Source organism: Rattus rattus, chromosome 16 (assembly GCF_011064425.1).
Source record: "Rattus rattus isolate New Zealand chromosome 16, Rrattus_CSIRO_v1, whole genome shotgun sequence".
NCBI lineage: Eukaryota > Metazoa > Chordata > Mammalia > Rodentia > Muridae > Rattus > Rattus rattus.
In genome coordinates, this window is record NC_046169.1 from 9,943,762 (window position 1) to 9,998,767 (window position 55,006).

Below are 55,006 nucleotides of genomic sequence, written 5' to 3' on the forward strand. Positions count from 1 at the left end.
AATACTCACAGAGCCAGGAAGAAGTGCATTGGCCTATACTGCCAGGAGAAGAGCCCAGCACGGCTGAAATAAGCTATGACCATAGACAGGAGATACTGATGGAGAGAGGAGACAAGAGAGGAGCAGTCACACCCTGGAGAGGAGGACGGTAGGGAGAGAGGAAGGGTGGCGGAGGTGGGCATGAGGTTCAGAGAGGAGCCTGGAGTTTTGGTTCCTGCAGGGTGGGCAATGGAGGGTGAGAGGGCACAAGCAGGTGCCCTTGCTGCTCCTGCATGGCTGCATGGCTTGTTGCAGCCTGTATGAGGGTGGCTGGCTCTGGGTCAGTTCTGAGGGAGGGTTTAGGCCATCAGGGACAAGGAGGAGCTTGTCCAGCTGAAGCTAAGGACCCCAGAGAGTTGTGAGGAGAGAGGAAGCAATTCCCAAGGTAAAATGGTGGCCTTGGGCTCAGATCCCAAGGACCCCAATGAAGCAAAGGAGCCTCCTGTCCACTCTGGAAGATGCTGCCAGTCCTTGCAGAGAGACACTGACAGGATATCAAGGGCCAGGCCCGTGTGGGTTCAGGTGGAACCACTGAGGGACAGAGGAGTGTGGGTCAGTGAGGTCTCTCCCCAGGCAGGACAGGAGCAGGGGGCCAGCTCAGCGCAGGACTCCTCACCTTGTCTGACACCCTCAGCATCTTGTCCCAGTTCAGGAATTTTTTCACCACAGGATCCTCTGTGAAGGAAGCACACTTGTTATAGTGTGAACCGGGACAGCTTGGGAGCTGCAGCCGGGAGAACCAGCTCCCTGGGGGAGGGTTCAGATTGAGCCCAGAAGCAAAGGCTAAAGCGGCCAGGTGGTGGCAAGGACTCCACCCGAGCCTCCAGGCAGGAGGCTTAGAATACAGTGGCTCTGCCAGGTCATCCTCAGAATCCGATGACAAGTCCCTCTTCCGCTTTGGGCTGCTGGATGGAGGCTGGGCGCTGGCTTCCACCCTTGGTTCTATGTGAAGAAAGCCCACCCAGTGTGAGGCTCAGGCTTGATGCTCTCAACCCTGTCCCACAGCACCCCAAACACCCCAAACCTCTTCAGCTGCTGCCTTTCCCCAAACCATCGTGTGGTTTCCCTTCCCTCAATCTGAGGAGATCTCAAGAATGGAGCTCTGGGAAGACACCATTTTCCACTGGGCTGCTTAGCCCCATGGAGTGTGGCCCTTCATAAATGATGTTACAGAAGCCCGTGATATCATCAGCTTTGCAACCTGAAAACCAGCTTGAAAGTTACTCTAACTTTCAGTTTGATGTTTCCACTTTGTCTGAGGGTCTGGGGTTGACACACACAATCTCCTTCCACCTAGACTCATTCCATCAACGGCACCGTCTTCCCTGTCTGTTTCCTACTTTCCCCTTGTTACTTGTTGAGGGCTGAGGCTGGAGCGGTGCCTCCATGGTTAAGGGTGTTTGCTGTGTAACCATAAGGACCTGAGTTCAAATCTTAGTGTCCATTTATTCTCCAGACACAGTCTTTCCGGTATCTGTAAACCTGGCCGTGTGTGTGTGTGTGTGTGTGTGTGTGTGTGTGTGTGTGTGTGATTGTGTGTGCATGTGTGTGTGTGCATGTGTGATTGTATGTGTGCACGTGTGTGCATGTGTGTGTGTGTGTGTCTGTGTCTGTGTGTGTGTGAGAAGCAGAAACAGGATAATCTTGGGGTTCATTGACTGCCATCCTTGCTGAGAAATAAGTCACAGAGTGATAGAGTGTACCTGATCCTCTCCTCTGTCCTCTTGCACACTCACTGGTCTGCATAGGAGTACACACACACACACACACACACACACACACACACATATACACACCACAATCAACACACACAAAGCTGAAGAGAGGTAGAGGAAGAAACTTGTGGTTTCCCAGAAATACAAATGCACAAACCCTTGGATTAAGCCTCACTGATTCCAATAGCAGAAGGCAGAGGCCTGGCCAAACCATCAACTGATGATACACATGCAGATTTAGAGAACTGATTTCCACAAGTTGTCATTTGACCTCCATATGTGTGCCCCACAAGCACACGTGCACACACTAGATAAATAACGGGGAAACGTTTCGTTAAAAAAAAAAAAAGAAGAAGAAGCAAAGGGGCTGGAGAGATGGCTCAGCGGTTAAGAGCACCGACTGCTCTTCCAGAGGTCCTGAGTTCAAATCCCAGCAACCACATGGTGGCTCACAACCATCTGTAATGAGATCTGATGCCCTCTTCTGGTGTGTCTGAGGACAGTGACAGTGTACTCATCTATAATAAATAAATAAATAATTTTTAAAAAGCAAAGTTTCTGTAAAGGAAGTAGCCATGGGGGGAGGGAGGAACATTCCTGAGAGGGAAGCTGGGAAGGAAGGCTGACTTTGCTGGGCAGAGGTGGGCCTGGAGACATTCTCTCCTCCTGCAACTTTTGCTACCTGTGTAAACATGGAGACCTCAGAGGGAGGCTCAGCCAGGGTATCCGGCCTTCATTTTTCCACAGTGCACGAGTCTGCACCTCGGGCCTTCCCTTTGATCTGTGGTGAGCAGCTGTCTCTGACTACTGCGGGGAAACAGATTCTTTTGTGACCCCTATTACCTAGAGAGGCCCTTGGAGCAGAGTGGAGCAGGGAACCCCCAGCTGCTCTTCTGCCCATGGCGGAATCTCCAGGTTTTCTGCCTCAGTTGGTCACCTTCACCAGATGGAGTAAATGCAGGAAACTGGGGGCTGGAGTTTAGCTCAGCATAGACTGTACTTGCCCCAGGGGCATGAGGACCTGAGTAGCCACTCCCCAACACCCTCGCACAAAGCCAGTGGGCATAGGCATGGCAACTTGCCTGTGATACCAGTGCTCAGAAATGGAGACGGGAAATCCCACAGGCAGCCTGGCTAGCTAGGCCAGCAGGTGAGCTCTGGGTTCAGGGGACTCTGAAAGAGAGGAGGGTAAGTAAGGCAGGCATCTGATGTCAACCTCTGGTCTCCACATACATTGACTCATGCATGTGTCTGCATGTGCACCCTTACACACACACACACACACACACACACACACACACACACACACACACACACACACACACGAGTCTGGGAAGTCCAAGTCCCAGTCCAGATGCAGACTTCACGATTCACTAATCAAGAAGGGGAAGGGACAAGGCTCAGTCTAGAGAATCCAGTAGTGCCATTTTGTGGAAGTCACTGGGTTGGACCTCAGAACTCGAGGCCTCGGGCCAGATTAGGGAGGAATAATGTGCACCAGGCACAAAGCCCTCCACTGAGAGCATCCAGTGTAGAGTAAGGGAATGGCGAGGGCCCGGCTTCCCTCCTCATGTCAGTCTTCAAGACTTCCATACAGGTTGCCATGGAGACATGGTCCTGTTCCCTCTCATTGCCACTTAAACTGATGGGGATGGAAAGATGGTCAGTGGCTGAGAACACTGATTGCTCTTCCAGGGGACCTGGGACTAATTAATTACCAGCACCCACATGGCGGGTCACAAGCATCTGTAACTGTAGTACCTCGAGGGTCTGATGCCTTCTTCTGGTCTTCAGTGGTACTGCACACATGTGGTGTGCAGTCAGGCATGCAGGCAACACACACACCCAAAAGCAAATTATATTTATGTGTTACATGTGCATGTGTATTCATACGTGTGCATATATGCATGTATGTGCAATCAGAGGCAAACATCTGGTCTTCCTCAGGCACTCTCCGCCTTATTGAACATTTTCATTTCATTTTTGGAGCGGGGGTGGGGGTAGGGTTAGCAGGTATGGAAGCCATAGGACAGCCTGCAGGAGTCATCCCTCCCATTGGATCTCGTGGGTCACAAGGATCAATCTGAAATGGTCAGGTTTGGCAGCAGGGGCCTTTACCCATTGGGCAGTATCACCAGCCCTCCCTCTGCCTTGCGTTTTTGAAGACAGGTTTCCCATGGAGCCTGGAACCTGGAATCATGGAGCCATCTTCAGAGCCCCTGGTTGTAATTTTCCCTCAACTGGAAGAATACAGGCGCAGCCACTTCCCAGAAGCCACAGAGAGAAGCTCCAGTTATGGGCAGGATGAGTTCCCACGGCAGATGGATTGAGGGGGCAAGAGGAGTGGAAAGGTTGTGCACTCACGGGTGGAGGACCCAGTGCTTAGATTGAAGAAAGCAGATTTAGTCGGCATGGCGACAGGGGCAAGCCCCAGGGCACAACCATCCCGAGGTTGCCTGCAAAGGTTAACAATTCAGTTCGTAGCGCTTGCCTAGCAAGCGCAAGGTCCTGGGTTCAGTCCCCAACTCTGAAAAAAAACAACAATTTAGTTCGTGGCATAGTTGTTATTCTAGAGATAGAGAGGTGGAGGAGGGGCAGGGGCTGATATGACGACCTTTCCACACAGGCCTGTTAACGGGAGAAAGTCCTCACGTGCCCAGCCTAAGCAAGCCACCCAAACAAGATTGAGAAGCCACCTGTAATCCCAACACTAGGGAGGCTGAGACAGACTCCAGTCCAGCCTGGGCTACATAGTTAGACCTGTTTTAAAGACAAACAAATCGTATGGGGAGCTGGATGGATTGCTTAGTTGCTAACATGTCTGCTGCACAAATATAAGAACCAGAGTTCAGACTTTAGCACCCACGTTATAAAAAGGAAAAGGAGGAATCTTGGCTCCAATATGACCAAAAAAAGGAGAAACAACGGTCGTGCCAAAAAGGGCCGCGGCCATGTGCAGTCAATTCGCTGCACGAACTGCGCCCGGTGCAGGCCCAAGGATAAGGCCATTAAGAAGTTTGTCATTCGGAACATTGTAGAAGCCGCTGCAGTCAGGGACATATCTGAAGTAAGCGTCTTCGACGCTTACGTGCTTCTCAAGCTCTATGTCAAGCTGCACTACTGAGTGAGCTATGCCATTCATAGCAAGGTCGTCAGGAATCGATCTCCTGAGGCCCGGAAGGACCGAACACCCCCACCACGATTCAGACCTGCTGGCGCTGCACCACAACCTCCACCAAAGCCCATGTAAAGAGGTGATTTCATGAAGGCAGAAAGAAAAATACCATGGAAAAATAAAACTGAAGTTATACTTTAAAAAAAATTTTAAAAAAATAAAAAAGAAAAGGAAGTAGATGCACTACGTCTACCCATAATCCCTGTGCTGGGGAGACAGAGGCAGGAAGATCCCTGAGTTCAAGGCCAGTCTGGTCTACAGACTGAGTCCCAAAACAGCAAGGGCTACACAGAGAAACCCTGTCTGGAAAAACAAAACAAACAAACAAACAAAGATGGAGAGTAATTGAGAAAGACACATAACACTGACCTCTAGTCTACACACACACACACACACACACACACACACACACACACACACACACACACACACACACACACGGTAATAAAAAATTAAGAATTAATGTAAAATGAGAAGCTGGAGAGATGGCCATGAAGTTAAAGTGCTTCTCAGGCAAGCGTGAACACCTGAGTTCAGATCACCAGTGACTGGGTGTGGCTTGGATCTAGGCGGGCATGACTTTGGATCTGGGTGGGTGTGGCTTGGATCTGGGTGGGTGTGGCTTGGACTTGGGTAGGTGTGGCTTGTACCTGGGCGGGTGTGGTGGCTCATCTCTAATTCTCTACCTCTGAAGGCAGAGACAAGGGATCCTCAGAGCAAGCCAGGAAGTGAGACTATACATTCTGATTTGATTTGAGAGACTGTGATTGAGAGAGCGAGCCTCACTGACTAAGATAGAACCTTCCATATGCTGCGACCCTACAGTTCCTCATGCTTTGGTGACCCCCAACCATAAATTTATCTTTGCTGCTACTTTACTTCATACGTATAATTTTGCTACTGTATGAATTGTAATGCAAATATCTGATATGCAGATGGCTTTAGGTTATCTCTGTGAAAAGGTCACTCGACCCCCAAACGGGTTTCTACTCATAGGTTGAGAACCACTGAGGTGGAAGAATGAATGATTGAGGGTAATTTCTGAGCACATGTGAATGGGCATGAGTAGACACACATGCATCAGTGCACATGCAAAAACATGCATACACGTTCACACTACACACAGATAGATACATAGGTAGATAGATAGATAGATAGATAGATAGATAGATAAATAGATAGATGGATAGATAAAATGAGGAAAGTTCAGTAAAAAATTGATGGACAGTTGTGAAATGGACTTGTTTGTTTGTTTTTTACATAAATATGTATGCAGGTATCTTCTCTGCACACCAGGAGAGGTTACCAGATACCATGGGAGCCTCCTCTCCTGGATAGCACCCAGGAGATCACTACAGAGGAACGCACCCAGGACAGATCAGGGGGTGTCTGCCGGCTGATGTATGCACGAGCAAAATGTGATTCATCCACACAATTACTGAACCTTAAGATGAGCTAAAGGGCCTGGGAGGAGGTTCCACAGGTAAAAGCTCTTACAGGGAAAGCTGGATAACCTGAGAAAGTCACATCCCAGAGCTGAAGTCAAAACAAAACAAACAAACAAAACATAACATAACAAAAGAGAAAAACCCAAACCGGATTCAACAGCTTATCAGGGATCCCGGCGATCCTACAGCAAGACTGGAGGAGGAAAGGAGAGACAGCCAGAAGATAATGGGTCAAGAGCCTGCCTTCAGGAAGTTTTCAGTCCAGCTAGCCCAGAGCGCCCAGCATCGGAACAACACAAGAGGCAGCCAGGAACAAGTGGAGCAAGAGAATCAACTCCTAAAAGTTGTTCTCTTGACCGCACAGGCATCATGGCATGTGTGTTCACATTCATACACAAATGAGAACCATCTACAAGGAAGGAAATGTTACCATATACGTTATCTATGCCCATCAGGTGCGCACATTGATAATACAGATCTCCCCTTACTGCCTCTCAGTTCAAAGTGCACCCTCTTTGCTCGCTTCATGGGAATAGAGTTGATCGTTTTAAATCACATTTTACAGTCACGACGATGTTAGTCCTTGTGAGGGGGAGATGCTGTGTGAGGCAAGGTGACTAATTACTCTCTGAGCAGAAAATTCATCTAACTTGCCCGACATCACACTTGCTCTTAGAATATACCTGCTCGATTTTACATCCATCTCCATAGAAATGGTGCTGCTACCCTAAGAGGAGTTTGCTGTTGACCTTATCTTTAAGAGTGCATGAGGTTATTAGCATTTTATTTAATTTCATAATTTTCCCTTAAAGTGTTTTTGTATTGGTATGAAATATTTCTGTAACTGTATGTATAATCCGTGTTCTCTTGCAACAGTCCACTGGTCCCCCCCCCCTTTAAAACATATTATGTGGGAGCTGTGATTTAGAGCACTGACTGCTCCTCCAGAGGTCCTGAGTTCAATTCCCAGCCACCACATGGTGGCTCACAACCATCTGTAATGGGATCCGACGCCCTCTTCTGGTGTGTCTGAAGACAGGGACAGTGTACTTATATACATAAAATAAAGCTTTAAAAACAAATCACGTGTATGGATATTTTGTCTGCATATTTGACTGTTTAACATGAGCAAACAGTGCTCATGCATGGCAGAACGGGGTGCCGGATCCCCTAGGACTGGAGCTACAGTCAGTTGTGAGCCTCAATGTGGGTGCTGGTAAACCAATCTGGGTCCTCCTGGGAGAACAGCCAGTGCTCTTAATCATTGTTTCAGCCCCAAGAGTACATATTTACAACAAGTATATTATGACCATTAGTCCTTCAACATTAGTACTTCTAACTCTGTTCTTTTATCATCTTCTTGGATATTGTGTTTGCATTATATAGTTTGAAAAAAAAAAAGATTGGTCTGGGGAATGCAGTTCAATAGTAGAGCCCCTGCCTAGAATCCCCCAGTGAGGGGCTGGGGGCGTGGCTCAGTGGTAGAGCCCCTGCCTGGAATCCCCCAATGAGGGGCTGGGGTGTGGCTCAGTGGTAGAGCTCCTGCCTAACTTATAGGAGGGCCTGGGTTTCATCCTCAGGCAATAGGGTATAAAGGAAAGATTAAATATTGCTTGTTGCCAGATGATAAAGATACCTTCTGTGTTCTATCCTTCCCATTTTAAAGAGCCTTTCCTTGAGAAAATTCACAGTGGAGACTCCTATTGTCTCTTCAATACATATCCAGCTCTCACTTTTTTAATTATAGGAGCTTTCTGCCCTTGCTTCCAGTGAGAACTTCCTTTTTTGAAAGGCCCAAGAGCCCCTTCTATGCAGTGGAAACCTCCCTGTCACCTGGGGGGGGGGGGTTAGCAAAGTCTAAGTCTACATTGGATTCAAGAGTTGTATCACTCCCACCTGTAGTTGTTGAGGGATCACTACACCTGATGTCCATGTAGGATCAATGTCACTAGCAGGCACAGCTGCTACCTGCTGCTGCTGGAGGCCACATATACAAGAGCTGCTATGTGCCAGAGCCACTGGCGGGTTAAAGGCCAGGACACTAAGGGTCTACTTTCTAAAGCCGGAAGCAATAGACCCCCAGGTCAGGACTTGGAGCTGAAAGCTTCTAGGCCTGCTGTTGCAGCCAGTAGCCTGGGATGGTCCACACAGACTGAGCATCTCCTATCTGAGCAGAGCAGAAGGATCTCAGCCTGCTGATGGTGGCCCTTGTTCTGTCTATTTGTACAAACCAAAGTCTTTTCTTAATACAAAAATTAAATGAGCTTGAAATGTCCTCATTGCAAGCAAGGAGTTCCTTTTCTGAAAGACCTGAGTCCCCGCTGTGGAATGTGAACCTTGAGAAAAGAGTCTTCCTATCTCCCTGTCACTGGGGAGTTTAGCCCAGGCCCCTCATTCAGACATTTAACTCCATGTTTGTCACAGGGATGGGGGAGATTTTGCTTCATGAGATAAGAACCAGCTCAGTTGCCAGGTGAGGTGAGGACAGACCTGGGAGAAGGTGCAGCCAGGCTTGCAGTGCAGTCCTTCCAAGGTGTCCTCACCCTTTCTCTGGAGACCATGAGTGCCCTGCAGCATCTGAGGGGAATTAGTGACGCTTCTGTCTCCTGCTGCTTGCTCAATAGTTTACCCAAGGTTGGCACTTGAAGGTGCTTGGTGTTTCTTCTGGGATAAAAATGTTACTTACTCTCTGCACCAATGCAGAGAACTTTTTCTGTTGACAGACTTTGCTATGAATTTTGATGTCAATGTCTTTATGAAAAATTAGATCAAGAACACTGTTGCGTTATTTCTGTAAGAAGTTGATGGGTTGTTCATTATATTCTACTATCTTTAAAAATTGTCCGGGGTGGGGATTTAGCTCAGTGGTAGAGCGCTTACCTAGGAAGCGCAAGGCCCTGGGTTCGGTCCCCAGCTCCGAAAAAAAGAACCAAAAAAAAAAAAAATGTCATTGTTGGGCTTGAGAGATGGCTCAGTGGTTAAGAGCACTGACTGCTCTTCCAGAGGTCCTGAGTTCAATTCCCAGCAACCACATGGTGGCTCACAACCATTTGTAATGAGATCTGATGCCCTCTTCTGGTGTGTCTGAAGACAGCGACAGTGTACCCACATGTATTAAATAAATACACGTTAAAAAAAAAATTGTCATTGTTGCCTGGCCCCAAATATCACCTTTCGAGGTCACATTACAGATAGCTGCTTTCTTCTTTCTATATGTTCTTTCTGGTTCTGTTTTGTAGAGTTTCTGTGCATTAGACATGAAATCTAGAAACCCACCATTTGTGTTTTCTTCTCCTTCTTTGTAAAGCATAGCTGGTTATTTCTTGTGCCTAGTACTTCAAGGAAGTTTGGTTAATCGAGAATGACACGCAATTTCCTTTCCTTCTAACAGGATCTTCTTTTATTTTAGGAGTCCCAGGCTATTTCTCCAGGCTCAAAGGGAGTGAAGACAAACAAGAAGGTAAGAGCCGGGTTGGAGGCAACCATTGCTCTCAGAGGACCGCCTCCAAACTGCTCGGAGAAGGTAGATTCTTGTGCGAGGATCCCTAGATGCAGTGGCGCGCGAAGACTTCTGGGACATTGAGTTTCTGTGCAACTCCTGGGGAGAAAAAGAGAGCCTTGGAATTCGGACTTCCGGAAAGATGCTGCACATGCGCGTCGCGGTCCGTGCGCGTTCCTGTGCGTGTGCAGGGCCACTGCGCCGCTGTGACTTCCTGCAGGTCCGTCGTCGAGGCTACCTTCCTTCCCACAGCTTTTGCACCCGCTAAGCTGGAGTCGCCGAGCCTGCAGGAACGAGACTGGAGCTTTCGGGGCGGCAGCGAACAGACTCAGCTGTGCCGGCCTGGGAGGCCTAGAGGGAGCTCGGCGCGGAGGACGACAGTGGCGGCGGGGCTGTCTGCTGGGTGAGGCTGGAGGGCTCAGATCGTTCAGGGCTGCAGGAGGGATGCTGGGCCGGGCTGTGGCATGCCAGTTCACCCCGGCTCCCCGTTGTCCCTAGCATGCGGGGTTCAGTAGGGTCGAGGTGGTCGGGCTGACAGTAGGGCAGCTGCACAGCTTTGGGCTGCATGGACGGCCCCAAGGACGGTGTGCAGGTAGTGAGAAACTCAGCGGCTCCAGATTCCCATGGTGTCAGTCAGCGTCCATCAGCACCCTTGCTGTCTATGGGTCCCCGAGTCTGCCCTTGAGGCATCTTAATAGCCTAGCGCATGAAGTCTGCTTTTCCTAATGCTCGTGGAGAAAGACTGAGTCTGCGAAGGTGTGTGACATGATCAAGGTTGTGCGCGGGTTTGCTGATAATGAGTCTCATTGTTTTCCAGTTTCTCCCCTTAGTCCTTTTTAAAAATGTGCAGCGGTAACCAAGTTTGGTTGGATAGTTTGAAAACACACAACGCTTTATTACTGTTTGCCGGACGTCTGCCCATCTGGACCATTATCCCTTTTTGTGTTTTAATTTTTTGAGACATGGACTCCCTGTGTCACTCATGTTGTTCTGGTAGTGGGTGATCCTCCTGTCTCAGCCTTCAGAGAGTTGGGATTACATGTATGCCACTTCGTGGAACATGGATCCCAGATATATAGAGCCCAGAATCTTAATTCACTGACATATTTTACAACAGTTTGAACAGGAAATAAAACAAGTAACCGTTTTTGCACCTTTACATCAAATGCCCGTGGATTAAAAAAGAAGCAGTGTAGTGTTCGTCATAGAACTGCACTGCCCCCAACCGCCATGCCACCCGTTGTGGTTAGGTTTGTGACTTCCGTCCTCTCACCTCTTCAAGGTGTGTGTGTAGGCTGCGATTTCATTTTGGTGGTTCTCAGGTGAGAGGCATATCCCTGTGTAGACCAGTTCATCACTGATTTGACTGACCTTTTCCTCCAGCAGGTCAGTCGTCAGTGTTGTCTACGGTTTCCCAAGAGGAGCAAAAGATGAGCAGATCAAAGGTGAGTTTTTCCAGTTTGTAAATTTTTTTTTCCTGACCCCTTTGTGATGTATTTTGGAAGACTTGCCCGGAGCTCTCTTCTTGAGAGTGGTAGTGGGAGTGGTTCAGGACCATCTCTAAAGGGCTCTGACGACCTCTTCTGGCATGCAGGTCATACGTAAAATAAATAAGTAGAATGGTAGTGGAGGAAGGGAGTATATAAAGGAGACTGTAATATAAAATACACCCGAGTGGCAGGCTGTCATGATCTGTTGTGTAGGCAATCTGATAACTTTAGGCTAGTGGAGTTACTTGGCAGTGTTAGAAAAAAAATGAGTGGTTCTGGAGAGGTGGCTCAGCGGTTAAGAGCACAGACTGCTCTTCCAGAGGTCCTGAGTTCAATTCCCAGCAACCACATGGTGGCTCACAACCATCTGTAATGGGATCTGATGCCCTCTTCTGGTGTGTCTGAAGACAGCGACAGTGTACTCACATACATAAAATAAATAAATAAAAATATCTTTAAAAAAATTGCTATCCCATTACATCGCCTGCAACAGCTACTGGGAGATGCCATTTTTGTTCCTTATGGGTAGTAAAGACTTCCTAGGACTTGGAGAATCTTTCTTTATTCAAGTTGGTATGAATATGGATAGTGTCATAATAACAGCATTTGAGTCCTGTATTCTCTTTGCTGGGTCTGTAAGCAGAGGCCCAAGCTCCCCGAGAACTTGTTGCATAGCATTTTTCCAGAGACCAGAATGTCATGAGCCAATGCGATATATTTCTGTCTTTACTTTTTAAATCCCTGAAGTGAATTGTAGATCACATGTTAGTAGTTACTAGTTCGATCAACCTTTTTAATATTGTTTCCTTCTGGGGGGGCCGTGCCCTGGCTGTTGTTCTTTCTTGGTTCTGTCTTGAAGCTGACAGGAAGAGCGTCGGTAGGGGCTAGATATTAAAGGTTGCTATTTGCTAATAAAATGTTTACCTATCTTAAATCTTAGTCCTTTGCTTCTATAGCTGGCCTGCCTTTTGAGTTCCTCTTGGGTGAGAAACTGCAGTCTCTGTCATTTAGCACCTCATTGTAAAACAGCAGGGATTAGTAAAGGATGAGTTGCTAGATCCTTTTCCCTCTTATCCAGATGTCTCTTGCTTGCCAGGCTAGGGGGAGTGCACGGAGCAATAAACTTCTACCAGGAGAAGAGAATTATGCTCACAGAAGGAAAAACTTTTACACAAGCAAATATGGATTAAACTCACATAAATTCATATACAGATTTATGTACACATAGTCATAAATCTCCATTTAAACAAGTTGGGCCCAGCTTACATACTGTCTCAAAATTACATAGTTACACACACACACATATACATACATACATACATACATACATACATACATACATGACCAGTACAGAAAGAACTCACTTATTCTGGATGAAAAATGAGGTCCAATCTTTATTACATAGAGAAAGAAAAAGCTGGGGTTGGGGATTTAGCTCAGTGGTAGAGCGCTTGCCTAGCAAGTGCAAGGCCCTGGGTTCGGTCCCCAGCTCCGAAAAAAAGAAAAAAGAAAAAGCTTCTACCATTTTATTGCTACATGTTTAAGCCCGTCTGTAAGAAAAGCTTTGTTCTCTTCAGTAAGACTAAGCCTGCCTTGTTGTTAAGAAAGGACCTGTTCTGCCCCATGCCCCTTCCCTCTGCATTCTGCATATTGCTCTCTTTATTTGCCTTATAGTTTCTAAGTTATTCCACTCTGCATTCTCCTTCTAATCTTGCTCTCTCCTCCTGCTCTGCTATAACAATGCTCTGCTCCCGATGCCTTACTCCCAGTGCTTTCTTTCCAATGTTGTATCCCCAGTGTGATCTTTCCCAGTCTTTTCTTCCTTTCCTAGGAGAATAGATCACATGGTTTTTCCAAGTATCCTTTTTTTAAAAAAAGTTCTTAGAAGTTCAAACATGAATTAAAATCATACATTGAATAAGAAGTTTACAACAGAGGATGTTTACACACACATTCGTTAAGAATAATTAGCTGGCTAAACAGTCATCTTGTATTACCAGTTCTACAGGTTCGTGGAGAGGTAAAAACCATAACTTTGGTGACTGAGTTACTATCGAAGCTTTGTACAAACAAACCCGGTCAGTATTTTATCCTCTGTCCTTGCACCTGTAGTAAATCCTTAGCTCCCCTTTCATGACCTCTGGTTAATGGGTTCACAGCCTCTTGTCATGTGCTCTTGGGTTGTAGATGCCCCCTTGCTGTCTCAGAAGCAATTGACTGGGGACGCTTGAAGACTGGCCGGGTTCTCTTTGCAGCCTTGATTGTCAGAGAGGACTTAGTAGCGGTCCTATTATAAAAGAGCTTAGGAATTACTAGTATAATTTTAGGAATTCTTACAGGACTTTCACGAAGACTTAAGAAGCCATCTATTTGTCTACATAGCATCACTACAAGGCAGTACATCTTCATCGTCCTGCAGAAATCTGCTCAAAAGGGCGGACCAACACCTAATGATTGTTGTACATGTATATATAATAATAACAGGGAAAGCATAGTAATAGGAAGAATCTTCCCTAAAATGGATTTCTCCTCGGCCTTGCCTAGAGGAGCAAATCCATCTTAGGTTTTAATCCGTGGTGGATTGAATCTTAGGAAGATCGCCTGCTAGCTTTTAGCTTCTCCTAGGTGGCTCCTGGCAGGTTCCCCTAGTATGCCTCCTATGGTTTTTTTTTTTTTTTTTCTGCTTCTTTTCTTTCTTTCTTTTCTCTTTTTTTTTCTTTTTTTTTTTTTTTTTTTTTTTTTTTTTTTTTTTTTTTTTAGAAACTGGGCTATTTATTTGTTATTTCAAAGTTTGGAGTCTGTCCCCACTGTCTTACCTTTAAAGTAATTTTTGAAATCCCTTGCGCACCCCATGAAATTGGTGGTTTTTACAGAAAGATTAATTAGATCGTGTCCATTCATTTTAGGGGTTGAGACAGGAGTTCATGTAGCTTAGGCTGGCCTCCAGAGTGCTACTGTAGCCTGAGAATGACCTCGATGCTGATGACAGATGTGCACCTCTGTCCCTGGCCTGTCCATTCTTTTAGCAAGTCTGTTGTCTTAGTTACTTTTCTGTTTGCATGTTGGACATTCCATAATACAGTCCATCCTGGTGGGAAAGGCAGCAGAAGCTTAATTTAAGGAAGCCGATACTTTATCTATTTTCTGAAGTCAGGAAGAAAAGAGGAAAGTGTGCCTACACAGTTCCCTTTGTGTCAGTAGTCCAGGATCCCAGCCAGGGAATGGGGCGACCCACAGCCATTGGATTTTCTCACTCAGTTCATGTAATCAAGACAGCCCAGTGGCCCACCTCCCAGGTGACTGTGGTCTATCAGATTGACAACACCCGCACCACAGTAGTTACACATGTCATGTTCCTGTTTGTCATTGTGAGAGTATCATCTATGAAGTGATGGCATTTGTCACAAAGTCCTTAGGGAAGGTGGAATGGTAGGCCACTCTAAGTACCATCTCTACTTCCTGTATAAGCTAGGATATTTTGTGTAAGTAGACTCCCTCCTTGGGCCACACAGCTCTAAGACGACAGACAGTTCAGAGCGACCATGTGAGCAGCATGTTTCTCGTTCATTGTTATCCTGAGTCTATGGATTTAAAATGTTTCCAGTGTCTCAGCACATCTTGTGATTGACCTTGATATTTAAATCTTTGGAGTTTAGGGGTTGGGCATTTAGCTCAGTGGTAGAGCGCTTGCCTAGCAAGCGCAAGGCCCTGGCTTTGGTCCCCAGCTCTGAAAAAAAGAAAAGGAAAAAAAAAATCTTTGGAGTTTAGAGGCCGGGTAATCCTTTTAAGTTGGTTCTTGAGATCTTTGTAAACGTCTCTTAAACATTTGCACATTGAACATTTTATTGTGAAGTAATTTCAGAGTCATAGAAAAGTTACAGAGAAACAAAAGAATTATACAAAGAAATCTTTTGTTCTGTTTGCTCTCATGTACCATTTTTAAACAGTTTTTTTAAAAAATTTGTTTTGTATGTGCCTATATGTGTGCATGTGTGGGGACCAGTATGTACCATATATGCACATGAGGGTCAGAGCACAGCCTGTGGGAGTGAGTTCTTTCCCTTCATACGGATCCTGGGGATGGAGCTCAGATTGTTAGGTGGTGTGGCAAATGCTTTTACCCACTGAGCCATTGCTCTAGCCCTACCATGCCAGAATGGCTTCTGAAATAACAGACCATGTGCACTGTATAGCACCAAATGTAATAAAAGCCACAGTGACAGAGTGGTCACTTAATCTAGAGGACATTACACGTACTTGATCTTGCTTAGTATTGCTTTTGACAGATCCAACAGGAAGAGTCTTATCCATAGAATCACAGCATCTTAGCCATAGAATTATGGAGTCATACAGTCATACATAGAATCATAGTCTCATACATAGACACATAGAGTTTCATACATGCAATCATAGAGTCTCGTACATAGAACCCTAGAACCTGAACTCTGTGGGCACTAGGTGTGCATATGATGCACAGACATGCACGCAGGCAAAACACCATTCGTATGTCAGAAATTACGGTCCTCTGTCATGCATCAATTTAGTTTTTTTGTCTTGATGCTTTTTTTTTTTTTTTTTTGGGTCTTTTTTTCGGGGCTGGGGACCGAACCCAGGGCCTTTCCCTTCCTAGGCAAGCGCTCTCCCCCCGAGCTAAATCCCCAACCCCAGATGCTTGTCTTTTTGTTTATACTATATTTTAGCTGATGATCCTTAATGTTCTGTTTACATTTAGAGGAGAATTTTCCTTCTTTGGGATGCTGGAGATAAAATTTGGTGTCTCCACTCTAGGCAAAGAAAGATCGATCATTAGCAGCTAATTCAGATGTACTCCCGTCATACGTGAGCGTGAGGAGACAGCTGTAGAAGCTGGAAGTGCTGAATGGCTTCCCTGCTGCCATGGCATGGCCTAGAGAGATGGCTCAGCAGTTAATACTTGCTGCTTTTCCACATGGTGACCGACAACCACCTGTAACCCCAGTTATAGGCAGACCGGTACTGTCTTCTGGCCATAGGCACTGTGCACATGTGCACGTTCTTACATACATACATACATACATACATACATACATACATACATACATACTACATGGAAAACGTTCATACAATAGTGACATCTTTTTTTTTTTTTTTCTTTTTTCTTTTTTTCGGAGCTGGGACAATAGTGACATCTTAAAAACAATACTCGAATTGCCAAATTTGGTCATGCCTTAAAGGTGCATGCCTTTAATCCCAGCATTTAGGAGACAGAGGCAGGCAGACTTCTGTGAGTTCAAGGCCAGCCTGATCTACAAATGAGTTCCAAGACAGCCAATGCTGTTACACAAAGAAACCCTGTATTGAAAAACAAAGAAGCGGTTGGGGATTTAGCTCAGTGGTAGAGCACTTGCCTAGCAAGCACAAGGCCCTGGGTTCGGTCCTCAGCTCCGGAAAAAAAAAAGAAAAAAAACAAAGAGACAAACAAACAAAAACCTAACAACAAAAACCCTCTGATGAAAGCAGTTTAAGAGAGAGAGGTTTGTTTTAGCTCCATCACAAGGCAGTCAGCAGCAGACTCTTGAAGTGGCTGGTCATATTACATCCCCAGTCAAAGAGCAGGAAGCAACAAGTGCTTGGCCCGCCTTGTATTTGTATAGTCCAAGATCTAAGCCAAGGGAATGAGCCGCACACAGTGGGCCGACTTTCCTGCTCCACGTAACTTCATCAAGATAATCCCCTGTAAGAATGAGTAGCCCTTGGCCTGTCTCTCCAGTATTCAGGGCCTCATCATATTGATCACAGAGATAAACACCTAATTAAATAGGCATTGAGTCATTTTGTAGAGGTGGTGAGTTTTGCCCAACTTAGGGAAACAAAAGCCGTCCAATGTGGATAGAGTTGAGGGAATGTCCTGGTTGGTTGATACAGTCTTGAATTTGATCTATATTCCTGATAATCCCATACAGATAGTCATTTATTTCATACAGAAATTTTCCCTTTGAACAGTGCGTGTATGATCTTATCACATGGCTGTCTGGGGGTCCTGTGCTTTACTCTCCAGTGACCAGTTGCTCCTTAGTAGCCATGAGCCCCTGAGGGAACTCTGCAAGGACTCTGCTGGAGAGTCTGCTGTTTGTTTTGACTGCAGACCAGTAGCCTCTATATAAAGTTATATGACCCAAGGTTGTGGTTTCTCTTGTCCACAACTCTTCTCTGTACCTAAAAGACACCACTGAGAAATTCCTATGACTGGGACCTGCCTTCCACTGCGCTTAGAAGAATGAAATGTGGTCTTCTGTTTCTTTTTTTTTTTTTTTTTTTGTTCTTTTTTTCGGAGCTGGGGACCGAACCCAGGGCCTTGCGCTTCCTAGACAAGCACTCTACCACTGAATCCCCAACCCCCTTCTGTTTCTTTTTTAAAAATATATATTTATTATTTATGTTGATATTTGTGTGCCTATGTAAGCTTATGTGCACCATGTGCATGCAGGAGCTTACAGAAGCCAGGAGAGGGAGCCAGAGTCTAGAACTGGAGTTACCAAGCAGTTGTGAGCTGCCAAACACTGAACTTCGGTCCTCTGCAAGAGCAATGAGCACTTACTGAGCCGTCACGGTAGCCCCTGGACTTTGGTTTTTGAATCAGGAAGATAATCATGTGTTTACTCCTAATTTAAAATTGGCCCTCACTGTCAAAAGCTGCCCATAGGAAAGTGCCCTCTTGGTGGCTTTCCACCTACCTTTCTGCCCGACCTCTACGTCCTGGTGCCTGCCTGTTTATCCTTTTTCTTAGCCCCCACCTTTCCTTGTATATTTTATTCTGGTAATACCTTTGGGCTTTGATCCTGTTGTCTTTTTTTTAATGTTACAAAATGGTGCAAGAAAGAAATGTTTGCAGTGACATTTCAAATGCTGAAATCTGGGCTGACAAGATGACTCAGTGAGGAAAGGCCCTCTCGACACCACACCTGATAACTTGAGTTTGATCCCCTGAACCCACACAGTGGAAGGAGAGAACTGCCTGCCGAGCTTTCCTCTGAGCCCCACACATTTGGTGCCACACACTTGCTAAAATCCATTTCTTAAAATCCAAAGCAGGGCAAAAACAGCAGGACAATGGGAAGAAGAGAAGCAGGGCTGAGTTGGGAGGGTTCCATTATGAAGGGACTCAGGACTGCCAGCAAAGGAGACTAAAGGCGGTGACAGGATAACGGGATGCATATGTCTGTTATATGTGTGACTGTCTCCTCCTTGGTCTCGCAGGCTCTGAGAGCAGAAACGCTGTTTTGCATATCTTACAGCCATAATCCAGTTGAAAACTGGGAGCTCAACTGTTGTGTCTCTGTTTCATTTCCTGTAGCTGTGATTAAAAACCCCCTGAGAGAAGCAACTTAAAGGAGAAGGGTTTGTTTAGCTCATGATCCCAGGTTATGATCCATAACTCTGTGGATATCAGGTGCAAAAATGTTAAGCAGTTGGTCACATTACAGCTAACGTGAAGAGCAAAGAGCACTGAATTCATGAGTGCTTAGTAGCACTCAGCTTGCTTTCTCCCCTCTTAAATAATGCAGGATCTCTGTCCAGGGAATGATTCCGCCCACAGTGGGCAGGTCTTCCCACTTGAGATAACTTAAGAAACACTCTGCCACAGGCCAACCTGGTTAGACAATTCTATTGCATCTCCTTTTCCCAGATGAGTCTAGATCATGTCATGTTGACAGTTAACTGTCACGTCAGAGTTTTGGTTTTGGTTTTGTTTCCCAAGATGACATGTTTACAATATGATGTTGAGATTTCCTGCAGCAGTATGGTTTGTTTTCCTCCCGGGCTCTGTAACATAAAGTCAGGTACACAGCGCTCATGGTTAACTGTACCAGTAGCTTGAGAAATACTTGTTTTCTCCGTGCATTTTATAAATGTCCTCATTCTGATCGTGTCATTGCAGGGCCCACTGTCATTCAAGGATGTGGCTGTGGCCTTCTCCCAGGAGGAGTGGCAGCAACTGGACTCTGAGGAGAGGACGACCTACCGGGATGTGATGCTGGAGACCTACAGCAACCTCGTCTCTGTGGGTGAGGGTCGCTTGCTTCCTAAACATTGAATTTAATGATTTGTCTTTGAGTTTGAAGGAACAAATGCTAAGACTCTTAGTCCTTTTGGGTAGACATCGGGTATGTCTTTACTGCTCCATCAAACGAGCCTACGTTTCTCCCCTTTGTAGTACTGGAGATTGACCCCAGAGCCTCCTGCATGGTAGGCTACAACCCTGTACACAAAAGGCTCTGCTTTTACTTGGTAAACACAGGCAAAGCCTTAATGTAACTCGTGGTGCAGTTTCCTATACCACAGCAGTTCTCCTATACCACAGTTGGTCCAAACCTCCTTTTCTTGTTAACAGGGTATGATGTCACCAAGCCAAACGTGATTATTAAGTTGGAACAGGGAGAAGAACCCTGGACAGTGGAAGGTGACCGCCATGCTAAGAGGCATTTGGGTGAGTGAATAGAGTGAAATTTTAAAAAGCACTCCTTTTTAAATTAACTAATTTTGTAGGGGAAGCTTCTGAAAACCTGATGCTTTAGAGCAAACGAGATCCAGAAGCATGAAGGTTTATTTGTATTCAGAATTAAGAAAAAATTGAGGAAAAGACTATGAGGGAACGCACGACAGGTTAGGGAATGTAGGTCAGGACATGGCAAGGAGATTCAAGGCTAACATAGTGGGCACTCGCTCTGTGTCGCAAATGTCCACGCCCTGGTGCGGGACTCTAAGTGGGAGGAACTTGAAACTTTTGAGAATGTTTTTACTAACGTGCCAGGTCGAGAGACAAAGATTTCACTGAGTGTGGTAGCTGAGGTCTGTAGTCCCAAAACTCCAGGTAAGGCAGGCAAATTGCTGAAAGGCCAGCCTGGGCTAAAGAAAAAGAGACTGTTTCAAACAAAAACAAAAGCAAAGATTTCAGAAGTGTCTGAGGTATAATAATCTCCCATGAGATGGAGACCCATCGTTGGAAATGCAGCCTTCCTGCGTGATGATATATTACCATGGGATAGAAATGACAGTGTGTCTCCCAGACATGGGCCACATTAAACGTTTCTTTTCATATGCCCAATAATGACTGTCCCCTGCTTCCCTTTGCTGCGAGTCTTCCCTCCCACTGCATCTGTCTGTGTCCGGTGCCCTTTCAGTAACCGTGCCCTCTGCTCATCATTGCTCAGTCACAGTCGTAAAGATGATATTTGTAATGTAAGGCGCATGTTTCCATTGTAAATTGATTCTTCCATTTCTTATCCACCCCCACATATGCATACACACAGATTACAGATTATAAATCAAAGGAAAAGGAGACCTGCACATTCATGATAACTTACTCACAGATTGTCCACAAATCCAGCATCTAGGTGCCACCCCGCTGTAGCTTGTATACTCATGTTGACAACATCCGTTCAATCTCACTCCTTTTCAGAAATCAAAAAAGTTGACGACCCCAGAGAAGGAATCCAGGAAAACGGCGAGAAACACCTGCAGTGCGGTGATGGTCTCCACAGCTGGAGAGCGGAGAAGGGGGACGCGTTTGATGAAGCCTGCACCCTAGAACCACCTCTCATTTCCCCCAGCTCCGGCGCTCACAGCTGTGTCTCCTGTGGGAAGACTTTGGAATCTGTTACAGAACTGATTTGCAGTGATGGAAGCTATGCAGTAGAGAAGCCCGACAAGTGTTTTGAGTGTGGGAAAGGGTACAGAGAAAACCCTGAGGACCTTAACCAAAGTGAGGGTAACTCTTCTGAACGTGACGAAAGTATTCTGCAGAAAATCACCATTTTGGAGAAACCCTTTGACTATGAGTGCTTGGAAGCCTTAGACGGTGAAAGTGTTTTCATGGCTCATGAGAGAGCTTACATGGGGGAGAAGCCCTATGAATGGAACGGTTCTGGACCAGACTTCATCCAGATATCAGACTTCAGTACGTATCACAGATCACAAGTGGAAATGAAGCCCTTCGAATGTACGCAGTGTGGGAAGTCCTTCTGTAAGAAGTCCAAATTCATCATCCATCAGAGGGCGCACACAGGAGAGAAACCGTATGCTTGCGGTGTGTGTGGCAAGTCCTTTAGTCAAAAGGGGACCCTCACTGTACATCGGAGGTCACACTTAGAGGAGAAGCCCTATAAGTGCGATGAGTGTGGGAAGACCTTCTGTCAGAAGTTACACCTCACACAGCACCAGAGAACTCACTCAGGAGAGAAGCCGTACGAATGTAGCGAGTGCGGGAAGACCTTCTGCCAGAAGACGCACCTTACTCTACACCAGAGGAATCATTCAGGGGAGAGGCCATATCCGTGTAGTGAATGCGGGAAATCCTTCTCCCGGAAGTCTGCCCTCAATGACCATCAGAGAACACACACAGGAGAGAAGCTCTATAAGTGTAACGAGTGTGGTAAGTCCTACTACCGGAAGTCCACGCTCATCACACACCAGAGAACACACACGGGGGAGAAGCCCTATCAGTGTAGTGAGTGTGGGAAGTTCTTCTCTCGCGTGTCGTACCTCACCATACACTATAGGAGCCATTTAGAAGAGAAACCTTATGAGTGTACAGAATGTGGGAAAACCTTCAATCTAAACTCCGCCTTCGTCAGGCACCGGAAGGCCCATGCGGAAGAGAGAGTGCAGGAGTGCGGTGAGTGTGGGAAGCCGTCCCGGCTGCAGTATCTCCCTGATCACACAGATGACCTAGGAGAGAAGCACCACGGGTGTAATGAGTGTGGGAAGACCTCCCTTGAAAACTCAGCCTTCAGCAGGCACCAGCCCGTTCCCGAAGGGGAGAAAACTTACGAGTGTAATATATGCGGGAAGGCGTTCTCTGACCTGTCGTGCTACACTGTGCATTACAGAGGTCATTCAGAAGAGAAACCCTTTGGCTGCAACGAGTGTGGGAAGACCTTCTCTCATAATTCATCCCTCTTCAGACATCAGAGAGTACACACAGGCGAGAAGCCGTACGAGTGTTACGAGTGTGGCAAGTTCTTCTCGCAGAAGTCCTACCTCACTATCCATCACAGGATCCATTCAGGAGAGAAGCCCTACGAGTGTAGCAAGTGTGGCAAAGTGTTCTCTCGGATGTCAAACCTCACCGTCCACTACCGAAGCCATTCAGGAGAGAAGCCGTATGAATGTAATGAGTGTGGAAAAGTCTTCTCCCAGAAGTCGTACCTCACTGTTCATTACCGGACTCATTCAGGAGAGAAGCCTTATGAATGTAACGAATGTGGGAAAAAATTCCACCACAGATCAGCCTTCAATAGCCATCAGAGAATTCATAAAAGAGGGACTATAAATGTACTTAATGTAGAAAATCTCTGACATCTCAATTTTTAAAAAGACATTTGGTTATAGTGAACATTGGGAGTCCAATAGGTAGTCAAGGGTGCCCTGCCCCCCCAACTTTTAATATATGTGGTGCTGGGAACTGAATATGGGCCTTTTGCATGCTATAGAAATTCTGCACTGAGCTGGACTGCAGTGACTCACGAGTTGAGCACCCCTGCTCTTAAAGAGTGTGAAGTCCTAAAACAAAATCCATTTTAACCTGAATTTTCAGAGCAGAATCTGTAAAGATTGGGCAAGAAGCAAACCGTTTATAGGACACTAGATAATTTTTACAGGAGTGAAACTTCGAAAGTATTTAATATTTATTTTTTATTTAAATTGTATTTACATATCAGGGAGCGTTGCCGAGAACTGTCAGCCGATGAGTATAACTCACCCTGGACACATACGCTAAAAGCCATATTTCTGATGTCAGACCAGGTGTCTATAGACAGGATGCAAGAAGCCGTTGGCTCTGAGCAAACTTATGAAATGAAATTATAAAGCTAGCACTTGGCCATGAGGAAGACTAAACCACGGCACCTCTGCTGTTCTAGAAGTCGAGCAGCCACTCTATGCAATGTTTGCCATCTCCACCTCGAATGATTGGTGGAAACCTGGTATCCAGGATTAGCAGCGCCTGTTACAGTGGGGTCCATTGGTGGGATATGCTATGTGATCAGGAAGTACATAGTTTCCTAGGTCACTGCTTGCCAGGAGAGCGGTTTTTGTAAAAAAAAAATTTCAACTGGAATTGAGCAAAAAATTTTTTAAAATACTATTTTGATAAACTATGCTGTCTTAGTGTTCTGTTGCTGTGAAAAGACACGATGGCCATGGAAATTCTTGGAAAGGTAAACATTTAATCGGGGCTGCTCTGAATTCTAGTTCAGAGGTCTAGCCCGCTGTAATGGTGGCGAGCGTCATGGTGGCACGCAGGCAGACATGATGCGGAGGGGAAGCTGAGAGTTCCACATCTGGACCCACAGGCAGCAGGGAGAGAGAGATGCTGGGCCTGACTTGAGTGTTTGAAATCCCAAAGTCTACCCCCTAGCGACACACTTCCTCTAGCAAGGCCGCACCTATTCCAACAAGGTCACACCTAGTGCCACTTTTAATGACACAAGATCCAAATCTGTGGGAGCCATTTCTGTTCGAGCCACCGCATATGCACACCTGACTTGGGGTCCTGTCCTTTAACTAGAAGAGTGTGTACCATAGACATGCTGTGTTTCCGTTTATTGCCCCGTACTGTCAGGCCTTTAGAACACAGTATTCTTCTCTCAGACACTTTCTGGTTGACACTTTTTGGGCATAATGCCTTGCTAAAAATGTTTTGACTGCCTACCATTTCTCCATGTGAGAATCCTGCAAGCATCACGATTCTCTTCTGATTGCCACACGGTAGATGTGTCCCAAGATCCCTCCAGGCATTACTTGAAGCAATGTAGTCCCAAACCATAAGTACTGTGGTTCTGCAACACCTTATGTGGTTGCTAAGACAGCTGCTTCGTGGTGGGCAGTCGTGAATGCAATGTGGAATCCCTGAACAGTAGGATTGACACTCCAATGGGATGTCTTCAACTTTCCATAGATGATGTCGATTTACACTGTAGGTTAGTGGGGTCTCGTGTCCACTCTGCCACAGGGCCTGGGCCACTTGGGGAGGCAGGACATGGGAAGTTTGACTGTGCTTACTTACCCCATCCTGCCACAGCCAGGTGGGTATTGGATCATAAGGCAGCCCCAGGACACCGCTCCAGGGGTGGGGAAGCTCGGTCTGAGCTCGGGGCAGCCGGAATTGGCTTGGGGGGGGGCCCTTGGGGCTAGATCTAGCCAAGGCTGAGAGGGCAAAGGGGGGAAGCTCTGACTGGTCCCGTGGAGATAGTCCTTGGCTGGACAGCAGGATGCAGGCTTGGTGGTGGAGGTGTCTGGGAGCATGGGGAGACTTTCTTCTGGAGATTAGATGGTGGCTTTGTAGGCAAAGGGCTCCTCTACAGCTCCCCATGGTGGACCCCGATGAAAAGAGACAGTCCGTGGTTTTAAGACATTTATTGCCATGGCAGAAGTGGATGAGTAGAACCGTACCCCACTTCTCAGAGTGGGCCTGAGATTAAATACCTTTTTCAGGGAGGAATGCCTGGGAAGGAAAGTTCATTGGCTAAGCCTCCAGGCCTTTGGGTATCTCATTATAATGGAGATCTGTCTTGAGCCTGTGTGACCTGTGGTCATCCTCTACCTGTGGAGGGGCATCGGGCGTTGCCCTTACATGACTGATGGCTACCAATTTATGGAGGGCTGCGGGCTACTGACCTGCTGGGTTTCCTGAAATGCCTACCATTCCTCAGTCAGGGTCACCGGAGTTTCATACCTCCTCAACCGGAACTAGGGTGCCTTTCACTGTCCCACATTACATCTGAGGAACTGAGGGCTGAGGATAGGGTTCTGTAGGAATGCCCTTGCCTAGATGGCATGAGGCTGTGTTTGGTTTCCAGTACTCTCCCCCAAGCATTGTTAACCTGCTTCCACTTAGTATGTTTGCACTGTGATTGGCAGCCCATCCCACAGATAACTAAGACTACACAAAGTCTAGAGGTTAGGAGGAGAGCCTACTATAACTTGATTATAGGGGTTATAGCATACAATATCATTTTTATAACACTGGGGTTTCCAAGAAAAACAAAGCTAGATTATTTTGAGAGTAGTGCCTGTTTATAACAATCTTCAAGTGCATAAGGAAAAATACATATTCAAGAATTACATCTAGGAATTACAAAAAACATTTGGCCACACAGTAGGCCTCTTGTGGTTTTCAAGAGGAGCTCTAAGGGCTATCAGCTTCCCCTATCAGCCCACATGTAGTGGAATCTCAAAACCAAGTGATTTCACGGAAATGAGCATGCTGAATCTAAGACATAGAATTTCGATAGTTACCAAGGCTTGAGTGTAGAGGCTGGAGCGATAGATGGCTCTGCAGTTAGAAGTGTGTGCGTTCTTTACAGACCTGAGCGTGGCTTCCAGAATCCACATGGGGTGGCCCACAACCACCTGTAACTTCAACTCTAGAGGATGCAGCACCCTCTTGTCTATGGGCAAGTGCACTCATGTGCACATATTTGTGCACACACAAAAATACACACAACTAAAAGTGTGTTTTTATTATTTAATATTGAGTGTGGTGGCTTCATTCCTGCAATCCCAGCAGAAGAAGGAGAAGAGGCAGAGGAGTGCTGTGACTTCAAGACATGGGTGACAAGATATACTGACCCAATATCAAAACAGAGTGAAGCATTTGCTACTCACCCGTGTAGAAATGTTGTAAAGCCATAGACACGGTGGCCTAAGAGTAAACTGACCACGAGAACAGAATATTATACAGGTCCCGGGAATGTGGGTCATCTGTCTTAACGAGTGGCACTTAAGAGGCAAAGACGTCACTTCTGTTTGACATTTTGTCAGTTGTGTGTATAATGAAGAGTTAAACCAAATGAGGTGGTTTGTTTTTGAAGTATAAAATAACATACGAATAGGAGGGGCATACACAGGGATCATTCCTTGTGGGCCCAGCACTGAGGGGTAGAGGCAAAAGGGGGTCAGCTTGATGCACAGAGCAAGTCCCAGGCCAGTCAGGACTATGCAGTGAGACCTTGCCTCAAAAAATTTAGGTTTCGTACCTAAAGGTACAGGCAATGTTTTAAGCAAGATTGAGAAGGCTTTAAAGCATAAAGGCTTAATTGGATTATACTGAATTGAGAAAGTGGAAGGTAGGGACTGGAGTGATGGCTCATTCCTGAAGAGTACTCAGTGCCCGTGAGGGGACTTGACTGGGGCATCTCTTAACCACCTGTAATTCCAGGTCCACACCCAACAGCTCTGGTCTCTGCACTCCCACATACACAGACACAATTTTGAATAATTTTTAAGTGAACGGGGTGGGATAGAGAAATGGTTCAACATTTAATAGCACTCGCTGCTCTTCCAGAGGACCTCAGTTTAGTTCCTAGTACCCACCACGGGTGGCTCACAACCATCTTTAACTCAGCCTCCAAGGGATATGACACCCTTCTCTGGCCTCTGTGGGCATCTGTACTCATGCGTGCATAACACATGCAACCTGAAGAATGAATCATTTTGAGTTTAGGAAAACGGGAAGGTTGACTATTCTTGCAGTTCATATGGAAGGGAAAAGGTACTGGCAAACTTTTTAAGTAAGGAGCCAGTTAGTAAATAGTGTAGCTTTTATCCTAGCACAGCTGCCTCTGAACTTTCTTCTTGTAATAGGCAGGCAACCCCATGCTGTCCACAGACAACTGTGCCTGGCTATTTCCCTCTGCGCTTTATTCGCAAGCATCAGGGCATCAGAAGCCGGCCTAGAGCTCCTGGTTTCCTGGGACTTTATCTGGAACATATAAAGAACACCTAATCAATGGGAGGAGAATATAAGCAAAAGACATGGCCGACTGTCCACTTCACTATTGGAAAATAAATGGCCGTATCGCAATACATATGTGAGAAGATGTTTTATCTTGATAACCAAGGGGTGACAGACTGAAAACCCAACCACTGAGGGCTGTGAGATAGCTGCATAGTCCTGTGACCTGCACCTATGGTGGAAGGAAGAAGCCTAACTCCTGAAAGGTCTCTTCTGAGTTGCACATGCTTGGCACGTGGCACGTCCACACTTACACATTATACACAATCATTTAAAAAACCCATTCGCTGAAATAGTTAAAATGGAGACACAGGGGTTGGGAATTTAGCTCAGTGGTAGAGCGCTTGCCTAGCAAGTGCCAGGCCCTGGGTTCGGTCCCCAACTCCAATAAAAAAGAAAAAAAAAATGGAGACACAAAGAAAACAGGTGTTTGCAAGAATGCTTCAACAAGAATTTTCAATGGCGGGGTTGGGGATTTAGCTCAGTGGTAGAGAGGTCCTGGGTTCGGTCCCCAGCTCTGAAAAAAAAGAAAAAAGGAAAAAAAAAAAGAGAGAGAGAGAGAGAGAGAAGAAAAAAGAATTTTCAATAGCAAGAATCTCAACAGCAACTTTTTTTTTTTAAAAAAAAAGATATTTATTTTAATTTGTGCATATGTGTGTGTGTCACGTGTGCAGGTGCCTCTGGAAGACAGGAAGGGGTATTGGATCCCCTGAAACTGGATTCCAAGCAGCCATGAGCCTCCTCACATAAAGCTGAGAACCCGGCTTTATTCCTCTCCAGACACTAACCACCACCCCTCCAGCCCTGGAAAAGGACATATGAGAAACAGGACATGTGATAACCTGTTGTAGTTTGCTCCAGAGTTAGATATTTAGATGCTAATTCCGCTGCCTCAAGGATGGTTGCCTAGTCACATACTCAGGACTCACATGACTTCACCTGAACCTTCTCCCCATTGAATTTGTAAAATACAGGTGAGGGCAGGTACAGGATAGAAGGAGGCCTGTCATTGGATGAGAAGGAAGGATGGGTGGGAGAGAAGTTTGAAGGACGAGGAGGAGGCTGGGATGGAAAGGAGGAAGAGACAGGAGGGACAGGGAGAGAAGTCGTGGCAGGACAATATGGCAGGTGATGTTAAGATTCCACACTGTACCTTTACAGGTTGTTACGAATGTTTTTAAGGGATGGATGTGTATTGGGCTTTGTATGTTTAGGTGGGCAATTATATCTTATCCATTGGGTCAAAGGTTATTGTGTTGTGTGTTCTTTCATGATTTAAGTGTAAGGGAGTGTGATGCGGCTAGTCTGGGCCGCCATGGAATTGGAATGTGTGCTTCTGGCAAGATATCCAGCAGATATCTTGGGTCACTGTGGTGCCGGACTTAGTGGGGGATAAAAGATACCCCTTTTATTTTTTGTATTTTGACAACAACAATAACCCACTTTGAAAATGTTAACTTATACATTGTCTCAGTCAGGATTTCATTGCTGTGAGCAGACACCATGACCAAAGCAACTCTTTTTTTTTTTTTTTCTTGTCTTTTTTTCCCGGAGCTGGGGACCGAACCCAGGGCCTTGCGCTTGCTAGGCAAGCGCTCTACCACTGAGCTAAATCCCCAACCCCCCAAAGCAACTCTTATAAAGGGAAACATTTAATCGGGGCTGGCTTACAGTTTCAGAGGTTCAGCCCACTATCATCATGAAAGTGTGCAGACAGACACGGTGCTGGAAGAGGCCAAACCTGTTCAAACCCCACAAGCCTGTAATTACCCTTTTACTCAAACCTTGCAGAAACACACACACACGCACGCACACACACACACACGCACTAAAAATATATAATATGAGACTTTTTAGAGAAAGAATATCCCAGAAGGCTCAAGGCTCACATATGGAGTAGGCTGGACAGATTGAAGGAGTTTATTCCTGCCATGGAATCCTGCTGCACAGTGGGAGAGGATGAGTCTAAACTGCCACATGGCGGAGTCAAGACACCTAGACACGCATAAGCACGTGCTGCAATTCTTTGTGAAGGATAAAACCAGGCAAAACACCCACGCAGTCAGTAGAACGCCACTTAACTGGAGCTGAGGCTTACGGGATTGTGTATCTGGCTCCTGCAGTTTTCTGTGTATAAAGCTGGTGCTGAACCCCCCCCCCCCAGTGTATCAGAGTGGCCAGTTTTTATAGCTCTACAGGACCCTTCTTCTTTAGCTTTGGTGGTTTCTGCTATGATGTTCTGCACCCTGCCCTTGAAGCCTTACCACCGTGCTATATTTTAAATAAAATACTTGAAAAGGTCAAAAGGCCGGGAAATCTTTCTTCATTCCACATTTTTACATATCTAATGTGTTTGTACTTCGAAACGTGTCTGAATTCTCTCTTCAATATAGAAGCAAATGTGTATTCTTTTGTTTCTATCAAATTGGGGGTTCCGTTGGTGGTGGGTTTTTGTTTTGTTTTGTTGTGTTGTCTTGTGTTGTGTTGTGTTTTTGAGACAGGGTCTCACTCTGTAGCCCAGAGTGGCCTGGAATCCACTATGAAGACCAAGCTGACCTCGAACTCACAGAGCTTCACCTGCCTCTGCTCCCCAAGTACTGGGATTAAAGGTGTGCACCCCCAGGCCAGCTCGTATCCATTATTGCATTTATTCTGTAAATATATGATGGTTGTATGTGTATGTATGTATGTATGTATGTATGTATGATTATGTAGTATGTGAATCAGCTTTTATATTTCCAAACTTTAAAATTTCATATTTCTACATTTAAGATGTATCTTTAGGGCAAATATCACAGTGTCCTTGGGCTTGATGAAGAGCCATGTTTAAGAAATGTTCAGGAGGCCTGCAAGGTGGTTCATCCAGTAAAGGCTCCAGCTGCCCAACCTGCGAGCTCGAACAGTTCCTGGGACTCACACGGTGGAAGGAGAGAGCCAACTCCTGCAAGCCGTCTTCTGACCTCCACACCGGGGCCGAGACACATGCACGCCTTCATACATATATATACAATAAATGAAAACCTATCTGAAAGGTTCTCGGGCAGCCATTGTGGTCCCGCTCCTGCCTGTAATCCCAGCACGGAAGTGGGTGGAGACAGGAGGATGGCCAGGTTGCTGGCTACCTGTTCAGCTGAAAAACACGAGGTCTAGGTTCCAAGGAATTAGACAAAGAGTGAAAGAGGAGGCTATCGGAATCTGCCTCTGGCCACTTCACGAACCCTAAGAGACGACAGAAAGAAGAAGGATGGACTCCATGTATTCAAAATGGATGGCGAGTGGACAGGAGCAGGGGACCATAGGTCACCAGAATTCTGGCAATGGTACTAATGGAGAACTGAGTCTGCAAAGGACTAAAGAGCAAATCCAAGTCCATGCACAGCAAAACGCTGAGCAACCCTGCCAAGAAGTAGTTCCCAGCGAGTGGGTGTGGCCAGCGGCTGGAGAAGGCTCTAAACATTAAGGAGTGGGTGTGACTATGTTTTCAGGGCAGGGCCATAGTATAAAGGAGCAGCTCTGTAGTAGGTGTGCATGGCTTGGGCTCAAGGCTGTGGTCAGAGTGGGCGGGTCAGCTCATGTTCGAAGGGCGTGGCTCTGGATGCGGGGCGTGGCTCTGGGTGCGGGGCGTGGCCAGGACTTGCAAGCTGACTCGAGGAGATCCTTAGTTCCAGAGTCACAACTGTCCGCACCTGACAATTCTTGGGGACCTGGAGACCGTTGACCAGGCTGAAGGCTGACACAGGGCACCTCGGAAGTGAGAAGGCGGTCTTCCCAGTACCAGAGAGGAATGGACGTGGCGTGCAGAAGCGGGAGGGAATAGAAGCCACCTGGGTAGGGAAGGCCTCTGACCAACAACCCGTCCTTTTGCAGGACCCTGTCTCAGGGTCATGTGGCCACCACTGGTGCTGCTGTTTCTGCTGCTTCCTGCTGCCCATGGCGCCCCCCACCCAGCTGCCGACCTCCAGGAAAACTTTCCAAGTGTACTCGAAGGTTTCCACCGCCCTGTAGTGGGTTGTGGGTGTGGGAAGAGAGGAGTTTGGGGACCTGCAGAGAGGGAAAGAGGCAGCGGTAGGCAGAGACGGATAGGAAGAAAGAACTTTGGTAAAGATGTAGAGAACTGGGTGGTAGAGAGGAAGCCAGTTCAATGAGTGTGGTCTAGTACTGGATGCCCAACAGCACGAACCCTTTTGGACCTGCTATGCAATGGGTTGCTCTCCACTCCCCTGTACCTCCTTATGCATGGCCACAGCATAGGGGCCCTGACTGGGGAGCTACCTCATTTCTTGACAGCACCACACAGCTAAACTTGCCACTCCTCAACAGAAATTCAAACTGAAGGAGACAGAGGCATGTGGAGGGAAGACAACCTGTTTGCTGGCTCCCGCTGTCCTCCTGGCTCATAAGGTGGCTTCTATGTGGTCCAGAAGCTGGGGGTGAGGACCTGTAGGCTCATGAGGGCCTGCCAGGCACAGGATCGGGAGTTTCCCACTTCCTCCTCCCAAAACCTCCTTCCGGTCTCCTCCAGGGCCCTTCAGCTGCTGAAGGGGCTGGGGGTGGACACCAGTATCCTAGCAGGGGACATATATGAAACTCACCAGACCTACCTGAAGCACCATTTCAAAATAAAAGGATTTTTTTTTTCAAGCTTATTGTGCACTTTTCCTTTTGAGATCAGTCCCCAGCTTCCAGCCAACCAGCTCCACCCAGCTTTGGACCTGGCATCCCCCTGCCTCAGACACTGACCTCTGCAGGCTCACTTGTGCATTTGTGTCAGACACCGCAGCTAGTGATCGGTCCTCTCTTCCCCACAGTGGCATGCTCAGCTTTCAACCGGGACTGCAGAAGATGGTGCTGAGTTAGATAAGGTAGGAATTTCTTGCATTTGGGGGTTTTGAGACAGAACCTTCTGATGTTGCCAACCCAGGTTGGCATGGAACTCTCAGACCTCCTGCCTCAGCGTTGAGACTACAGGTGTGTACCACCATGACCCAGTCACAGATGGCCTCATGAAGTAACATTGCAGCTGAGTCTCCTGATTACAGTTCTCCCTCTCCCTCCTCCTCTTCTCCCCCCACCCCCTGCGTGTGTGTAAAACATTGAACCTAGGATCTCAGGCATGTTAGGCAAGTGTCTTTCGTTAGGGTTTTACTGCTGTGAGCAGACGCCATGACCAAGGCAACTCTTATAAGGACAACATTTAATTGAGGCTGATGTACAGGTTCAGAGGTTCAGTCCATTATCAAGGCAAGAACATAGCAGTGTCCAGGCAGGCATGGAGCTGAGAGTTCTACATCTTCATCTGAAGGCTGCTAGTGGAAGACTGACTTCCAGGCAGCTAGGATGAGGGATTTAAAGCCCAAAGTCACAGTGGCCACACCCACTTCAACAAGGCCACACCTACTCCAACAAGGCCACACCTTCAAATATTGCCTCTTGCTGGGCTAGGCATACTCAAATGACCACAACAGGCTCTCCACCACTAAGCAACACATCCAGCCCTTTACTGTGGGTGGGGGTTGGGAGGGTGGTTATACAACTGAACTATTCCCCAGCCTCTCACTGGGGGGATTCTAGGCAGCTATACTATAACTGAGCTATAACCCAGCCCTCTAATTTTTACTTTGAAATGGTCTCACATAAATATGTCAGTCTTCTGCCTCATCCTCCTGAGTACCTGAGATTATAGACCTCCACCAGGTCCAGTTCTTACTGGATATTTAGTAGGGGATATGAAGAACAGAGTCTGGACTCCAGAGGACAAGCCCTGTTACTAGACATTGTCACTGATATCACACAGGCCATAGATCAGGCTCCTCATTTCAACAGCAGATGACTCATGAGGTTTCAGGAGTTCTGGGCTAGCCACTGTCTATGGCCTAAGTTCACTGAGTTTACTGAGCTTACCCTTCTGTGAGCTCCTGAGCCCAGATTCTGCCTGAGAGGTCTCATACAGATGAGTGGATATGGTGTTGATGGCTTGGGGACAAACTTGTAGAAATTTTTGGGTGTGCCAATGAAATCTTAGCAACAGCCACAGTATGAGCTGTGCATGTACAAACCAATCCATCCATTGGACACAACAGAGGCCCAACTTATGTCTGTGAAGTCTGTGATTGGTTGAGGGGTCTTTGAAGTCAAGTAAGAGGTCCTATTAGGGTCCTTCATCTTCAGGAACTGCATCCAACGATGAGACTAAGGCAGGAGTTTGAGGGAAGAAGAGGACAGACAGATGCCAGGAACCAGCGTTAAAACAAGCTGGAAGGGGTTGGGGATTTAGTGCTTGCCTAGCAAGCGCAAGGCCCTGGGTTCGGTCCCCAGCTCCAGAAAAAAACAAAACAAAACAAGCTAGAGGAAGGTTGTCCAACTTTCATTTCCACTGACTATGATAAAATATTTTGACAAAAGCAACTCAGAGGAGAAAGGGTTTGGTTTACCTCGGAGTTCCAATCCATCAAGTTACAATTCATCATAGTAGGGAGGTCACTGTAGCAGGAGTTAGTCCTATCACAGCCATAATCAGAAACAGAAAGCCATGAACGCGTGCAAGTATGGGCTTAGCTTGCTTTCTCCACTCTCACATAATCTGGTATCTCTTGTGTAGGGAATGGTACCACCCACAGTGGGCAGGTCTTCACACCTCAACATAATAAAGGCAATTCCCTACATACATGCCCACATGACACCCTAATCTAGATAAGCCCTCATTGAGAGTGGTTTTCTAAAGATTGTTTTTGGTTTTGTGTGCATGAGTGTTTTGCCTATATGTATGCATGTGTCCAATGTCTGCAAAAGTCTGAAGAGGGTATTGGACCCCCTAGGACTGGAGTTACAGAAGGTTATGAGTTACCAGATGATTACTCGGAACTGCACCCAGGTCCTCTGCAAGAGCAACAAGTACTCAACTTCTGAGCCATCTCTCCAAATCTGGAGACTCTTCTGGGGTGATTCTAGGTGATGTCACGTTAATAGATAAAACTAACCGTCACTGGTATATTCCAAGATGAAGCCATTGTTAAGCACACACCTGTGACTGCACTATAGCCCTCATTTCAACACTGTCCATTGCGTTGTCCTGGTGCTCTTGAGACGGACTGTGTCCCCCACACAATTTGTATGTTGAAACCTTCTCCCAAAACAATAGTATCAAGAGGTGGAGATGTTGAGACGTGCTTAATTTGGTCATGGAGGTGGAGCCACCAGGAATGAGATTAGTGCCTTTGTAAGAACCTCAGAACTGCCGGCATGGCTGTGCAGTTTTAGGGGCTTGCAGCCAAACCTAACAACCTGAGCTCAATCCCTGGGATGCACATGGTGGGATAGAAGTGACTCTTGAAAGTTGCCCTCTGACCTCCACATGTGGAGAAGGGGGACATACATATCAAAAATAATGTATACACACATGCACACAAAAATAAACATTTAAATAACAGCTGCAGGAAACGCCCCCACCGTAGGGTGTGATGTGAGGAAGCAAGTGTCTTCCTCCTTCCTTCTAGGTTGAACTTTCCTAAAGAGAAACCTAGATCCTCTGGAGGGATGGCCGGGGACAGAAATTTGGTGGAATACACTGGTACACTGAACTCCACCCACACACCCAGAAATGGGCTGGAGCACACAGACCAGAAGTGATTCAGAGAGGGACTCCCTCCGCCCTGGAAGCATGGGCCCCCTAGAGATGGCTTTGTCCCTGTGGGATGCTGTAGTGAAGTATGTAGGTTTGGTGGTATTTAAGTATTTCTTTCTCACAGATCTGAAGCTGGGAGTGTGGGGTCAGAGTACAGCACCACGAGGTTCTGGTGAGAACTTCCACAGTGCAGAATGTGGACACAGGAGCTCTCTTGGACCGCTTTTTAAATATTAACCTTTATGGATGTGTGTGTGTGTGTGTGTGTGTGTGAGGAGAGAGAGAGAGAGAGAGAGAGAGAGAGAGAGAGAGAGAGAGAGAGAGAGAGAGAGAGCGCCACACATGTGCAGATGCCCAGGGAAGCAGAAGAGGGCATTGAATTCCCTGGAACTGATGTAAACCATCCAGTATGGATGCTGGGACCTGAACTTAGGTCCTCTGGAAGAGAAGCAAGCACTCTTCAGCACTGAGCCAGAACTCTAGCACCTAGGACTGCCTTTAGGAGAGCACTAATACTATTCATGAGGGCCCCACTCTCATGGCCTAATCACATCTCAAAGACCCCATTCTCCCACCCAGGACCTGGGCGATGGTTCGGGGAGTTAAGTGTTGGCCACAAGAATGTGAGGAACTTATTTCAAATCCCCAGTGCGTAAGTTATATGTGTACCATATTTATCTGTAATCCTAGTGTCCCTAGGGTGGGGATTGCATCAGGAGACTTCTTGGAAATTTACTGTCTAGCTATCTAGCTAGCCTGATATTTGCAGCAGAAAACAAGAGAGTGTCTGCCTCATTTGAGGTAGAAGGTTAGGGTCAACACAACATGTTTTCCTGTGCCCTCTACATGGGCACCATGGCATCACACACCAACACACGCCCCTGCTCTCATCTGAGACAGCATTTCCCACTCCGTAATAGGAAAGAGGATTCCTGACCCCCTTGGGCATGTTTGTCAGACATGTAGGGAGAAAGGGAGAACATTCAGGCTCTCTTGTTCCCTGAGGCTTCTATGATAGGGTCCTAAAGAAGACACCTACAGGAAAGCCCTCCCGTTTCCAGGGAACCTGTGTAGAATGCTGCCTTCAGTAAGTGGCCCTTCATGAACCACATCGAGCCCTCCTCCTCAGTGACAAGTAAAAGGATGATCTAAATGGAGACTAAGGCAGTCACCAACTTTGAGTGTGGGAGATGGGCTCTGACACACAGGGGACCTCTGGAAAGGACAGACAACTTTATTGCCATAAATATTTAAGGAATACTACGTAGTGGTTGCCATTAAGTTGTTTGAGGGGAGGGAAAACCAAAATCTAAGGAGAAGGCAGTAAAGTCAAGCCAGTCACTAGCAAATTCTTCTCCACTCAGTAGATGGTCTCTTCACTCCATTCCCATCTCCTAGGTTGTACAGAAACAAGAGACCCCGCCTTAATTCCACAAGGTCCCATTTGTCAGTAGTCAACCGTATTTCCCCAGTGATTGAGTCTTTCGGGAAGTCCTCTCCTATGCCCCGATTTTTCTGCTAACTGTCTTGGAGTTCCAGGTCTATGTTGAGTTCATGAACCATTTTGAGTTGGGTTTTATGAGCATGAGACATAATAAGTATCTTTGGCATACACCATCCAGTTTTCCCAACACCGTTTGTTGAAGACGCTGTATTTTCTCCATTCTGTACTTAGGGCATCTTTGTAAAAACAAACAAACAAAACAACAAACAGGTGGCCGTGGTTGTGCAAACGTGTACATGGCTCTTCTCGTCTGGTCCACCAGTTGACATCTCTTCTGTGGCAGTACCATGCCGAATTTGCTATGGTTCTATATAACTTGGAATTGAGTATAGTGTTATCTCCACGGTGTTCCTTTTGTTGAAGATTGTTCTCCAGGGTCTTTCATGCCAATGTTCTCTATTTCTTTTGTTTATGTCCTGAGAACCATAAGGATGTCGATTGGGATTATGTTGAATCTGTAGACCGCTTTTTGGTAGTATGGGCAATATTAACTCTTCCGATCTACGATCTTGAAAGATCATTCAATCTTCTAGAGCAGTGGTTCTCAGCCCTCCTGATATTGCAAGCCTTTAATACAGGTCCTCATGTTGTGGTGACCTCCCCCCAACCCCAACCATAACATGATTTTTGTTGCTACTTCATAACGGCAGCGCTGCTGACGCTATGAGTTGAATGTAAATAAATATGTGTTTTCTGATGGTCTCAGGTGGACCTCCAGTGGGGTTCACCTATTGCGTGAAATAATAAAAAAGGAAAATCCATGCTACTGTTGGCATGGAACTGGTGGGCAAACCGGCATGGCCTGTTCTCAGCCCGGCCGACCCTTTGACCTGGGAGCTCTGAAATCTCTCCACCTGACTTGCTAAGTTCCCATGGTGGGTTGCGGCCAGGCCAGCCCCACGTTTCCAAATTCCCGTGGGTGGCTGGGGCGCCCAGCCACCGTACTTTTCTCTGAAACTCAGTTGAGCCGCCTCATGAAGGAAAACACCGCACAAACTTAGTTTAGAATCAACAGGTGACACAATTGCTCGGCGCAGCAACTAGCATTCTAATTTTGTGTGCTATTCTAAATATAACTCCTCCGATGGCTAATCCCGGTGGATCCACCATCTAAACCTCTTGCTAGCTACATTTTGTCCTCCAAGATCTCTCCATCCAAAAACAAGTCACCTTTTCCTGCTTCCTTTCTTCCCCTCTCCGACCTGGAAGTCCCGCCTACTCCTCATCCAGTGATTGGTTCCTAGAAATCTTTATTCATTAAAGGAAGGGTCTCAAGAAGCCACCCGAATAGGTGACTCACTCTTTGTCCCAGGCAACCGCTCTTGGGGAAGCAGAATTAGCATCAAAATACAAATAGCACCAGGTCTATCCACAATGGAGACCCCCAGGTTGAGAACCACAGTTCTAAAGTCAACCTTTTTTTTTTTCTCCCCTTCCCCTCTCCTCCAGAATTTTAAAGCTTCCTTTATAGAGGTCTTTTACTTCTTTTTTTTTTTAACGATTTATTTATTTATTTCATGTATGTGAGTACACTGTTGCTGTCTTCAGACACACCGGAAGAGGGCATCGATCCCTTTACGGATGGTTGTGAGCCACCATGTGGTTGCTGGGATTTGAACTCAGGACCTCTTGAAGAGCAGTCAGTGCTCTTAACCGCTGAGCCATCTCTCCAGCCCCGGTCTTTTACTTCTTCATTAGGTTTATATTTTTTTCTTGAAGCTATTTCGAATGAGAATGTTTCACTGATTTGTTTTTTCTCAAGATATCTGTCATTTCGTAGACAGGAAGTTGATGATGTATTCTGCCACTTTGCCAAAAGTGTTTACCAGTTTAGGTTTTTGTTTGTTTAGTTGGGATTTTTTTTAAAAAAAAAATTGGTTTGCTGTTTTTTGTTTTTGGTGGAGTTGTTGTTGGGGTCAGTTCCATATAGAATCAGGTTATATGCAAATAGGGATTCTACAATTTCTTCTTCTCCTCCTTGGAGTGTTTTATTTCCTTCTCTTGTCATACTGCTACGCTAGGGCTTCAAATACCATATAGAACGGGTATGGAGAGAGTGGATACCCTCGTCTTCTTCCTGATCTTAGTGGAAATCTTCAAGGTCTCCATTTGAGATAACTTCGGCAATAGGTTTTTCATATATAGCCTTTATTGTGTTGAGATATGTTTCACATACTGAGAAGTTTGGTTCTTTAAGAAAAAAACCCAGTTATATTATGTGAGTGTGGTTTGTTTTAATCCTAGATGTGAGATATGGGGCTGCTTCAGTTTGTCCACAGCCGCTGACTATGATTGTCTTGTGCTCTAGGAGGGGTGTAATTTCTGCTAGCTGTGAAGGACCCTAGTTCTTACTGAAGTGTAAGAGCTATTAAGAGACTTGGCCTGGTAGAAATTAGGTAGGTTATGGAGTTCCAGTGAAGGACCCTAGGGGCTTTTGCCAGCTTTACACCCACTGCCTTAGGTCAAGATTAGGCCAAGTACCAGCTCCCCACCTGGGGTCAAGGCTAGGTCAAGTTCCATTCTCCACCCACAGTTCTCGGGAGGAGCAGGGACATTCTTGAAAACCCATAGAATGTACTGACTGATAGTCACCTGACCCTCTGGTCCCAGATAGAATTTGAATGCATGTCATATGCTTGCTAGCCAATAGATTCAAAGGTCAATATGCTTAGTCAATAAGTTTAAACTGTAACCTTGCTAATATAACCTGTACCCCTAAAAAGTATAAAAACTGCTTGTTGTAGCCATTCAGGGTTGCCTTCTAGTCACTCGCCGCCACAAGGGGCTGATTGAAGATCGGCCCTGACGCGCTGAAAATAAACCTCTTGCGTTTGCAACAAACTCCGTTCTCGTGTCTCACTTGACGAGGTGGGGGGTGTCTCCTGGTAGTTAAGACTCACTTTGAGCCTTATAGCTGCAAATGTAATTAGTTTTAATTCTGTGGACTCTGGAGAGGGAATAAATGCCAGAGCCCTGAGAGGAGCAGGAGATTCTCAGGAGACAGAGAGGTTGGGGGGAGGAAGAGGAGGATAAGGAAAGGAAGAAGAGGAGGAGGAAGAGGAGGAGAGGAGGAGGAAGAGGAGGAGGAGGAAGAAGAGGAGGGGGGAGAGGAGGAGGAGGGAGAGGAGGAGGGGGGAGGGGAAGGAAGAGGAGGAGGGGAGGAGGAGGAGGGGAGGGGAAGAAAGAGGAGGAGGGGAGGAGGAGGGGAGGAAGAGGAAGAGGAGGAGGGGAAGGATGGGGGAAGAGGAGAAGAAGGAGGGGGAGGAGGAGGAAGGAGGAGGAGGAGGAGGGGGAGGTGGGGGACGAGGAGGAGGAGGAGGAGCCGGGGAGGAGCAAGGGAGGGGGAGGGGGGGGGGGGGGGGGAGGAGGAGGAGGAAGAGGAGGAAGAGAAGGAAGAGGAGGAGGAGGAGGAGGAGGAGGAGGAGGAGGAGGAGGAGGAGAAGGAGGAGGAAGCTGTTGCTCCTGGTTGCAGTTGTTGTGGTTTGTCAAGTGTTTTCGAGCAAAGAGATGAAAAGTTGGAGATACCCTGACAATGAAGATTGGATCCAAAGAACTCAATGTTCGCAGAAAGCAGCCTACAGAGAGCTCTGACCCCCTTTCCTCTCTAACCTCTTTTTCTCCTGCCTAGCATTGTGGGGTTGGAAGGGATTAGGGTGGGATAAAAGTCTGAAGGGTGAGGTATAACAACCCAATATGACATCTCAGAAAAGCCATGCCAGCGGTTCTGCCCACTGCTGAATCTTCTGTAGAGACGTTAGAACCTGCCAAAGGCTTTGGCCTCATCCGTTGTGATGATCATGTGATTTCTGTCTCTGAGTCCACTTATAAGATGCATGTAGGCTTAGGTTTTTTTTCAAAACCTACTTCAATAAGGGTTCTCAAGTGTTTCAACTCCCCCTTCTAGCCCACCATCCAAAGGTAGGGGGTAAAAGATGGTAAATAGGTCAAGGGGATGTAGACCTGTTTAGAGGTAGTTCTCTGGGGCCATTCCAATCTCTGTTGTCAGGATACCAGCAGTCCAGTTCAGTAGTGTCAGAATACCAAACATGAATCAGCAGCAGTGGCACAATCCAGCAGAAACCCCCAGGCCTCAACTGAATCAGCACGAGACAAAGAGAACCAGCCAGGATACCAGGAGTTCTCTGCCGTGCCTCTCTCAAAGAAGTGAAGATCAGTGAAGACACAAGACCAGTGAAGCCTTTCAAAGCTAGCTATGCAAGCACCATCACTGTTGATGTCCTATTTACACTCTCTCCAAACATCACGAGTCCTCTCACGAAGACACAACGTGAGTCTGTATCACATGACGCAACAACAAGCTTCCACCTCAGATGTATTAAGTTTATAATACACTCCAAATCTGAGCACTCCGAATTGTCCCTGTGTCTCTGCAATAAAGCCAACTTGATACGGGCAAATGGGGTTTGATGTACTCCTGTACTAGGTTTATAAGTATCTTGTTGAGAATTTCTGCATACATATTTATCAGAGAAATGGACCCTCTTTTGTTGCCTTTATCTAGTCTTGGTCTCAAAGTAATACAGGTTTTGTTAAAGGAATTTGGAAATGTTCTTTTATTTTCTATTTTACTAAATAATTTGAGAAGCATTGATTTTAGTTCTTTAAATGTCTGATAGAATCCTTCAAGGGTTCCTTGTGAGCCTGGGCCTTAGTCAGGAGGGTTGAGTGGTTTTTGTTTTTGTTTATTTTGTTTTGTTTTGTTGTTTTGAGAGAGGCTCTTACTGTGTAGCTCTGACTGTCCTAGAACTCATTATGTAGACCAGGCTGGCCTGGAACACATGGGGATCTGCCTGCCTCTGCCTCCAGAGTGCTGGGATTAAAAGTGTGAGCACCACGCCCCATTGGTTGTAGTCTTTTTACATTATTGCTGTTTCAATACCACTGCTTGTGAAAAGGATCCATGGATCTGTCTAAATCAGTGGTTCTCAACCTTCCTAATACATCAATCCTCCACACAGGATGGTGGCCCCCAGCCATAACACCATTTTTGTTGCTACTTCATAACTGTAATTTTGTATTTTAAATCATAATGTAAATACCTGTGTTTTCTGATTATCTTAGGAGACCTCTGTGAAAGGATTGTTTGACATCCTCCTCCAAAGGGGTCAAGACCCGCAGTTTTTGAACCACTGATCTAAATTATTTAACTCATCTCGGTTCAGCTTTGGTAGGTCGTGTGCCCCCAGAAACTCATTCTACTTTCTGGACTTTTGACTCCATTCTACTTTTCTATATTTCTTTCTGAAACAGCATCTCACTCTGCCACCCAGACGGGCCTTGAACTCACAGCTGTCTCTCTGGCTCAACTTGTCAAGTGCCAGTACCACACCCATGAGCCACGATGCCCGGCTGGTGTGGAGGGTGGATGAAGCCCTGAGGACACTGGGTAAGATTTACATAAGCACAGTCAAGCCATAGACTTCAGTGCAAGCCCTGGGCTGCAGGAACAGCAAGGTCTTCCCAGAGTTGGAATACAGATGTTGATTAAGGTTGACTTTTAATTAGAATGTTAGAAAGAGTCAGGGCTTGTCAAAGCTCCACAGACTCCAGCTTCCTCTTCTCTGGTGCCTAAGTGCTCATGACCCATGAGGCTGCTCCTCTACAGGGACCCACTGCAGAGATTAACCAATCCACCTCCTATATATGTATGTAATAAACAGTCTGAAGTATCCAGGCTGCTCCTGTGTCCATGTATCCATGTGGCTGCGCCCAGTCATGTGACCCATAGGACCCCAGCTTTGCATTACGTGTGTATCTTTCTTGCTCTCCAGCCACTCCGAGTTAGGTTTCTAGGACCCTGCCCCAGGGCTGCAGCAGGCTTGTGTCTCTGTTTCTATATATTTTTTAAACATTTATTATGTATAAGTACATTGTAGCTGTCTTCAGACACACCAGAAGAGGGCATCAGATCCCATTACAGATGGTTGTGAGTCATCATGTGGTTGCTGGGATTTGAACTCAGGACCTCTGGAAGAGCAGTCAGTGCTCTTAACCACTGAGCCATCTCTCCAGCCCCTCATGTCCCTTCTGCTTCCTTCCCAGGATGTCCCCTGAGCCTTGGAGTTGCATGTTGTTTATATGCTGGTGCCATCATGCTTTGACGGCTGTAGATGAGTGTGTAATATGTTCTGAAACACAGACCGTAATGCCTTCAGTGGTGGTGTTGCTCAAGATGGCTTGTACGACTTTGGAAGCATCAGGATTCCGTGGGACTGGAAAGATGTTGAAAGGGATTTAGATGGACTGCAGAATCTACAGGCTTTACGTGAGGATCTGAACTCAGGTGCAGAGCAAGTGCTTTCCTTCTAAAGCCACCTTCCTGACCTCAAGTTTCCATTTACATCTACTGCATTGAAACATTTTGGAATGTCAGACATGGATGTCAAAGTTTGGCGATTGTTTTTCTGGAATTCCTGAGATGACCATGGCGGGCGGGTTGGTGTATTAGTTCTGTCGGTATCGTGTTTCACAATGATCTAGCTGCATATATTCAGCCATCCTTGTCCTCCAAAGACAAACCCCGTTTACTATTAGATGCAGTTGAATTTGATCTCCTAGAGAGTGGGGAAGTGTTTGTTTGTAAACAGGGTTCCCGCAGCCCTGGCTGTTTTCCAACTTGCTCTGTAGCCAAGGATGATGTCCTGAATCTAATGCCTCTATTTTTTTTTTTTTTGAGTATTTTGAGTGCCATGGCTAGTGTAGTATTGAAGGCTTTTGAACATTAAGAACATTAGCCTGGAGTTTTTCTTTCTTCCTGTATTTTTAGCTTTGGCATTAGGGACATGCTAGCTTCATGGAAGTAGTTGGAAATAGCCCTCTTTATATTTCTGGATTTTTAAAAAAAGATTTATTTATTTAAAGTATATGAGTACACTGTCACTATCTTCAGACACACCAAAAAAAAGTGCCCAGATCCCATTACTGATGGTTGTGAGCTACCAGGTGGTTCCTGGGAATTGAACTCAGAACCGCTGGAAGAGCAGTCAGTGCTTTTAACCACTGAGTCATCTCTCCAGCTCTCTGGATGGTTTTTTTTTTTTTTCCAGAGCTGGGGACCGAACCCAGGGCCTTGCGGTTGCTAAGCAAGCACTCTACTACTGAGCTAAATCCCCATCCCCTCTCTGGACGTTTTTAAGGAACATTGGAATTGATTACTTTTGGAAATTTTTTTTTGGAAGATTTACCTTCAATTACAGTGGTGGCGGTGTGTGTGTGTGTGTGTGTGTGTGTGTGTGTGTGTGTATGTGTGTGTAGATATTTACATATGGGTGTAGGTGCTCACAGAAGCCAGATTCCCCTGAAGCTGGAGTAACAAGTGGTCGTGAGTTTACAGATGTGGATTCTAGGAACGAAACATGGATTCCCTGCAAGAGCACTGTGCGCTCTTCACTACAAAGCTGTCTGCTGGTGATTAGATCTCCGGACCCCGCCCCTCTTGTTTGGAGACAGGGTCTCACTATGTAGCCCTGTCCTTCCTGGGACTCTCTGGCTTTGATGGTACAGAGATCAATCGGCCTGCCTCTGCCTCCTGAGTGCTGGGATTAAAGGTATGATCCGCCATTCCGGGTTAGCTCATTCTTTACAAATGTTTGGTAGAATATACTGCAAGAGCCATGTAGTCCTGGGCTTTCTTGTTGTAATTTGATCTTGTTAGCTGCGTGTCTCCTCATCCATTCTGTTTCGGTAACTTCTGTGTTCCTAGCCATTTATTAATTTCTTCTACGTCATCTAATTTGTTGTTATAAAATTGTTCAGAATAATCCCTTATGACCCTTCTTATTTCTTTGGCATCTGTTGTGATGTCCTTACATCCTGGTTTTCTTTATTTGAATCTCCTTCCATTTTTTTTTTCTACTTATTTACCCTAAGGTTTGGTGAGCGTTCTTGATCTCCCGCTTGGGCTCCTGCGCCCTCTTCTGGCCACCATGTGCACTGCACACACAAGGTGCTCATACAGACAGGCAGGGAAACACCATGCACATGAAATAATACATTGAAGAACTGTCTGTTAAAATAAAAAACAAACACCTGGTCTGTTTTAAAAATATTTTATTTATTTTTTGTATATGAGTACACCATAGTTGCCTTCAGACACACCAGAAGAAGGCATCAGATTTCATTACAGATGGTTGTGAGCCACCATGTGGCTTCTGGGAGTTGAACTCAAGACCTCTGGAAGAGCAGTCAGTGCTCTTAAGCACGGAGCCATCTCTCCAGCCCACCAGGTCATTTTATTTAAAAGATGATTTCAATCTCTGTTAAACTCTCATTTTAGTCATGTATTCCTTTCCCAATGTTGAGTTGTGCTTTTGAGCTGTCTTGAGGACCATTATTTAAATTTTTAATTAAGATGTTTCATTATGGGCTGGAGAGATGGCTCAGTGGTTAAGAGCACTGTCTGCTCTTCCAAAGGTCCTGAGTTCAAATCCCAGCAACCACATGGTGGCTCACAACCATCTGTAATGGGATCTGATCCCCTCTTCTGGCTTATATATAATAAATAAATAAATCTTTTTTAAAAAAAAAAGACGTTTCATTATCTTAATAGTGTGGGTGTTTGGCTTGTGTGTCCGTTCATGACGTGTGTGTGTGCAGTGCATCTGTAAGCCAGAAGAGGGCATCAGATTCCCTGGAACTGGAGTTACAGACTGTAGTGAGAGGTCAGGTGGGTGCTGGGAATTGAACTCAGCATTCCCAGCCTCTGAAAAAGCAGCCAGCACTCTTAATCACTGAGCCATCTCTCCAGCCCGTTATTTGGGATTCCTTTTCAACTGATACAGACATCTCTTATGTAGAACCAGTCCCTGGAGCTCTGTTGTGCTTGCTTACCAGGGTCCTACTGCCTTTGGGGTGTGTGTGTGTGTGTGTGTGTGTGTGTGTGTGTGTGTGTGTGTGTTCCTTGCAGCCTCATGCTATTTTCTGTGCATTTGAAGAAGCAGCCAGAGAGCTGAGAAGATAGCACAACAGGCAACATGGCTGCCACATAAACACGGGGGACCCGTGTTCAGCATCCATGGCTTAGCCAGGTGCTGCTATGGCTGCCTGTAACTTCAGCGCTGGGGAGGTGGAGACAGGTCGACCTCTGGAAACCACTGGCCCGGGAATCTATCTCAGATCCGTGAGCTCCCACCAGGGTCAGCTAGAGACACTGTCTCCAAATAAGGTGGAGAGCAACTGAGGAAGACACTCAACATCTATCTCTGCCTCCACTCGCATGGATGGGGAAACTCACACACGCACTTGAGTGTGTGCTTGCACACGTGACTTGCACACACACCTGCACATGGACTGGCTTGGGCAAATAAAGACTTTTACTAGCAGATTGGATTGTTAATGCGGAAGTCATGGTGATGCTTGTTACAGAGGTGCAAGGTGGGGTGCTCCTGCCCCCAGATAGAACAACAGCGTGGACACTAGGAAGTTCCCATAGCAACCATTCATTTCAGTGAAGATTACAACGGTCCTTGGCAGAGAGAGCCGTGTGTGTGGCAATAGAAAGGGCTGCTGGGGCAGCTGGCGATGAAGGCAGCTGAGGTCCTCCTCAGTCCCTGCTCCTATGGGAAACTTGTGACTGAGGTGACTCACTCTTCTCCATGTTGTGCTGGCTCTGAGGATAAGACGACATAGAGTGAATAAAACGTTTTCTCTCTTTGGTCTCCATTTATTCTGAGGGCAGACAAAGTATTGGATTATTATGATTGCATCTGTGTGTGTGTGTGTGTGTGTGTGTGCGCGCGCGCGCGCGCGCGCACGCGCACGAACTGCAGGGTAGAGGACAAAGCTGCGTGTCTTCTTCAATCATTCTCCACCGTTATTTTTAAACACAAAGCCTCTCTCTGAAGCTGGAGCTCTCTGGTTGGATTAGACAGGCTGCCAATCAATCCCCAGGGATCCTACCATCTCTGCTTCCCCAGTGCCAGGATTACAAGTGTGTGCTGCCAGGCCTAGCCTTCTAAACAAATGGTACCATCAGACTCAGACTCAGTGTGTGTGCAGCAAGCATGGGCTTCTCCAGTCCTTAGCCCTCCTGACCGCCCTCCTTCCCTCCTGCTTGCCCGCCTGCCCGCCTGCCCGCCTGCCCGCCTGCCCGCCTGCCCGCCTGCCCGCCTGCCCGCCTGCCCGCCTGCCCTCCGGCTCGCCCTCCAGCCCTCGCTCCCTCCCACCCTCCGGTCCTCCAGAGCTTTGTGGCTTCCTATTTGAACTCAGGTTGTCCCGGAGGATGCTAGACAGTGGATAGATTGTCTGACCATTGTTTATCAGGGGTTTCTTTTTTCTTTTTTTCGGAGCTGGGGACCGAACCCAGGGCCTTGCGCTTGCTACACTGAGCTAAATCCCCAACCCCTATCGGGGGTTTCTTACGGTCCGTGTAGCTCTGGCTGTCCTGGAACTCAACTCTGTGAACCAGGCTGGCCTCAAACTCAGAGATCCGCCTACCTCTGCCACCCACGTGCTGGGATCAAAGATGTGTGCCACAACCCAACCTTTGACATCAGTCTTAGTCAAGGTCTCTAAACCATGAGACTCTTGATCACTTCTGAGTTCAAACTTTTGGTAAATGTTATTAAAAACTGAACACAGAAGTAGCGAGTTTTCTTTTCTTTCTCTAGGGAGCTTCTCCTCAAAGTGCTCTGGGCTACTCATTTCTCTGGGGTCCGGTCTCTGCTCTTCCTGTTGCCATCACTGCTGGGAGAAGGCTTTCCTGTCTCCTTGGACCAGAAGTTTCAGGCTCTCCCAAGATACTAAAGTTCTGGCCTCCCATGTTCCTTTCCCACCAGTCCCTCAATCTTCATCCTTCTGAGACCCCCCAATACTCCTCAGACATCACAGTGGGGGAGAGGAGGTGCTAACGAGACTCTGGGGCTTTAGTTCAAGCTAGACCCTTAAGTGGGCCCTGGGAAACCCATTAAGCATCTCCTTCCTGACTCGGAGTAAGAGTCTCGTCCCTACTTTGGAAGAAGTTGGGATATCAGGGGAGCCAAACAGTGGGGCATGATAGATAGGGTCAGCCTGCTTCTGTTTCTACAAAAGCCTTTCCCACGATCGATACTATCATTTTATAATTTTCGCTTGCATTATTTTCAGGTATATTGGTTTGATGTGAACTTTGAAGAATAGGTACATTTCCAGGTGGGAAAATGACATTCTGAGATTAGAGGCATGCGCCTGAGATCCAAGAGAAACTGAGGATCAGGACATACTCATGTTGCTGGAAAACTTGCCAGTGAAGACTGAGGCAGAAGGCAGGGGTGGGAGAGAATTTTAAAAGTAGCTGTGGTGGGTCTGTGTTGTGATAGACTAGGCTTAGCCTTTCCAGGCTGGATTCACGTCACCTTATTGATGCAAACCTCGAGTTCTAAGCGAGACTTTCCACTGTTGCCAGAGTTGGTATGTGGACAGAGGACTGGCCAAATAGAAATCAGAGGGTTGCAATTCAGGGCTAGGGTCTGGGTGTCTTCCTAGGTTAATATTCCATACTCAGGTCATTCTTGTCCAGGGCTGGCAGGGGAGGAGTCAGAGAAGATGGCTCTCTGCAGAGTGTGACTGCCAGGGGTTGAAGTGCAAAGCTTCCAGTGAAATTTTCCAATGGAAATCCACGCTTCGTGAACTCCATGGTAAATCTCTATTCTCTCTCCCTCTTCCTCTTCTCTCTCACTTTTCCCCTCCCAATCTCTCTCTTCTCTTCTCTCTCTCCTCTGCTTTTCTTTTTCTCTCTCTTCTTTGATTTTGAATTTCTTTCTGCTTCCCTAGTTTATCTTTCTTTCTCAGCCCCTCACCTCTTCCTCTCTTTCTTTTTCTTAATCTCTTATTTCCCTATGAAATAAGCCTTTCTCCTCCCTCTTGTCTCTTCCTCTCAAGTTTCTTTATGTCTTTTAGTCCCTCTCCTCTCTCCCAACAATCTCTCCTCCATTTTTCTCATACATACACACAAATTTTTTCCCTACCAGACTGTCTCTCAATACCTTCTCTCTCTTCTCCTATCTCTCTCTCTCCCTTTCTCTCTCTTGTCTCAATCCGGCATTTGCCTGCCATGCTTTGTGAGCAGCCATAACCTGCCTCACATCCAGCTCCTAGTTATGGACTTTCCAATTCTTCATCTCTGTTGGCTCTCTGCGTACCTCAAAGTCCTCTGCTTTATTTCATTTTCTCCTCAGGTGGATGGAGGGATATATAAGCATATGAGAGAGATAAGAGTGCATCAAGTCCTTCTCCCCACCCCCAATATCAGCATTGGGAAAAATACTAGGGCAAGGAAAAGCTGTGTGACTCCCCTTTCATAAGCCACCCTCTCTGATCTCAGCTTCTTCATCTACACATCAATAATAATGCCTATCATATAATTGTCTTGCAGCAACATAAGCTGTAATGATGTAGGAAGGGACACTGTGCAAGGATAGTGCTTAAAACATCACTTGTACATTGTGACTGCTCAATGGTGTCAGGGCCATCAGTTGCAGTAATGGCTACTGTTCTCATTTCGTTCCTTTCCCCCCCATCAGTGTTTAGAGAAAACACAGCCCCTGAAGAGTAAGTTGGAATTTGGAAGTGATGTCAAGACCCAGGAAAACCTGGAACTGCAGGGATGAGAGTGAGAGAGAAAGGCTAGAATCTCTCTCTCTCTGTGTGTGTGTGTGTGTGTGTGTGTGTGTGTGTGTGTGTGTGCGTGTGCGCGCGCCAGATTGTGCATGTGGTAGTCAGAGGACAAAAGGTCAGCCCTCACCTTTCCCCTTACTTTGAGGTAGGGTCTCTACTGTTCACCAGTGTGCACAGCAGCAGACTGGCTGACCTGCCACCTTCTGCATGTTCTCCTATACCCAGCTCCCAGCTCCCTACAGAAGCACTACAATTACAGAAGAATCACTTCTGCATCTGACTTTTACCCGGGACCTGGGGAATTGAACTCAGGTCCTTGGGCTCACACAGCAAGTGCTTTGCCCATCTCCTTGTCCAGGGCTGGAGTCTTGGTGTCAAGGCAACAGGTGAACGGAGCCTGGATATGTTACGAGCCCCTGCCCTGTATCCTGCTCTCGCCACACCTTGCTCCATCTGTCCAGATAAATATTTGTGTGTGAGTTGTGGTACACAGCTATGCTGTGGGCAGGAAGCTAAGGGAAAGCCAGTCGCATCTTGATGTGTTAGCCTTGTCTGTTCTTTTTTTTTTTTTTTTTTTTTTTTTTTTTTCGGAGCTGGGGACCGAATCCAGGGCCTTGCGCTTACTAGGCAAGCGCTCTACCACTGAGCTAAATCCCCAACCCCGCCTCGTCTGTTCTTAATCATTCCTTTATGAGACAAGATTTCACTATGTAGCCCTGGCTGTCTGGAATTCACCATCCAGACAAAGTTGGCCACAAACTCACAGAAATCCTCCTGCCTCTGTCTCCCAAGTGCAGGGATTAAAGTGCAGGACATGTCTCCCATGCCCCACGTTTCTTTTAACTTTTATTATATTTATTTAGTTGGATTGCATGTGCGCACATGTATGCGCACACACGTGTGCATGAGCAAATGCACAATGCACGTGTGGCAGTCAGAGACAACTTCAGAGTCAGTTCTGTCCTACAAATGGTTACCAGGGATTGGACTCAGGTTGGCCGCCTTGGTGGCCTTGTGGCAAGTGCCTTTACCCCCTGAGCCACCTCACCAGCCCTGCTTGCTTGTTTAATCCATTGTCACTTTCTAACCGCAGGAACCCTTCTGCCAGGTGCATCACGCACACCATTCAAAACCATCACTGCCACCACCCTGTGGGCTGAGGGCGCTGCTGGTGTCAGAGAAGATGGGGATCTCACCGTGATCGCTGATGCCTGGTAAGTATGATCTCAACTGAATTGTAGGTGAGCCCCCGTGTCTCATCAGACTCCTCGGATGAGGAACCTGGCACCTAGGGGGAAAACGTGACTTGGGTAAGTAACATGACACATCACGTCAGAGGGCTAAGGACTTGGCTCAGCTGGTAGAGCACTCGCCTTGTATGCACAGGAGCTAAGCATGGCGCACATGCTTCTCATGCTAGCACTCAGGGAGGAAGAGGTTCAGGGTCATTCTCAGCTATGTGGTGAGTTCTAGGCCAGCCTGGGCTACATGAGACCCTGTCTCAACAACAACAACAACAACAACAACAACAACAACAACAACAACAACATATCACATCAAAGACCAAAGCTCTGACTCTAGTTCCAGAGCTCAGTTACCTGAGGCTACCCCAGAACATTCCAGAGCTCACTGTTACCTGAGGCTACCCCCGAGCTGAATGCAATATGCATAAACACACACCACCGGGATCACAAGGAAGAGACTCTGTTTGCCTATAACATGTATTCATGTGCACATAGTTGTGTTCACATAGGGGGGTCAGGGGACAGCTTGCAAAGACTCAGTTCTCTTCCTTCCACCATGCGGGTCCCAGGGCCTGAACGTGGGTCTTCAGGCTTGGCAGCAAGTGTCTTTACCTGCCGAGCTGTGTCACTGGCTCAAAAGAGTTACAGATTCTTCTAAGATCTGTCCAAAACTGCCACCGTGTTATGCCTAGGTTAACACTCCCATCCCACCCTGCTAACTGGCTTCTCTTTCTAAACTAAGCCAGTGTCTTCCCTCTTTTCCTTTCTGTGGTGCTGACAATTGACTCAAGGCTTCACATGTTAGGCCGGTCGGTGTTCTACCATTGAGCAACCACACAAGCTGATGGTGATGATGATGATGGTGGTGGTGGTGGTGGTGGTGGTGGTGGTGGTGGTGGTGGTGATGGTGATGGTGGTGATGGTGATGATGGTGGTGGTGATGATGGTGATGGTGGTGGTGATGATGGTGATGGTGATGATGATGATGATGATGGTAATGATGATTTTTTTTTTTTGGTTCTTTTTTTCGGAGCTGGGGACCGAACCCAGGGCCTTGCGCTTCCTAGGCAAGCGCTCTACCACTGAGCTAAATCCCCAACCCCGGTAATGATGATTTTTGAAACACATAGCTACTATATAACTCTGGCTGACCTAGAACTGGCTCTGTACACCAGGCTGGCTTCAAACTCACAGAGATCCACCTGTTTCTGGCTCCTGAGTGCTGGGATTAGTCTGTGCCACCATACTTAGCTTTACTTTTATTTTCCATGATGAGGATGATGATGGTAATGATAAGGAGGAGGAAGAGGAGGAGGAAGGGAAGGAGGAGGAGGAAGAAGAGAGTGATGATGATGATGTTAGCTAGCTAACTAGTTAGGAAAACTGAGATAGGAGCTCATCATGGCGTCCAAGCAAACCCCTCAAACTCAAGATCCTCCTGGCTCAGCCTCCCAAGTGCTGGAATCGCAGGCATGTGCCACCCCACTTGGCCTTCAGACTTGTTCAAGGGCTCTTGAAAAATAAATCAAAATATCTTTTAAACTCTATTTTTAACTGGTAAATAAAAAACACAAAATCAGAGAGATGGGTCAGTGGTTAAGAGCACAGATTGCTCCGGAGGACCTGGCTTTCTTGGTGGCTGTGACTAACAACCATCTCTAACTCCAGTGTTAGGGGAGCCCGGGCCCTCTTCCGGCTTCCTCAGGCTCTCCATGTGTGTAGTGCATAGACATGACATGGGCAGGACACCCACACAGGTAAAACAAACATTTTATTAAAACATAAAAAGGTATGTTTCAGCCAGATGGTAGGAGTGCACACCTTTGACCCCAGTACTTAGGAAGCAAAGGCAAGCAGATCTTTGAGTTCGAGGCCGGCCTGGTCCAGGACAGGAGCAAGTTCCAGGACAACAGCCAGGACTACACACACACACACACACACACACACACACACACACACACACACACCACAGATGTGTCTCAAGATGTCTAGATATTGTGTAGTGCTAAGATCAAGTTAACATGTCTCCTGCTTATATAATTATTTTTACATGTTTTACTTTTTTTTTTTTAGATAGAATCTCATTTATGTAGCCCCAGTTGGCCAGGAATTTGCTTTGTAGACCAAACTGGTCTGGAAGTCACAGAGATCTGCATGTCCTTGCCTTGTGAGTATTTGGTCTAAAGGAATAGCCTACCTCCTTCAGAAAAAAAAAATTATTCCTTTATTGGGCACATAGATCAGATGACAACTCAGTTGTCTCCTGCCGCTCTGTGGGCCCTGGGGATCAAACTCAGATTGTCAGGCTGGCCGCAGGTACCTTTACCCGCCTTGCTGTCCCCATCGGTGTTTTTGACACAGGATTTCATTACTGAACCCAAGCTGGTCTCCAACTCACAATCCTCCTGCATCCACCTCTCCAGTACTGAGATTACAGGCATGTGCCACGTGACTTAATATTTTTGGGGTTGTTTGAAAAGCCTAAACTATGTTTAATAAGAATAAGATGTGGGGGGTTGGGGATTTAGCTCAGTGGTAGAGCACTTGCCTAGGAAGCGCAAGGCCCTGGGTTCGGTCCCCAGCTCCGAAAAAGAAAGAACAAAAAAAAAAAAAAAAGCATAGATCACCACGTCTACATACTAATTCAGAGTTGCTCTGTTTGGAAATGGAAAACAAACTATTTGAGCAGAGCACTAATATGGCTTTCAGTTAGTTTTGGGCTGGAGAGATGGCTCAGTGGTTAAGAGCACTGTCTGCTCTTCCAGAGGTCCTGAGTTCAATTCCCAGCAACCACATGGTGGCTCACAGCCATTTATAACAGGATCCAATGCCCTCTTCTGGTGTGACTGAAGACAGCTAGAGTGTACTCATATTCATTAAGTAAATAAAATCATTAAAAAAAAAAAAAAAGAATAAGATGTGGGCTGGGGAGAGGACGGTGGATAAAGCTGGTCATGAAACAGAAATGAGGACCCATGTTCATTCAGACAGCCGGCATCCATGTAAAAGTCAGGGGTGGCAGTGGGTGTCTGCAGCCCCAGTGATGGGGTCCAGCCAGCCAAATCAGTCTGCTCTAGATTCATGGAGAGACCCTGTCTCAAAACATAAGGTGGGGGGGGGGGCTGGAGAGATGGCTCAGCAGCTAAGGGCCCTGGCTGCTTCCAGAGGACCCAAGTTTCAGTTGGCAGACCATGCATTTGGTGACTCGCAGTTGCCTGTATTCCAGTTCCAGGGAACCCAACGCCCTCTTTTGGCTTGCTCAGGCGCCCACACATAGGTGCACATATTCACACTCAGAGACAGATGCACATGAATGAAATAAGTCCTTTTAAACAGAAGAGAATTGTTGAGGAAGATCCCTAGGGTAACCTCTAGCCAGGGTGACGTGCACCGCACACAGGCAAGTGTGCACAATCTCTCTCTCTCTCTCTCTCTCTCTCTCTCACACACACACACACACACACACACATACACACACTCACTCATACACACACACTCAAACACACACTCACTCATGTACACTCGCTCACACTCAAACACTCACACACACACACACACTCACACACTTACACACACATACACACACACGCACACTCACACACACACACTCACTCATGTACACTCACACTCAAACACTCACACACACTCATACAATTCATACATACACACTCACTCACACACATACACACTCACACACACTTACACACATTCACACACTTACACACACATACATACACACACACTCACACACATTCACACACACACGCACATTTTAAAGACGGTTTATATATAGCTAGGCAGGGGTGGCACACGCCTTTGATCCCAGCACTCAGGGAAACAAATCAGGTGGATCTCTGGATTTGAGGCCAGCCTGGTCTACAGAGTGAGTTCCAGGACAGCCAGGGCTACACAGAGAAGCCCTGTCTCAAAAAGACCAAAAAAAAAAAAAATTAAAAATAAAAGGAAAAAGAGTTTATTTGGAAAATAATAACGTATCCACAAACTCAACTTCTTACAGTGCCACGAAACAGCAGACATAGAAGAGACAAAAAGGCCCGACTCTCGCTTTGCAGTGCACTCTGACTTGTGTCCAGCACAGCAGTTCAAAGTGAGCATCGGAGGACTGATGTCACGGTTCCCTGTGTGGCTGAGCTCTACAACATGACCTTAGTCCATCACGAGCCTCCGGTGAGGACAGGGACCAGTGGCTAAGGACTGAGGACAGCTGCAGTGATGGTGGGGCTTCCCCTCAGCCTGCTCTCCCGGTCTCATGGCGGAGAAGGTAGGTGGGTGAGCAGAGGCTGGACGTAGCCAGTGGTGCTTCTTGGGAGAAATGAGCTTGGGGTAGCTTTCTGTGCACGCTCTCTTGTGTGTGTGTGTGTGTGTGTGTGTGTGTGTGTGTGTGTGTGTGTGTGTGGTGGGGGGGTTCGTTTGCTTGCCGTGTATCTTATGTCTAACTCCACAGTGCTGGGGTTATAGGCTGTGTAGTGTAGGTTTAAAAAAAAAAAGACTGGGTCCTGGGGATTGAACTCAGGTCCTCATGCTCACAAGACATTCGTTCCTATCTCCTGGGCCGTCTCTCCAGCCCCAGAGCTTGAATTAGTTTTCAGGGGGTACTGAGCTTACTCAGTGGCAGAATGCTTGCACCCTCTGAAGATACTTCAGGTTCCTCAAAGGAAAAGAAAAGAAAAGATGAAGTAGCATGTACCTGTAATTCCCATATGCGGGAAGCTGAGGCAGAAGGCTTTAGAGCTTGAGGCCAGCCTGGACTTAGGGGTAGGGATGTCATCTGATGGTAGAGCACTTGTATAGCATTCGGGAAGGGTCCTGGTGTGAGGATCTATCTGGATTCCCTCTGAAGCGTCACACAAACACACACACACA

The 55,006-nt window shown here is 46.7% G+C and overlaps 2 protein-coding genes and 2 pseudogenes across 3 annotated transcripts in view; 3 read left to right on the forward strand and 1 right to left on the reverse strand.

Annotated features, from left to right (window-relative positions):
- Window positions 1-5: 5 nt before the first annotated feature.
- On the reverse strand, window positions 6-4,199 carry LOC116885871 (annotated as a pseudogene).
- Window positions 4,200-4,656: 457 nt separating this feature from the next.
- On the forward strand, window positions 4,657-5,077 carry LOC116885722 (annotated as a pseudogene).
- Window positions 5,078-10,056: 4,979 nt separating this feature from the next.
- On the forward strand, window positions 10,057-23,484 carry Rbak (RB associated KRAB zinc finger). Of its 2 annotated transcripts, none has more exons than XM_032886898.1 (5): window positions 10,057-10,279; window positions 11,260-11,321; window positions 19,285-19,411; window positions 19,738-19,833; window positions 20,806-23,484. In XM_032886898.1, exons 2-5 carry the CDS (start codon window positions 11,307-11,309, stop codon window positions 22,701-22,703), a joined length of 2,136 nt encoding a protein of 711 aa, XP_032742789.1. In that variant the 5' UTR covers window positions 10,057-10,279; window positions 11,260-11,306; the 3' UTR covers window positions 22,704-23,484. The 2 variants fall into 2 exon arrangements, with proteins under 2 accessions (XP_032742789.1, XP_032742790.1); XM_032886899.1 differs by having other exon boundaries at window positions 11,263-11,321.
- A 30,871-nt stretch (window positions 23,485-54,355) lies between these two features.
- Window positions 54,356-55,006, forward strand: part of LOC116885872 (olfactory receptor 10AC1-like) — a 3,856-nt gene continuing 3,205 nt past the window's right edge. The window contains exon 1 of the mRNA XM_032887197.1: window positions 54,356-54,404. Coding sequence (XP_032743088.1) covers window positions 54,356-54,404 — 49 coding nt within the window. The remainder of the gene's footprint in view (window positions 54,405-55,006) is intronic.

Bases quoted from the DNA above. Each gene is read 5' to 3' on its own strand.
- Rbak (XM_032886898.1), top strand. The intron at 19,412-19,737 runs GTGAGGGTCGCT...TCTTGTTAACAG, and splicing joins CAGCAACCTCGTCTCTGTGG to GGTATGATGTCACCAAGCCA. The intron at 19,834-20,805 runs GTGAGTGAATAG...ACTCCTTTTCAG, and splicing joins CCATGCTAAGAGGCATTTGG to AAATCAAAAAAGTTGACGAC.